General features: G+C 40.0%; 3 protein-coding genes, 1 long non-coding RNA gene and 1 other non-coding gene across 14 annotated transcripts; 2 read left to right on the forward strand and 3 right to left on the reverse strand.

Annotated features, from left to right (window-relative positions):
- Positions 1-13,406: 13,406 nt before the first annotated feature.
- LOC111074726 (voltage-dependent calcium channel type D subunit alpha-1) lies at positions 13,407-40,239 on the reverse strand. 10 transcript variants are annotated; one of them, XM_022367637.2, is made up of 34 exons: positions 37,726-37,844; positions 36,290-36,716; positions 35,003-35,774; positions 32,280-33,610; positions 31,967-32,183; positions 31,672-31,777; positions 31,238-31,377; positions 30,930-31,036; positions 30,257-30,409; positions 29,632-29,813; positions 29,049-29,568; positions 28,762-28,987; positions 28,484-28,694; positions 28,198-28,407; positions 28,013-28,131; positions 27,888-27,946; positions 26,802-26,919; positions 26,222-26,351; positions 25,877-26,043; positions 25,698-25,785; positions 24,974-25,081; positions 22,625-22,732; positions 21,614-21,666; positions 21,404-21,550; positions 20,858-21,329; positions 20,707-20,790; positions 20,577-20,639; positions 20,333-20,521; positions 20,017-20,265; positions 19,302-19,961; positions 18,781-19,226; positions 18,245-18,285; positions 14,752-14,882; positions 13,407-14,692 (listed from the first exon to the last, which is right to left on the reverse strand). In XM_022367637.2, exons 2-34 carry the CDS (start codon positions 36,297-36,299, stop codon positions 14,189-14,191), a joined length of 8,121 nt encoding a protein of 2,706 aa, XP_022223329.2. In that variant the 5' UTR covers positions 36,300-36,716; positions 37,726-37,844; the 3' UTR covers positions 13,407-14,188. The 10 variants fall into 10 exon arrangements, 8 of the variants coding, with proteins under 8 accessions (XP_022223329.2, XP_022223327.2, XP_022223322.2 ...); XM_022367635.2 differs by lacking the exons at positions 24,974-25,081; positions 26,802-26,919 and adding an exon at positions 27,490-27,601 and having other exon boundaries at positions 37,726-37,845; XM_022367630.2 differs by lacking the exons at positions 22,625-22,732; positions 26,802-26,919 and adding an exon at positions 27,490-27,616 and having other exon boundaries at positions 37,730-37,844.
- A 4,388-nt stretch (positions 40,240-44,627) lies between these two features.
- LOC111074739 lies at positions 44,628-45,947 on the reverse strand. Its single transcript, XR_002607850.2, has 3 exons — positions 45,864-45,947; positions 45,337-45,810; positions 44,628-45,235 (listed from the first exon to the last, which is right to left on the reverse strand). It is a non-coding gene; the product is annotated as an uncharacterized LOC111074739 (long non-coding RNA).
- Positions 45,948-51,766: 5,819 nt separating this feature from the next.
- On the forward strand, positions 51,767-51,839 carry Trnar-ccu. The gene has a single exon. It is a non-coding gene; the product is annotated as a tRNA-Arg (tRNA).
- Positions 51,840-64,493: 12,654 nt separating this feature from the next.
- LOC111074741 lies at positions 64,494-67,014 on the forward strand. The gene is made up of 3 exons (XM_041595302.1): positions 64,494-64,545; positions 66,417-66,532; positions 66,604-67,014. Exons 1-3 carry the CDS (start codon positions 64,494-64,496, stop codon positions 66,880-66,882), a joined length of 447 nt encoding a protein of 148 aa, XP_041451236.1. The 3' UTR covers positions 66,883-67,014.
- A 559-nt stretch (positions 67,015-67,573) lies between these two features.
- LOC111074738 (protein CDV3 homolog) lies at positions 67,574-68,470 on the reverse strand. Its single transcript, XM_022367654.2, has one exon. It carries the CDS (start codon positions 68,352-68,354, stop codon positions 67,650-67,652), a length of 705 nt encoding a protein of 234 aa, XP_022223346.2. The 5' UTR covers positions 68,355-68,470; the 3' UTR covers positions 67,574-67,649.
- Positions 68,471-72,089: the final 3,619 nt, after the last annotated feature.

Consider the following 72,089-nt stretch of genomic DNA (forward strand, 5'->3'; position numbering starts at 1 on the left):
GGGGGAGCGAGCTGCAATGCTAACCATGATGATGACGATGGCAACCGAATTCCGGCCACGAAGTGACAAACGCATTGAGCAAATACATTTTGTTGGCCAACAAAAATGCACAGAACCGAATCACGGGAAACTCGTGGGCGACCTCTCTCTCTCTCTATCGTAGACTCCGTCTCTCGGGCATGCGCCTTATTATTTTCCTCGAAAGTAGAACGGATAAAGAGAAAACCTGCAGTTCACCATTGAAAATCAACAAGTGGTTGCCGGCTTCTGAGGAAAATCTCATATTCCTTGGGGTATCGGTTGTGCTGTGGTGTGTTTTTTGTGAACTGCTTGCCAACGTTGGAGGGGAAAGTTATGGTTCTGTGGGATGTTAAGGAAACTGCTTTACCACCATGGAGGGGAAATTTATAGTAATTTGTTGTGTTAAATAAACTGCTTTTTAGAAGCTGCTCACAGTAGCTACTCACATTTCCCCTCCAGACGAATCGGTTGGTGAGGAGTAAGGAAAGCAGTTAATATTTCTTACACGAAAATGTGGCCTCTATAGTAATATGCGTTTGTTTTTTCAGACCTTCTAGTAATCAGAGTTGGATAAATACAATCTAAAGTTCCAGACATGTTTCTCTGCCTCCATTACGTTTGACATTTAGTTTCAGTAGTTGAAACTGTAGCATATAGAAGTATTCACTTGGCCGTTTCTTATGGATATGAACTTACATATATAGGACATGCATTTTCTTATGTTGCTGGATTTGAAAGTTTTATTTTTTAAGGAAGAACATACATACATAAATAAAAAAATATCCAAATAAATGATTTGTGCTTCTGTCATCTTCTTGAGACATTCGAATATTTTTCTGTCTCCTCCAAATTCACGCCACAAATCCAGAAACAATTCAAGCGAGTGGCACGTGACAAAGACCCGAACCTGCCGTCAGTCACGTGAAATGGGGCACCAGAGCTAGGAAGCCCTTCTGCGACCTGTCACGCAGGCAGGAGTCAAAGCTGCTGCGTGCGGAACTTTTGCGAAATGCTGCCGCAAATAATTGCATAAGATGAGCAGAAAGAGCGGAAAAAGGGAGAACTTGTTGCATGCTTCAAGGCGCTTGTGGCCTTATGATTGCGTGCTAAGTAGGAGTGTGGCTGCAATCGAGTGGACTAAAGTGGGTGGGGGGAGTTTAAAAGGATTGCGAATATAAAGTGGAATAAAACTGATGACGAATTCAAAAGAGAATCGTTTCGGAAAGAAATATAATTAATATATTTTATGCAAAAATATATATTTCGAAACACATTTATAGGATAAAAATATCCTATTCCATATAGTGGAGCAGTTGTTAGTTGTTAGTCGCATTTGGTTAGATTAGATAAATGTTGCTAGACCTCACAAATTCATTCACACAAGCGGCGCAGAAATCTGCCGCATCGGCTCTGACTTGTCACCCAATCAATTATGTTTGAATTTTATTTCCTACCCACAAATCTGCTATGGCGCCTCTTTTTCTTGCACCAGCTACCGATACGAACAAAATGAATACGCATATTTAATTCAATTAAATATGTACCCTTTTCTCCTTATTAAATAATAAAAAAACCATTTCGGTTTCGAATTTCAGCCGGAATACCTATCCCCAATAGCCGACGGAACCAAAAATGTGAACAGGGACAGCAAACATATTGTACGCGTGTGTGGTAGACATCTAAGCTTACATGTAATGCCAACAGAAGCCAAAAGAGAGAGAGAGAGAGAAGAGCCATATGTAAATGTACATATTTATTGCGACAACAATTTCTAAGCTAATTTAGCACGGCTGCCCCAGAGTTTCACTCTTCCTGCAATACAGAAATGCAAAACAGAAGGAAAACAAAACCGAAACTGGAAGCAAACCAAGCCAAACGGAAACAATGCGTTGCTCCGGAACTTTTGTCATCCCATAGATTTCCATAGATATTGTAGCTTGAGCATAAATGTACAAACATGTAACTAGGTAACCAAGCCTGTCCAAAATCTGACCAAATACGAAGAGTTAACCTATGGCAACTAATTAGGCAACATTTGATTGACACATGATCGTCCGTTTGTGCTGTGTGACGGTTCTGTTGTCTGCCTGCAAATAAAGTTCGGAGAAATGAAGCCTCTTCTTCGATTTTGCGTTGAGTAAATATTCATGCCGAGCTCCTGAGCTAATTGCCGAAAACGTTTTGCCTAAACATTCCCAAAAGTGTCTATCCATTGCTTCACTGAGTAAATATTTATAAATAATTAGGAGAAGACGCAGACAAAGAGGGGATTGTGCAGAGGTGGGTTCTAACTTAACTAATTTTATAATTAAAATCGCATTACACACACCGGATACCAGACCCGGGCAGGGCACAATGTTCATATTCAGTATTCACAGAGAATGGACCATTGTTGGTTTACTTACATTTGCTGCAAAAACATTTCGTTGTAATCCCATTGAGGTTGCCAATCTTCAACCGCACGCTCTCCCCATCTCTCCAGCTCTCTCTATCTCATTTTACATGTGCATCTCTCTCACCCTCTATCTACCCATCTCTTTCTCTCCGTGTATGTGTTAATGAACAAATTTCTGCAATTTTGTAATGCGAAAAGGTGCACAAACTTTATTTAGATTTATTACGGCTGTGTGTGTGTGTACTTGAGTTGTACATATATGTATGTGTATGTAATCATACACGTATGCGTTTGTTTGTGAATATTTCAAAAATTTTAATTAGATATGGGTGTTCTTGTGTGGCGCCCCTGAAAATGCAGTTCTTCTATCCAGTTGATGGTCAACTGAAAAATTAAACAACTTTATTTACAGATGGCATGTTTTTCTATGGTTTAAATTAAACGAATGGCATCATACATAGGTGTTATTAGGTTAATGATACACAAAAGCTGGAAGGATTACTTGAGCAGAGTAAATAGTTGACGAATTTTTCTTTGATACTTTTGGGTTATATTTTTGAGTAGGAACCAAACTCGGCCAACATTTCCTTGGTATCTAGAATCGAAATAATTTTAAACCGGAGCTCTCCTTGTTATTCCTGACTTAAGCCCTTCCTGCCATCTCAAGACTGTTCCTAAATTCCATCAGAATGCAACAGAACTTTGTAAGGACGAACAATGTGAAATTTGAATGGTCTTTGCCAACTCTGAGATTCATTGTGCCAAAAGGATGCTTCCCACACTAATTCAGCATTTGATACGCCAGAGTGTGTCAATTAGAGGACCAGACATTTGCATTAAGTGCTCCTGGCAACGTGTAGCGGGTGTGCAGGAAATGCAGGCGGGAGGCAGGGCAGGGCCAGTCCATGCAGGAAGAGGATGAACTTTGAACCCGAATTTTATGATATGTGAGACCTCAACTTGCGAGTAAAACAGTCGTGAGTGCATCCTAAGTGCCAAGACTTCTACTTACTCCAGCATCTGTCAGAGCAGGAAGCACTTAATAAATTCTAAACAATTGTTTGTGTCTTATGCGAACAAAAGGCAGCCATCATCCTCATCCTGATCATTGTCTCGGAGCCCCCAAGCCCAGAGCGAGGGGGAGATAGGGCCGGTTGGGTCGATGGACTACGTGACAGGGTACGAGTACTGCACATCATCTGAAACTGTACATCATAATTATCTAAATGCAGGCGGTGGCCGAAAACACTCTTGGTTTAGCGTGTGAAAATCGAATTTCGACCACATACGAAATTACAAACCAAAGAGCGGAAGACCAGACATACAAAATATGAAGTCTGGTGTTCTGGCCCGGTGTTCGAGTCTGATGATGCAGGGACACGGACACCGAGATGAACCTGAACCGAACTAAACCAACCAAGCCAAACCGAACGGAATGGAACGGAACGGGACAGTGACATGTTTGTAATTAGCACTTCGGCCACGGGATGGCAATGGACTGGACTGGACTGGACCTCTGGGCAATGGCTATTCGGTTGGTCTGGCAGGTCCTGCTTCTGCATGCCCGAAAATGGCGAGAGGGAAAAGTTTGACAGGATTGATGCAAGTGCGTGGCAAAAATCAACACGCAAATTAGTTTATAATTTTGCGCACATTCCGTCAGAAGCCAGAAAATTACGTTTGACCAAATGGAAGTCGCCAAAATGTAAATTACAGGCGCGACTCATGTTTCGTTCAATGGAAAGAGCAATGTGAGATAGCCACGAACCACTCCCTGTTCGGCGACCATTGGAGGCTGATTCTGATTGATTTGCCAGTAATTAAAGGGAAAAGGGAGCTGGCGAAACTGGAACTTGTTGATGGAAGCTCTTCAATCGATGGAACAACTGATTTAGAAAGAGTGGATGTTCGTTTTGACTTATTATAAATTATAAATACATATTTTACATACTACATACTCCTTCACGTTACTCATTTCATTTCCTTGGACGTTTTTCTTTCCATCACCGTTTTGCCCCAGTGAAATGTTGCTTTAACCTCGTTAATCCTATACGCAAAGAAACGACATCACTTGGTTATCAAAAATTCAGCTTGGGAAAAAATGTAATTTGTCTTTACCTTTGATTTTTCGTGAAGCAAGCTTTGAAACAAATTTAAGTTGGCTCCAAAGACATTTTTTTTCTTATCTTTCGAGTCAACTCACGTGCCAGGGCAAGCAATGGGAGAGAAGACAGAAAACGCGTTGGGAAAATTGTAAAATAAATTTGTTTTAATGCAGTCAACAAGTGAATTTTTCTGCAAGCGGAAATGAGCCGAGCCATGGCCCAAGGGGAGGGTTAGAGAGACGGACGAAAGCGTGGATTAATGTAATGCAATGCAAATGCAATTCAATTGAATCAAACTGTAAATGCATTAAATCTATTAGAGGCATTCCATCAACTGTCGGCGGCTCTAACTTGATTATCTCCATTTTATGTGTAAGAAATCAAGTTTCTCCAAGGCTAGGAAGTTTACTTATCAGCCGAAGAACTCAATCAGCAGAAGGAGCGGGTAGGAGTCTAAGTAGGGCTGGTCTGGCCTCTTACAGGGCGTTAATATGACAATTCAAAGAGAGCAAAAAGATGGTGGCCTGACACGCTTTTTAAGTGCATTCAATTCTTTTCGTTGTCGTTCAGACTTGTGGGTACCTGGTACTCGTACGGGTTCAGGTGTCTATTGTAAAAGTATAAAGATAGCTTACTGTATGATTACATATCTATCCATGTCATCTGTCTATTGATGAATGCAGGAAATTGAAATGAATTTCTGTAGTGAAGCCTGAACAGACCGAGAGATGTTTATTTTTGCTTCTGGAAGTACATACACCCACTGGTATAAATATTTATAATAATCTATTAGTTTATATCCTTTAATTGCTTTACTCAACCACAGCTCTAGCATGTTGTGTTACTTATTTATTTGCAGTTGCACCCACTGTCAACTTACAACTTAACATCATTATTTTTCATTTCGGATGGGTACGTAGATGAATGTTATGTGGACTTTCTGCGTTTGAGTTTCAGCTTGACTTGAGTTGGACTTTGCCTCTGGTGTTGGCTGACTGCCTGACCGGCCCCTGGACATGCTCTGTTTTGGCCTGGCCCAGATGGAGCCAGAGCCTGTCAGTTGGCGGCCTGTAAAGTCGGATTTGTGTTGCTCTTGGCTGGCTCTTGCACTGTGCCCTCTTTCCGCTGGCCTCTGGGCCCTGACGATGCAGTCAGATTGCTCGGCACGGTGGCGGCAACAGCTTACATTATATATTTGGTTGTATTTTTCAGTTGTTTTCACTCTGATGGGAGGCTGGTGGGAGATCGGACACAGAATGAAGATAGATAAAGTATTTAGAGGAGTGTCTTCCTAGCGCTCTTCTGGTGCTATTCTGAACTATTGATTTTTGCTAAAGATTCAAATCTGTTTTTGGTCAACAGTCGGAAGGGCTTCTCAGGTGGTAGAAGAACGAGAGAAAAACATGCAAGAATATATTTATCATCATCTCAGCCATTTATCGACTCGTTACTTCTCAATCAACTATAAATCAAACACATTCCCATTCGCTTACACAATTTCCATTTGCTTCATTTACCGATACATCCCAGTTCCAGACACTCCCACGGGGATTTTCACATGGTTAAGTTGAACCTCGGCTACCAAAGACGGCAATGATTAGCAGTTGAAATCTTGTGCAATGCCGGATTGCCCGAGAGTCCTTGGGTAGGTCCCAGTCTGCCGCCTCGTCCTCCTCCCGGCAAAGCGAAATCGGTTAATATTGACACATACCCCAACCGTATACAAATGAGCAAGTGAGGGAACTCGAGCTGGGCCTGGCCATAGGGAAAATTGCTTGTGTGAATCTGTTTTGGGGCTCGCCTTCGATTAGGTATTCAATGTGGCCGGATATCTCTAACCAGGCAAGGCAATTACAATTGGTCACGTGCTCACTTTTCGGTGTTCGGGGACTAGAGATTGAAGCGTGATTCCTGGATTTGCTGCAATTTAAAACACTTCCCTATGTCTAATTAACTTAGAGCTGCCACTAAACTATATAATCTTCAATGTTATGAAGGTTACACGTTGAATGCTTTGATTTAATTAACTAGTTAAATGGTTGATTGTACTTGAAAAATACTTCAGACTGTTTCGTTCCACTAAAAGAAGACAAACCTCATTAAAAACAAACCCTTCTGAATGTCTAAGGTGCGTGGTCCTTTCGATACTAATTTTCTACTCTCTGCAAATATATGTATATGTAATAAGAAATTTTCTGTTTTACTATTCACGTCTTTTTTTACATATTTCTTGAGCGGTAAAATTATTTTCAGGTTTAATCGTTGGCCCGTCACGTTGCCATCTCTAGTTTCGGGGCATTCAATAAGGGAGTTGTTAACGCAAAAATTTTGGTCAACATGTTTCCCCAATGGAAATAGGCAGATGGTCTGGCGGAGAGAAGGAGTGGGATGAATACGTAGGGGATCACATTTAATAAAGGACCCCCCTAAAACCAGCTTAAGCGCCTCTTGTGGAGTCTCCTGGGCGGTTTGCCACCCGTCGCTGCGTTGTGAGAGCGAGTGGAAATGCTTTTTTTTCGTGGCACATTCTGATGAGGCAGCGCAAGCTTCACTCCTTTGTTCTGGGCGTACTTGGCGTATTTTCGTTTTTTTCTTTTGGTTTTTTCGTTTTTTGTTGTTGTCAGACAGGATATTACACCTCGGATTTTGTCGCTGTCTTTCACTTTCGCCCGCTGTGACATATTTCTATGGCCATACTCGTACTCCTCCTTTGGCCCGCTGAGGGAGAATTTTCAGGCAACCAGACACATTTCTCTGGCGTGTTCGCATCCGTCGCTGGTCTTTTTCCAGATTTTTTTTTTCTGTTTAATCTTATAAACAATGTCAGCGTGTGCTCTTGTCTCAGATTGTTGCATATATCAGCCGACAGTCCTTGAGCGCTTTATTGTTTTAATATGTTAAATCGTAAGTTGGTTTAAATTTATATTCTTTAATATGTGCCACTTACGGAAAACGTAAATACGGAATGGTGAATGTTTTTCACGTACAACATTATCATTTTAGCAAGAGCGCTGCTCTATTTTGTATAATTATAACGTACCATGGATTTACCAAGGCACACATATACTATAATGTAGAATGTATTACAAAATTAGATTTGGGAGGTCCACACGGGCCGAGTAGACCATCAAAGTGAGTTTGTCAAGCGATATTAAACGATGCATTTTTCATAAATTTGTTGGGCAGGTCCTTTGTAAGGGAAATCTTTTTGTCGTTAAAAGAATAAAAAGAAAACCTCATCAAAATTCATTGCCTACTTAAAATTTAGTTATCCAAGCAGTAAAAAATGTTGCTGTACATTAAAGAAAAAGTAAAAATATGGGTAAAGATTATTTTAACAGTATTTATGTGGAACGTTGCGTAGTACGGAGTTTTGAAAACTACACACAAATTTTATACGCTCATCTCTACAGCAAATATAATTAATTAAGAATCGCATAGAAGTGTGACTATCTTCTGGCTTACAAGTTTATTTATTGCCTTTAAAGGCCTCTAGTTTTAAAAAATAATACTTAAAGGATTTCCCACACATGTTCCCTTAACATTTGTAGCTGTAATAATACTCTTATACTCTAGTAAACAATATTCATTGTGACTTTCTTCTAGCACAAAACTGTTCCTAATTGACAGTCTTTTATCGGCAAAAAACTAATTTCCATACATTTATCAACAGTTTTCCATGGCCCTTTGGCGAACGTAATTTATATTTATGTGCGACTGCTACCGTTTGTGTTCGCGTTGTGCTCTGCTTTTTTTTTTGAACATCCGGCGGGTAAATAGGTACGAGTATTTGCCCCCCCCCCCAGTACCAAATTAGCCCGTTTTCTAATGAAACAAAATACAGATACGAGTTTAGCCTTATAAGAGAGAGCGTCGGGTCTGTCTGTACTGATAAAAGCACAAAAGATAATGCCGGCGGCAGTTGTGCGAACTCCTCCTACTTTTGTTTATTCCCCACATATCCCCCACATAACTCAGCTCGGTTGATTTTGAAGCACAATTTTCTTGTTTGTGGTTTTTTTCCGTGTTCGGCGTGGGGTCTGTTCCCGCTTTGTTTGTACTTATGCTCTACGTGCGGTTAATCGCAAATGAGCAACGTTATTCCTCGTACACATAATGAGCCCAATTAGGCTTGCGGCAAAAACTAAATGCCGTGTGCAGCTTGTGTAATGGGCCGTCTAACTATGCGTAGTACTCCTTCCCCGGTTCGGGCCCGGCCCAGGCCCAGGCCCAGAGCACAATTACGAGTATGTTAACGGCTTTACATCTCGTCCGATTACCCAAGCTCACCAGAGGAAGAACAGCCCCAACTTAAAGTTCCTCAATCAGCGCACTCAGTCTCCCCGTCTGTCTGTATTTTTGTCTGTTTGTCAGTCAGCCATTTGATGATGCGATGATGCTGATTTTGATGCTGATGCCGGGTTGCAGACTTGCTGGCGTCCAACTGCAAACTACTTTATGAACTGGCGCTGCAGTTGTTGCCCGACGCCATTTTATTGCTTCATTTTGATTGGAACTTTGGACTGCCGAATGCCATTCGAATGGGCCAAGTTGGTGGCAACTCTTTCGGTTTATGGTTGGTCTTGGCCCGAACTTTTTTACAGTTCTATTTATTATGTTACTAACTTTAGATATGGCTACGATATTGAATGACAACCCAATTGAGGTAATTATGCTGGAATTTTTTTAAGCATTTTTTTTATGGAGAATTCATCGAAATTTGCATTCGTTGTGGGCTTTTATTTTTTAGCGACTAGAAGAAAGTATTTTATAAACTTTAATTTATGCCTACAGTGCGAAGCAAAAGTGAGTACATACTCATATCCTCTGACTTTCGTCGCACATAACAGCTAAACGAATAAAGCAAACAAACCAATATATTAATCATTTTGTTCTAAACAAATAGGCAATGATAGCAAAAACAAATGAGAAGCTTTTAAAGAGCTAAAAATAAAACACCAAAACAACTCGCATGACTCACTTTTGAACTTTTCGTCAATTGCACTTATCTTTGCTTTCTCAAGCTTCTTATCAACAAGAAACATAGAGGTTTAACGCTAAATTTCTTCTTCTTGTGTTGTTGCTATACTTACATATAATTAAGACGTGTTTCTTACAAATCGAAGCAGAATCATTGGATTTATTATGTGGTGCCTATCTTGTGCCTGAAAATGAGAAAAACCATAGCTAGAAATTGGAAAAGATAGTGTCTGTTCGACACGTACTATTGTTGAAAAGCTTGGCATTAGTCAATCGGTGGTGAAAGATGCAAAATTAGGTCCCCAAAGAGCAAGTCTAAGGTTACACTAGGACCATTAACAGACTCAGACGCATGACTTATGATGTCGAAAATTAGGAAAAGTAAATTTCTAACACCAACCGATGCTTTTTTTCGCTTGACATCATCCGTTTTTTTTGTAGAGGGTCAACGTGCCACAATTTAAAGTATCCCCACCCATTATATTTTCAGCGCCATGTTTCATGGTTTGCTTGACATGATCTCTTTGAAGCATTTTTCTGGACCTACGCCAACAATACTGCTTCCCACAGGATTGAAAATAGTTAAATGATGAGTCTCATCAGACCAGAAGACACGTTTCCAATTATCCGTGGTTCAATTTGTATGCTCCCTTACAAATTTTAACATTGTTTAAACATTTTTTTCCGACAACGAAGGTTTACTTTAAAATTTAATTTGCCAAACGTTCTGATACTTTTTATCGTATCTTTTGATCAATTTTAAACCGATCCTGGGGCGAGTTTTTATAACACCACGCTTTTCTTACCCCTTTACCAAGGGTAGTAGCACAAAATATTAATTTATTCTTAAATTAAAAAATTTTGTTATTTGTTTAAAGAAAACAAATTAGCTTATTGGGAAAAGTTTAGCTTTGGTTGTAAAAAGTTCTTTTCCTATTTTAATTTGATTTTTTCTTCCGCTGGGAATATTGTTGTTGTTTCAAACATGTGATACTAAAAATCATTTTTGTTAAGTATATGACAATGACAACGTTTTAAAATGATTTAGCAACAACAAGAAATTAAAATTAGACGAATATGAATAACGAATAACATTTGTCAAAACCACCCTACAAAAATGATCAAAAATTCGTATTTTTTATCTTTGATCTCAAGTCTGCACCTCTAAACGTGTTCCTATCGGGCTAAAACTTTTTATTTTATTGTTTCATAGCAAAAGGAGCATTTTAAGACCCTAAGACCTTTGAAATTCAGAATTTTCGAAAATAAATTTCGAAATTTCGAAATATCTATGGTAAGCCATTCTTAAAATTTTCTGGCTAATGAGACCAGATATAAAAATGTATAAACAGTAAAAAATATGAAAGAAAAGAGAGTGTTCAGCCAAGGACAATATAACTATTAAATTGCCTTTGGTTCAGCCCATTCAGAAATAAATTCAAGCTGAAATGTGTACCTTTTAGCAGCTTCTTAAGCCATTAAGAAATGTTTAGATATTCATACAACTTTTTGACATTTACCGAGCTTCTCATCTGTTGAAGGCTCAAGTCAAGATGAAATCCGTTTAAAGTCCTCTCTAAACCCCAACATTCCCCCACTTACTTGGTCAAACATACCCACAAAGACATACACCACATAGTGCGATCCCAGTGACAATGCATTTGTTGAATATTTGCACGAAAATCGCCTGAGAGCATGTGAAATATTTATGGACGAGCATTGTAGATGTCATGATGATTAGTTGCATATTCTCTTAACCCACCAATGCAAGCGCCGCGTCGTCCGGCTCCCTGTCGATGGTGGTGCGCGGGTGCTGGAGCTTGTGCCACTGTGGCTATGGGGCTGATTTGGACCAAGCAAATATTTAATTTAAGAACATTTTCTTGCGTTATCCTCGACCATGGGACGTGGGCCAGGATGTGGCGTGTCCTGTCCGGTCCTGTCCTGTCTTTGAAATCTCAGTAGTATTCCCACTACTTTCTCGCTCTCTCTCTCGCTCTGTCTCATTCTTCTTTCAGTGCTCTACTTTTCTCCTGTTTTTCCTTCGACTGCAACTCCAGAAGCGTACGCAGAGCTGAGGCTCAGTCATACTCGTATTAGCCCCAGTCAAACAATGGCATTGGCAAACCGAAGAGCAGCACCAAATTGCAACGTGCAGAGCCCAGCAGAGTGTAAGGAAAAGAAGAGCCCAGAAGGGGGTGGAGGAGGGGAAACAGAGAAGGTGGGGGAGGAGGACGATCTGGAAGCGGTGGGGAAAGTGTTGTTAAGAAAATGCACCAGACAGAAAATCGATGGAAAAATGCTAGCTACTTGCTGCTGCTGTTGCTGTGTGTTTTTATTTTGTTTATTTTTCCGCTGCTCGCCTTTCTCTGTGGCTGTGGGGGCGGCACTCTAAATCCTTTGTGTGGCAGATTAACACGTATACCCCCGCTAGACTATAGGAAAAAAAAAATAAGGAAAAATCAGAAGGTCACATAGAAGTTTAATATCGTCGTGTATAGAGACTTAAATTGGGCATCCACCATAAATATAGCATAAATAAAACACATACATATACGTACATACATTGTACATTAAAGTCAGTAATTCAACAAAGAGTAACCAATTCCTCCGCGCTCCATTTCCGTGTCGAATTGATTAAAAAACTATGGCGAAATCAATTTGCACGTTTTTAATTAAACTTGTGTTCTGGACTCCCCTTCTGTCACGTGCATATCTTTCTGAACTGGCTATAGATTGCTCTATGGTCATTGATCCAAGCTCCACCTTTATTTATGCAATACAGAACTCAGGTAAAATGCGATAAGTTGCAGCGAAAACCAACAATGTGAACAAAAACACATATTCAAAAAAAGCTGGAGACGTTTTAAGTGTAAAAGTGAATTCGAATAAATACTGAAAGAAATATTTAATGATGCCAAATGTTTGTATGAATTAGTTAACCCTTGACTTGCTGAGCCACATAAACTTCATGATTCCTATTAGATCCACTGAACCGTTTAGGACCTTATCCTCGGAATATAATTTCCTCTACCACACCAATTCCCTTCCTGTTCTTAAATAGCTAACCTACTCTGTTGAGTTCTAATTTTCCCTTATCCTAAAATACTACCGGTCTCACGTCGCGGCCCCCCGCCCGCCCCGCGTTGCAGGACTGATACGGTGCGCATCCGCCCGGCGCCCCCCCCCCCCCCGCTATATATACGTATCAAATATCAATCAAGTATTACTGGATACTGTACAAGTTGTGGATAGAACCAATATTCTCGGGGCTTGGCAGCTCGGGGTTTTGAAAATTCGTATTTAAATTAAAAATGCGTCAATGAAAATGAAATTCTCAGTCTTCGGATGGGTGAAAATTCTAAGAGACGTATCACTGTATATATCGCTTTTACAGAGCTGTAAATACAAATACCGATAAATCGGTATTCCGATGCATTCCCAAGGAATGAAAGGATAAATTGTAATGTCGTAATGTCTGTGGAATCAATGCCAATAAATCAATTTTTAATAATAAGCTCGTAGTAACACCTTGGTAGGAATCTGGCATGCATGGGTATCATCGGAATCAGTATACTGCAGTGGCTGGAACTATTCAGCATCGAGGATTGTTACACCAGCTAAGGCCGCATATCAAGCCAGAGCAAGCCGTCGAAAAGTTGATGAATACAGACTCTACTTTTGAAGTTCGTGCAAATCTATTGCAAAAGACAGAGGAATTATTTCAATATATTCCAATTTTAACTCATTAAGGGAATCTTGTGAGCATTACCCAAGTAAAATATATAATTTATACCCTCTACATACATACATGTGTGCCCATGAAAGTCGGTATCATAAATTTGCTCAAATTAGTTTTGCTTTTATTTATAAAATTCAATCATAACAATTTAAATTCACTTTGCTTTTGTTTTTGGGGATTTTGGTTTTTAATTTCAGCCATTTGAAAATTTGCTATTAAATTAATAAATCTCATAAATGTCTGTTAAATATGGTAAACAATTCCATTTCGTATTCCTCCTTTTGTTAATATTATAATTTACGCAATTATTAAATACTTAGAAAATAAAATGCGTCTAAATCGAAATACATACACCGTCGTTCAGAGTACTCGGATAAGGACAATGTTCACGTATTGAACATACATATGTATATCATTATATAGATGTTTCCATTATTGGTGATTATATTAACTAATCAATTAGATTGTTTATTTGTTTCCCCATTTGGGTTTTTAATTTTTCGCTAATTACAAGTTAGACATTATCAGTTTGTGGGTTTCCTTTTTTTGGGGTTTTTGTTTTGGTTATGTTTTTTAAAAAATATACATATTTTTACCATACACATTTCATGCTTTCCGTTTAGCCTGTTTTTGGTTTCATTTCAGGACGAGAAGCCCACGATATACATACATGTACATACATATGTATGCATGTACTTTATTAAAAGGCAAAAACAATGCTATCATGTACAATTATAGTTGGTTTTGTTGCTTTATACAAGTTTTACAAATCGGTTTGTGTGGCTGCTTTCTCATTTGAGAGCAATTCCTTTGAACAGTTCCCGAATCTATGACTAAAATGTTTTTTCTTGCTAAAAATTATACATACAAAATTATATATTCCATTTCACAAATCTAAAATTCCATGAAGAAGACATTTTTTATGTTTAGGCTACAATGTTTATGCTATGAGGAAAAGTTCTGATTCCCTGGACCACGTTGTGGCGATTTCTGCTGCTGCTGGTTGGCTGCTGACATGTTCGTTTGGCTATTTGTAGTTAAATTATTTGGGTTTTGGCCAAGCTGCGGCTTGCTGTTATTATTCGTGGTCGTTATCGTGGCAACACGTCTCAGGCGATTGTCTGGTATCGGTGGTGACTGTAAAGTGCCCGAATATTGCTGATGCTGGGGCGAGAGGGAGGACGGTCCACTGCCACTGCCACCAAAGGCATTGCGTATGCTGCTGCTTCCACCAACTCCACCAACACCGGCAGCCCCACTTGCCGAGCCACCGAAGATGCTTCCAGTGCTGCTGCCAATCAGACTCAATGAATGCTCGTTGGAGAGTATCTGATGAGCGGCCAGATTCATTTCCTCCGGCGTCATGTCCAGAGCCTCCCGCATCTCGCGAGCAGCCGTGCCAACAAATTCGGAATCACAATATTTCCCCAGTCCCTCAGCGGCGAGTACCTGTGGCGAGTAGCGATCGTATTATCTCAAGTACATTTCGAAAATTCCCCTGTACTTACCCCTCCAATCAATGACTCGGCCAGGCCGTTCATTTCAGATGAAGTTGGTAAACGACGCTGATCGTAGGGACTAGCTGGGGTCGATTGGATCATGCGTTCGTGGCCAGGAATAGCACCATTGGGTGCGTAGACTAAATGAGCACACAACAAGAAAAGTAAGGAGAGAATAAGTAAAAGTTTCGTTCGGAAAATGGTCGATTTTTTGGGATATACGATTATGGTTACGATTATTTATATTTTTACATAGCTTGATGATCCGTACTACTTCTGGTTAGGGATTCTAAGCATTAAACTCTGTGTGCTAACTATTCTTAATATATCTTACCTTCATATTCTTTCTTTCTACAAAATATATATCTACAAATGCCTGCTAAAAAAAAACTACCTATTCTAAATCTATAAAACCAACTACCAAACTTCATTTGAAGTTCCTATCCCTCTTTTTCGTTGAGCAAAATAATCTATCATTTTTTTTTTAAATTAGCTGCATTATTCAAGTGATTTGAGAATGTTTAAAAAATCTACTGTCTATTTTTCAAAGTAAAGCTTATGGGGAACCTTAATTATACATTCAGGCATTCTTTTCCTTAGATGTATCAAGCTCTTGATCTTTCTTTGTATCTACATATTTGCAGATTTTAGCATTATAGTTCTTTACTTGATCATTATGTATTCTAATACTATACAGTCGGACCCTGGGAATCTTAATTTGAAATATTCTGCAGCATGATCATCAAGCTTATACAAATCGAGTTGCTTATGATCTATTTACATAAAACTACATTTAATGGTTGGTTAGGCAGCATTCTATAATACAAACATGTGCACGATATCCATAAATCGTCATTCCTTTTTAATAAGCACTGTAACTATGTTAACTCGTATAAGCACAATATGGTACAAAACAAAAGTTAATTCAACTGAAGCAAGCAACAATCGCTATATATGTATGTACAAGCATAGCGCAATACACTTCAGATACAATATAACTAAGGCAATGTGTTCTATGAACAAGGAGGCAAGCGACGCATCTAAGCATATTTTGTGTGTGAATGTTTTGGTTTCGATGTATGAGTGTTCAGAGTGTTTGTATGCACTGGGATCAGTATCGATTGGGGCCTCCAAAATGAAGTCTAATCCCACACAAAACAATAAAAAAACAATGCGACGACAAGACAACATTGAAGGACAATAGTAAACTTTGGAAGAGAATTGCTCACAGATATTGGCATGTCAAGCAAATATAGGTTGATATATTTTACGTTTAAAAAAAATAATGAGACAACGTTCAGATCTTGGCACGGGAATAACGATCTATGCAGTATTCGGTTGGGTTAGTATTGGGTAGGTATTGTGGCTCATATGGCCGCAAGGCACACACAACAAACAGACACTTTCGATATGGTATATGATAAGGGCTAGATCGGGCCATGGCCAAGGCTTTTGAGTAGATGGGAACAACAACAACACGGCTTTGTTATATATATAAATATATTTATATATATAGAATATATAGACATCGATATCGGGCTGTGGTTTTTATGGTTTTTAATTACGTTCATTGTTGCTGTTGTTGCGTGCTAAACGATTGTTGCAGTTGTTAACGTTGTTTCTGGTTGTTGTTGTTGTAGGTTGGTTGTTGTTCTGGTTGTAGGTGTTACGAGTATGTCATTAATCCACTCAGTTATCAGTTATCAGGGAACTCTCAATTCGATCACACAAAATAACATATTCTTTGCCGATTTGGGAATGCGTCGTTACTATTTTTCTCATTTAAAACTTAACCAAAATAGTATAACAAAAATAAATTCTTAAGAACGATTCCCATGGGATTATTTGGGGTTGGGTTGGGAAACCATTTGTGTTTTATCTGTTTTGCTTCGAACTCTTCGGACACTCTTCCAGCAAGTATATCGCAGTGTTCGAAGCTCAGCACTCGGTGGTCTTTAAACTCGAATCACTTATGCTATAATAAAGATTTGTATAAGAAAGAGTTATACAAAAACGAATTACTTCAACAAACAGAATTAACTGAATTGATAATGATGATTTTTTTTTACATTTTTTTTTGTTTTTTTTGCTTTTGCCATCATTTTGAGCAGGGTGATGGGTTTTGATGAGTTAATTTGTTAATAAATGTCACTGATTTTCTCAATCATTTTCGTTAGTTTGTAATCAACAAAAGGAGCCACATACGCTTCGGTAAAATGTGTTAAATTATTAAGAAGGATTACATTTTAGTACTGAAAAGTTTTGGGGCGTTTGAAATCCGGGGTTTTTAAATTTTGTACGTTTAAATTTTCTATTAATGCAATTAGAGTACGTTTTTTTAAAATTCAGCTACTTATTGTTTCTCAAAATTTAAATTAAAAATACAAAAATATATACATATATATAAATAAATAGCTTCAGAGTATTTTCCCAAAAAAAATCCAGGAAAAAAAATGTTTTGATATTAAAATTTAAAGCAATTCAGTAAAAGAGTTTCCCGTGGTTGTTTCGGTTTGAGGGGGTTGCAGCCTCACTCTCTCCTAACCATCGCAGGAGATACTGATTTAGAAAATTCGAAAAACCTTTGACCATATTTTTGGTATTTTTACCTGTTTGTGAGCCTGAAATTGAGACCAATTCCCGCGTATAGTACATGGAAATGTGTTAGAATGTTGTCTTGTGTATTTCACTGGATTTAAACTATGTTTTTGTCCCAATTTATAATATAAACGGCAGCGAAAGCGTTTCTACTTTGTATCAGTAAGAGTAAGCTGCACCCTAATTTGTGTAACTAGACTACAACTTTGAACTACGATCATTAACTTGTATATATGTATGTATATAGATATGTTATACACAATGGCGCGTCTGCATACTAATCTATTCGTGTGTACTACAAGTGTTATTACGAGAGGTATCTCGATAGATTTGAATGCATTATTTTTGTTTGCGATGAACAAACAGCCAAGAAAATAGAACGATCACAATGAAAACGAAACAGTTTCCTTGCAGTCTTATCCAGTAAGCTTATGATGTTGCATTTGATTGATATTATTTGTAACATTTTGCATGCCGCAGGCAGTAACAAATCTTAGAACTCGGTGGGCAAGAGACTGTACATAATTTAATTTGCAATGTGTTTTAATGGAATGCAGCTGCTACGAAATTGGCTGTAAACAAATTAAATTATGAATTACAAAATAATTAGAAAGGATTTCAAACAAATTTTTGTTTCTCTTTGACTGTTTGGGTCGAATTTGTAGGGGGGAATAAAAAACAAAGAAAATAATTTTGTAGGAATTAATATCAGAACTGTGTCCAATGAATAGGGTAAGAAGGGAAGGGAAACGAAACAAGGTAAAAGAACAAAACAAATTAAACAAAGTTGGTTAATAAATTGTTGTGCAATTGAATTGTTGCTTTGTAGATGCTGCTGTGGATCTTTGTTATGTTTTTGTTTGGTTTAATTTTATTATTGCAATTTGCAGCATTTTAGGCTTACCATTGTTATATGGATGCAATAAAATACCACGATTGCGGTTGCTGAAATTAATGTTCGGGGATTGAGTAAAAATTTGGTTTATGTTCTTTTTTTTTCTCAATGAATGCAGTTTGTTTTTTGTTTTTTCCTTCTATGGTTCTTTAAATCCGCTAGTTTATATGTAAGAATATGGATTTATCGGTACGCATACGGTATGTTGTGATTGCAGCTAGGTGTGCTAAGTCAACTAAGTTTAAACTCTTTTGTTTTGTTGGGGCCAAGTAGTTAGACTCGGCTTGGCTCCTTTTGTCCATTACAAACTTTAAGGCACTCTTCACACGAGGTGACAAATCAAAATGCCACAAATGAAAATACATATGTAAGTTCGGTAAACGAAATATGGATCAACCCACTAAACAGCAAGCCATAGCAACAAGAAGTATCGAATGGAGCTTCGTGTGTGTACGGGTACTTCGGCTAAGTGAAAACCAAAAGAGCAAACTCCAACATTGGCCTAAAGAACGCGCCGCCTCGATCGGCGCACCCCACATACTTACTCATAAGAAATCGCATTCGCATCGGGTGGCAGGGTGCCGGCCACTGTGGCCGCTCCCATGCCTCCAACTCCAGCTCCAGCCCCGTTCTTGGCCAGGGGTCGCATTGAGATGCTCTCGCCGAAGGTGCGCAGCTCTCCCCCACTGCTCGCGCCGTGCAGCTCGTCCTGGAGCTTACCGGCGGCCGCCATGCGGGCCTGCATGATGTTCCGTGTGATGTGGTTGACCCCATCGGCCACGCTCCGGTTCAGGCTGTCGTACAGATAGTCCCCACTGGCGGGATCGGAGCCCAGCACCAAGGTGCTGCCGCCCACTCCTACGGCCGCCGAAGCGGAGCCGCCGATCGTCAGGGCTCCATTGCTCTGGCTGGCCTTGGCACTGCGCCGGAAGGTTCCATTGCCGTGACGGCGAATGGAGGACCACACGCTGCCGAAGAGCGTGTGTTGGCGCTGCAAAAAAGAACATCGAACTCGGTTAAATCTGCTCTAAGGAGTGGCAGTTGAGCTTAACAGATAGTGACTTACGCGGTGCATGGGCTCAGGCTCTTCAGCCAGCTCATCCAGGTTGCCGGAGATGGCACGCTTGAGGGCAGGCGACACCTCGTGTAGGGTGCGCAGACCAGCCTGCAGAGTGACCGTATTGCTGTCGGGATGGCCCTCCTTGCCCTCCTGCTCCTTGCGCTTCTTGAAACGCCGGAAGTAGTCCTGTATCAGATACGTGGCATAGAACTTGCCCACCGTCACCTCATCGTCATTGCCCGGCGGGGGAACGACCTGATCCAGCAGCTTTGGATTGGTCCGCTTCCAGATCTGTTTGATGGTGGCCCGCAGCTCCGAATTACAGTCGTCAATATTGCCCTCAGTCTTGATGCTCAACGAGGTGCGAACGACCGCGAAGAGGGTGGCGTTGAAGAGAACTGTGCCGTCCGAGTTGAGGGGCATGTTCATGGACACCAGACGCTTGCAGGCCATGCGGTGTGGACAGAGCTTACCGAAGCCCAGCGGTGGGGATATCTTTCGCAGCAATGTGACAACGTCAAGATGCTTGATCCGACCCTTGGCATCCGGATCGTATTCGCTCCACAGGCGAATAAACTCGTCCAAGTGATGGGGGCCCAGAATGGACCAGTCTCGTGTGAGATAATCAAAGTTATCCATAATGACGGCCACGAACAGATTGATGATCTACAAACCAAAGCAATCAGTCTGTTATATCTGTGGAAATACTCAATCGTCTTACCAAGAATGAGCAGAGTACGTAGAAGGATATAAAGTAGGGATAGGCTATGGATGAGCCGCATTGCTCTCCCGGTGTATCCGAGTTCATGTCACACTTGACGTCCGGCTGCGCCGAACAGGACATCATGATATCCTGCCAGGCCTCGCCAGTAGCCGAACGGAACAGCACGAGCACAGCCTGTTGGAACGTCTGGAAGTTGTTGTTGTGCGAAATGGAATTCCCACCATCCAAAGCAATTTTGCCAAAGACCTGAAACAAACAAACGCATTAGAAAGGTGACAGAGAGAGAGAGATAGATTTTAAAGGAGAGCCTCACCTGCATTCCCACAACCGCATAGATAAAGAAGAGCAGTACAATGAGTAGGGCCACGTAGGGCAGCGCCTGAAATGATTTAATGAAGGTCCAAAGCAACGTTCGAATACCTTCGCCCTTGCTGAGAAGCTTAACCAGACGCATCACTCGAAACAGGCGGAAGAAGTTGATGGAAATCAAATTGGAACCCGCCTGAAATAATTATTCATTCAAAGATCTTAACTACATTGGCGTACAAGCAACTTACCGCCTTAGCCTTGGACTTACAGCCCTCGACAATATCACAAGCCGCTTGAGAAGTGTCTTTGCTCTGTCAACAAGTATCAATATAAGTTATCAAGTTCATTCCCAAGATATTATTTGGCGATTATACGAACCTTGATTTCGGAGTAAACGATATCGATGAAACTGCCCAGAACGATAATGAAATCAAACACGTTCCACGCATCTCCGAAGTAATTCTACAAACACACAGCGCAGAAACTTAGTTTTCGATTTCAAAATATTTACTTGTTATTCTCATCCTACCTTAAATCGAAAAGCGGCCAATTTGAAGACGAATTCCAGGGCAAACACTGCCGTAAAGATCATGTTTAAGGCGTCTAAGAGCTCCGTATACCACAGAGGCTGATTGTAGAATTTCATGGCCAGTGTGACTGTATTTATCATGATCAGTATGAATATGGTGTACTCAAACGACGAAGATGTCACGAACCACCAAACCTTGTACTGAATCCCGTGCTTGGGTATATAGCGACGCACGGGCTTCGCCTTCAAAGCGAATTCTATACAATTACGCTGGTTCTTATCCAGATCACAGTTCTTATATTCCTGTTCACCCTCATTTTGGAAGGTGACAATAACGAAACCGACGAATATGTTCACCATAAAGAAGGCAATTATGATTATATAGATTATATAGTAGGCAGCTACAATGGGACGGAAATTGCGTATTGGACCGCCGTCTTCCTGGTTCGAATCAATCGAGATATACAGTAGGCTGAAATGTTAAGAGAGAAGATGGAAGATGGTTACTAACTAATCCAGTTGTTAGTTTGAGCTATCCAAACGCACCCTGGCCAACCCTCGAATGTAGACACTGTGAAGAGAGTCAGCATTCCCTTGGCCACATCGTCGAAGTGAAATCGATTGTTGGTCCATTCACGTTCCTTGAGACGCGGCTTGTGGACATCCCCATCGTCATAGACCAGATACGTGCCACTGAAAGGAGCTCATATTGTGTTAATCTGATCTGATACTGATGGAAGGCCCTGTAATACTTACAAGCACTCCTCTTGCGTCATTTTGGAGCCATCAGAACATTTGAAAAACTTTCCCTAAATTCGTGTTAAATGGGGAAGTACAAATGGGTTTTGGGGGAGGCAGGGGAAGAGTTTATAGAAATATTAATAATGGAATATGGCATAGGTTTGATAATATCTGAAGGTGAAGTAAGTCCAACTTGAAGTAATCTTCGGTTGAGCTTACTTTCCCAGAGGAGACGAACATTACAACTGCTTTACGGTAGGGACTATCGACTAAAGCCTAATTCGAATATATTATGCAGCAATGTACGATAGACTATCTAGCTATCTATATACGATCATATATCAATGTATGTATGTATATACATATACGAGGTGTTTCATATGCAAACAAATTTACATACACTGACCAAAATGATGGGGCGGACGACAACAGTATTAGTTTCGTGGACGCACAATATTTACAGACAGGACATCAAACAAAATGTTACTGGGTTGGAACTAGGGTTAAGTACACGGGATTATTTAAAGAAGTACTATATTACATTGGGGTTAGCAGGGAGATAGCTAACGTAACTTTTGCGCTGGGGTTAGTTTCGATAAGCAAGAACGGAGAGCTGGTCTTGGTAAAGTTGTAGCGTTTCTTTGGTTTACCAAAAATGTTGCAAAGCGAACGAGTAGGAAGTATTTTCTGTTAAGCTGAGAAGAGGGCTTAGATAATTGCCGTTGGCTTTGTCATACGAAAAGGTTTGATGTCTTGCAAATTACGAGCCATTTGCTGTGATGTAACTTTGCCTTCTGTGTGAACATTGAGAATATTTACCTTTCAATCGAACTACCCAGTAAGCCCTAAACACAAATATCAAGATGGAAGAGTAAGTACGACAAAATTCAAAGCACACATTGATTAAGCAGCAGTTCTGGTAATTTATTTATAGCTTTCCCTTTTCAAAAATAGAAGCGCACACTTAAAGCCGACTCTAGATACCCTCCACCACTGACTTTTCACATATAATTCAAAAGAAATTACCTTAAAGAGTTGTACTCCAATAACCGCAAACATGAATTGCAACAAATATGTAACCAACATAATATTACCAATGGTTTTGATTGCGACTACCACGCACTTGACCACATACTGCAGAAGAAGTATCGTTTCGTATTTTTGTTTTGGTTTTTTCAGTGTAGGCCAAATGTTTGGAGGTTTATGTGGGGGAATTTTCGAAAGGCGGTGTATATATTTATATTATTTTTCAATTCAATTTCGCGTGTGGAAGGAGAGCATCGATAATGGGATTATTTTGTTTGTGTGTATTTGGTGGCCACATTTTGTTTTAGGGGAATCAAATGGTTTTGCATTATGTCGGTAATAAACAATGACATTTTTTCATTGGTTGGCAAAATTCAATTTAAATCAACCGAAGCACGTTCGAAAAGAGGAAAAAAGAAGAAAAATATGTATGAAATATTAAGGAATCAATTTGCGATGGTTGGTTTGGTTGGCTATAAAATCATTTGTTTTGATCGATTGTACAGTTAATAATATAGACAGAAAGTGACAAGAAAAAAATTATAAAAATAATAAGAATATGAGAATGTGTGTCCAAACGACATCTTTTATTTTATATGTGAACAAAAAAATGAAAATAAGCAGAAATAAAAATAAAAATGTGTTAGTATCAATGGCTGGGGAATCCTTAATGAATCCTTAATAAAACAAAATATGGAATCTATTTAGAAACGGCTACGAGTCCCGTTGAATCGATTTAGTTTTAGATAATGATGTAACGAACGATGGTACTACTTCCTGATATGTATTTTCCAATTGGAGTTGACTAGAGGCACAAATACACCTTACTGTGCTGAAACAGATAGTGGATCGGTTCACATCACGATTCCCGACTTTTATGGGACATACAGATACTGTGGATTCATTCAGGTATTCCAATTACGAAGTTGGAGAGGCTGGTTACTAATGATGGTCCGCCACTTGGCGGACAGTTAATGGAATCTGTACACCTGGGAACTGTTTGGTTGGCCTTGATGCTAGGGTGCAAGGTTGGTTTGCTGCTTTGATGCTGGACAAAAATCCCAAAGTAGACAAGGTGCGCTTTTGCGTGTGATTTTGAAAGATGTTGCGTGGGTGTGATTGTGCGTATGATCTTTATCGACATATATATAGGTGTAAATACTAGTTACTTTGTTGGATTTAGACGTATACAAACGCGGAAAATGGGTGTGGAATATATATTAATATTACAAATAGAGAAGATATATGTATGTGTACTGGTTTTGTCATTCGTGTGAGTTGTGTTAGGATCGGTGTGTTGGCTTACACTCCCTCTTAAGTGCCTTGATAATGTGAAACTCAGGTAAATTTAATCCCTCAAATAAATTTAAATTTCATTGTTCTATACAATACAGTAGCACTATAATTTCCCTCATTGGCTTTAACATTTGTTGATAAGGTTCTCGCTTCCTTTGTGGTCTAGTCAGTTAAGCTGACTTAAGCTGGATACTCTCTTCGGGGATTATGCGGCGCATTAATAAGCAATACTAGGCAGAATATATTTGTAGTATTTACATTCACTTCATCAATCATATTTTTCTTTGTAATTATATTAGCTATTAGTAATAACGAAATTTCTATACAAAAATTAGGCAACGATCTTTGCAAACCAAACAAATAATTTAAAAAATTAAAAATATTTTAAACAGAAATTAGTTAATGCAAACTCAAGGGGATAACTATTTTTGAACAACATATTTATGTATATATTTATTTGTTAGGATATTTCTTGGGAGGTTGCATGAATGTGCACTCACAAAATGAGTGAATAATCGAAATTTATACAAGTTTTGTTCTTAAACATATCGACTAGCTAAGCCTATTCACAAGTTATGTGAGAATATTATTTCGAAATTGTGTATCGTCTAACTAAAATATCTTATAGGTTAGTCCCTAGATTTGCTTAAATTCCTTGAAGGCTTTGAAGGTAGGATCGCATGCATCGACATCAATCGCAGATTTATACAATGATTTTCTTAGAATATAGCTTGGAGTTCGTAGATCCTAACCAGCTTGTATTTAACACCCTTGAAGAAATTCGATGTTCTTTATAAATAAAAAATTCAGAGGAAGAAAAGGAACAGAAGCCTTCCATTTTTCAGCACCCTTGAAACTGTGAGCACATGACTTACAGTCATACAGTCATATACAGTTATGTTATGCTTAATCAATACTCTCGAGGATAGCTACAAGGGTATTAACAGCTTCGGCATGCCGCAGCTTGTTCCTACTGGGCTCCTAATCCTTAGACTAATGGAAAACTAAAAAAAATGCAGAAAAAACTAAGTCGAACTTAAAACCAAATCATACCTTAAACAACTGGACTCCTATCACGGCAAACATGAATTGCAGTAGGCATGTGACGAGCACAATATTTCCGATAGTCTTAACAGCGACTATGACACACTGAACAACATGCTGTATGTGATACGACGATATATATTGTTGTATTATTAATTTATTGAATGTATTACAATATGTATACTAATAGTGGGTAGGGTTTTATTCATTTTGATTTTCTTCTGCGCGCACAGTTTGAATCGGGTTTTAGTATCAACAGTTATACATAGTTTAAACTATGCCCAAGCCACGCCCATACATTTCTATTCCACGCCCATTTTCGTTAGGGGTTAAGAGCAATTCTAAAAGTCAAAACAATAATTGTCCGCAGTGTATAATTCAATAACAAGAACCTTCAGCTTGCGATTTCTTATTAATTTTATTTCGGTGCACCCTACACCCAGCATTTCAAGGTTTTTCGGTTGGTTATGCTTCGCATAATCTAGAGTTGATTGTGGACCGCTACCCCATTTTTGTGGGGCTATTTTATTTTACCAAAATTTGTAAAAGCTGCTTACTTGTTACAAAATTAAAAATGTATTTGTTGTGGGGTGGTTTTGTATAACGAAAAATCAAAATAATATTACATGAACTAAAACAAAAAAAGTAGAACAAGTTTTAATTGAAGCATTTAATCGTGTTTGGGAGAAAGTAAGAGGAGGTATGTGTAGGAGGAAGTTGAATGGGGTCTTACCTTGAGACCTTTGGCACGATTAATGGCTCTGAGTGGCCTTAGAACACGGAGCACACGGAGAATTTTCACGACTGAGATCGCATTCGAACTGCAGTTGAAATCGATGTTATAATTTATGTTCCAGAAGTAAAATTATATCACAACTACTGGGTGAGAGTAGTGTTTCGATTATTGTTTACCTGGACACTAGGGATATCAATGAGACACAGACCACAAGTAAATCTAAAAGATTAAATGCGGATCTGCAAAAGGCTCCGTCGTGTAATACGAAGCCGTATGAAATCAATTTCAGAATCAGTTCTATTGTGAAAACTGCCGTGAAAAAATAATCAAATTTATTGAGTACCTGCAAAAACAAACGAACGGTGAAGGACATCGAATGAAAAGTGTTGCTAATAAATAATATACGAGTACGCGCAGAACAGTAACGCTCTCAACTCTAATTAAGCCTCAATCATAACTTACAGTTACATATATTTGATCACTTGGAGTTGCTTTAATTGGTCGGTACGGGAGCTACTTACTTTATTCAGATCGTCGTTCGCCCTGAGTGGGTTCTCTGCTGCCAACATGGCTGAGGAAAACATAATGCAACATAGGATAATGTTGCCGAAATTGCCGTGGTTACAGAGCCAATGGCAGAAGACACGAAATCTGTGTGGGAACAATTAGAGAGAAGTTATTAACGGCTTCAACACGAATGTGTACGATACAAATCAACAGAAACAAATAATATAACAAATCAAAACATACGAGTCGATTACAAGACATGCAATTAGAGATCTCTAAAGACAAGTTAGAAAACAAAATTATAATGGAAAGAGGCGACAAATCTATTCAAAATTCAACTACAAAAAGTACATTACTAAAAACAAATACATCTAGGCACCAGTTTACGTACAACATATTTTGCTCGAATACTTGGGACAATACACAAAACGAGGTTAAGCAAAAGGAGAAAGAACTACACAGTTATATATAACTCAAGGACAGTTACACACACACAAAACACACAAATGGCACACGCACAGACACAAAAAACTATATCATCATTCGTGGGAGTTCTGTTGGTTGTCGTGGAAATTAAAACTAAAACATAAAAACCTGTTCGTTTGTGAGAAAAGAAAGAATGATGTGCCCGGCGGTATGGGTAGGATTTTCGTGGCCGTATTAACCTCAGACATACGACGTGGGCGTGCTGTAATCATGCCTTCTTCATCCACTATATATTCAATTACAATTTTATCATATATTATGTATACATATATATGTATGCCAATTTGGAAAAAAATAATAAACACATTTATGAGAATTTGGCAAGAGATCGGAAATAATTCTTACGCTTTTAAATTTAAAAAATTACGCTACAAATATCTTACACTTAAGCTAGAGGTCTTTTAAAAATATAGCATATACGAGTACTTTTGGAGTAACACTTGTGTGCTTAAAAAGTATAGTTTAAAAAAAAGTATGTATTATTATATTCGTCTTACATTTAAAATGCAACAAAAAAACACAATTTTCAATTGAAGAAAGGGAACAAATTCCAGTTAAGTGTGAAATACTCATTAACTGATAAGTTATATAAATTATTTACAGCCTCAAAATGCTTAACAGTTCGATGGGAGTTTTGTAAATTAATTTTCTGTCACATGCAAACAACGAACTGCTGAACCAGAGTGCAAAACAATGTCAAATATTAAGGAAAAGTTCTTAAAATTCAATCACAAGACAAATGAACCAAATCAAAGAGTGTGTGTGGCTGTTGACTGTCAATCAGTGATTGATTTACCTGTTTGTGTGGCTGAAAATGAAAAATGCACTACCGCGCGGCATGGGCTTTTTAGTCTTCTTCATGCTGACTTCGGATAAACGTCGGGGTCGTGCAGTGACATGTGCTGATTCTTCGGAATGGGAGTCTTTCGATTAATAATTGAGTGTGTGAAGGTGTTTGTTGTTGTTGTGTTTTTTTTTTTTTTTTCAGTGTAGTGGTTTCCAACAAAATGGCGGCAGAAGATGAGAGGCGTCGGCAGCAAAAGTTTTAAGGAATATTTGTGGTTCGGTTTCTTGTTAGTTTTCAGTAAATTTCTAGGCATAAGCTTACAGTACTTAGAGCTAAGTTGAGACCATAAAGTAATCTTAGTCTAGTCTTAGTTGAAAACGGAAATGAATCAACAGTAGGGAACATACCTTCTTCCTCTTCCTCGCACATTTCACGCACTTCATCATCTGAGAGTGTTTCGTTATCCCTGGAATACAAAGAAATGTCTCCATCAATTTGATCTGATCTTGGGCTTTTCCTTTTCTACTCGTACATTTTATCTTCATCCATTTCGTTGGGCTCCATATCTATATCAATGCTTAGATGCTCATCATCCTCTCCATCAATGGTCGGAGTGGGACTGTGGGATTTCTTCAGAGCTGGATCTTCGTGCTGGCGGAAACGAACTCAGATTTAAGTACCACCAAGTCAGAACTATAACTTGCATTGGATACATACAGGCTCCTCCTCTTTTTCCACCTCGGACAACGAGTCGGCATCGGCCAAATTATCCACAGCAATGGCCAAGAACACGTTGAGCAATATATAATTGCCGCATATGAACAAGATGATGAAGTAGACGCAGGCCAAGGCACCATAGGAGGATACACCGCCATAGGCATTAATGCCCACATACATCACGGCATTCCAATCCTCACCAGTCATGATCTGAAGGGATGTTTGCGTAAATACGAGGGACTGCTCTATCAATAAACTTCGCTTTAGGGCTAGGGTTGAGTCTTACCTGAAAGACTGTGAGCAGACTCTGCCAAAAGCAGTCGAAGTTCATTCGGTACTTTTCCTCTTTGCCATTAAAATTAAATTTACCGCCAAAAACTTGCATGCCAAGCAATGCAAATATCACAATAAACAGGAAGAGCAGTAACAACAGCGAAGCAATTGATTGTATCGAGTTCAATAGGGAAGCAACGAGATTTGATAGAGACCGCCAGTATCTGGAGGGAAAAATCAAAGGTTGTAGTGCAAATGTACATAAATATACCGAGAGTCGCATCTACTCACTTGGTTACTTTGAAGACACGCAGCAGACGGACACAACGCAGCACGGAGACACCCAAAGGGGGCATAACTCCCGTGTATGTGAGCAGAGTCTCCGAAATGCTGCCAATCACGACAAAGCAGTCGAAGCGATTGAACAGCGAAACGAAGTAGCCCTGAAAGCCCAGACTGTACATTTTCAATAGCATTTCGCAGGTGAAGAGGCCGATGAAGACAACGTTTGTGTATTCTGAAAGGAATCGGAGTTCAGTGCTGAAACTGTACGCGTATAGTGAAGATGTTAAGCTCACCTTGAAAGTTGTCCAGCCAATCCATTTGCTGGTAATGCTCCGTGGCCAAGACGCCTGTGTTGAGGAACACCAGGACAATGATCAGCCAATAGAAGGCTTGAGATTTGACGGCCTTGCGACAGGCCCGCCGCATTCGTCTGTTCACCCGGTCGAAGTCCTTCTTCATTTTGCGCCATCGGGACTCAGTCATCTGGACTTCGGGCATCTCCTCTCCCAGATTCTCAGTGGAATCCATTTCATTCGCCTGCTTCACCTTGCCATCTTGTATAAGGCCGCCCACAGCATCCGGCTCGATATCCTCGGCCTGGGTGATCCAGTCGAGATAGCCACGAAGATCCTCCTCGATCTGCTGCTTCTCGCGTAGCTTTTGAAAGTCACCGCGGTTCTTGGCCTTGTTACGTTCCTTGGAGAACTCACCGGACAACACACCAAGAATCAGGTTCATCACAAAGAACGCACCCAGAATGACCATCGAAATGAAGTACATCCACTGCCAGTCGCTGCCCATGGCGTCTTGGATCTATGAAATAAGTTACCCATAACATACATAGTGGACAGATAAAGCTAAGCTTGATGCACTTACGCTGTAGAGAACATCAGTCCAACCCTCGAGGGTGACGCACTGGAACACTGTCAACATGGCCAGTCCAAAGTTGTCAAAATTGGTAATGCCTTGGTTTGGCCCATCCCAGCCACCGTAGCACTTCATGCCCTCCGGGCACGTATAGCCCACGCCACAGGCCCGGACTTCTTCCTCGTATTCACCTAGATTCCGGTTTGGTTTTGGTTTTATGCATTAGTGATTGAATGGAGTGAAATGGGGTGAGATAATGTCATTGAGGGTCTCTGAAGTGCCATTGGGTTTTCTTGTGGTGTGTCTGTGGCGGAATATGCCGCATCTTTGGCATACTTATATTTGTCCGAACATTTAAAAACTTCAATAGCTCTATTAGCTGGAAGATAAGTCAGGAACAGGGGACTGACTGGAGTGATCTTAAGGTTCATCTCTGACTTCTGAGTTTATTGTATGTAGGTAGTTGTAATTGTGGAATGTCCGCCCTGAAATTCCGCTGAAGACTAATCTTCCAGTAATGGCGCTTTTGGACTTTGATTTTGTAATGCGACATATCTGGTAGCATTCAAGACAATTGAATGATATTCGTACAACGTATGAATATCGTACGATGCAATGACTCGATTCCTCTTACCTGTGATCTCATCGCGACACGCCTTGTGCAATTTACCGGAGAACAACTCGAGGCCAATGATCGCGTAGATTATTATTACGAATATGACCAGGAGTGCAATGTGAAACAGGGGCACCATGGCCTTTAAAATTGAATTTAGCACAACCTGTAGACCTGTAGAATAGCGTTATGAATAGCCAATATTCGGTTTGATTGCTCCTTAGTCTGATTAGTGGCTTGGAAACGCGGCACAGAGATTGGAATTTCGAATAGCAAATTTCTAGCGCAAGAAGATAATGGTACGTTGGTAATTAAAAATTATACTAATTGAAACTAGTTCATTGACTTGACAAAGAGATCAATTTCCTCCTGAAAGAATGCTGACTTACTCACAAAAATTCTTCTTCACAAGGAAACAGCTCCATGTTTGTGAGCGTTGTAATTATCGTAATAATTGAAACTGATATTTGTGAACTACACAATCACGGAATTATGGATAATATAATATTACGTTAATAATGTGTGTAAAGTATATTTTTTATTTTTCTTTCCCTAATCTTCTTCAATATTTTTCTTCAGTGCCGCATTTTAACTACGAGTCGATCCGCAGTTTCTCGCAAAGCGATTCTATTAAGCCGGTGAATTTTAGATTTTAATTTGAGATATAATTTTCGCGGGTGCATTCAGCTCTTACTTGGTACACCCGATACGAGTCGCAACGGACGCAGCACACGAAAGGCACGCAACGCCTTCACATCGAAAGCATCCTTCATCAAATGGGAGAGTGCCGTGCTTATCGCTCTGTAAAAATGTGTGGCATACAAAGTTCATACGTGTCTCAGTTTTGGATTTACTTTTGTGGGTTTGATTTCGATTATTGTTTTCTCTGATTGGCTCAATTTCGATTAAATTGGATATAAGGTAACATAGAAAATGGTTAAAACGAGGCCAGAGAGGGCCTAGGCGCTCTGCGCTTTCAACTGGAATATTTTGTATGCTTACCCTATAACTACAATTGTAAAATCTAATAAATTCCATCCATTTCTTAGATATGCACCATTATGTAACATAAAACCGTATGCTATAATTTTCATAACACATTCCGCTGTGAATATAACTAGGAATATATATTCAACTTTTTCCTGTTATTGTGTTTGTTTTTGTTGGTTTTTGTGGGTTTTGTGGTTTTGTTTGGTATGTACGGATGGGGAATTCGTTTGGAGTTTGGAGTTGGTTTTCGGGGAATCGGGTTTTCGTATTGTTGATTTGATGGATTGTTCAGTTCATTGCATATGTGATTTGGATGCATGAGGTGGATATAAAAGATACATGAAAGAAATGCATACAGATTAAAATTCCGTAATATAATATATAATATATACATACATATATATATATTATTTCTGCCATTGGAATCAGCCAATGGAACTACTCACCAAGGTTTGATTCGTCACATTCGAATCGCTGCCCGGATAAGGCGTGTAAACGGCCAAGGCAACACAGTTGGCAAAAATTGTTAACAAAATAAGGAACTCAAATGGTCTAGCGAGGTGAATGAGTTAAGGAAAATCAGCCAGGGAATATCTGTTGCTTGCGATTACGAGGCAGTTCTAAGCAATATTTGTATATCGAAAATACTATCAGATCTAAATATATTATTGAACGTGCTCGTGTGCTGAATTCAAAAGGGAATATACTGAAAAGCGGGATATTCCGTTACAAAAAGGATACTTCCACTCTACAATGCGTATGCACATGGCTCGCAGTGGATTCTTCAGGCTGAGGCAGAAGAGCGCTCGCTGCGGCCGATCTGGCTGCGGCTTGCCGCGACGCTGTGGCCTCTTCTGGCCGGCAGCGGCATTAGCTTTTTGGCCCCCAGCGCCGCTGGGTCCGATTGTTGTGCCGTTCATGGTTTCCGGAATGTTTGCAATGCCCATGGCATCAATGCCTGCCGGAATGAAGGTTCGGTTCATGAATAGTTCGGACAAAGGATGCCACGGGTATTAGCAGCTCATGGCAGACTGTTAGTTGGGCAGAGACTCACCCATGATGGTGTTGCCGCCTCCGAGATCCGTTTCGCCGCCATCGTACCGCGCCGAGTGGGAGGCATCGCCACCGCCGGCGGCTCCGCCATTGCCGTTCGGCGTGAAGCCGCCACCGGAAGCGCCACGCTCAAAGTCCATGATATTGAAGAATTTGCCGGCACCGCCTCCGAAATTGTCAATCAGCTCCGCTGAGCTGGAATAGAATGGGGAGAAGGCCTGGGTGTCGTCCTCCTCCTCCTCGTAGTACTCGTCGACGTCGTCGTCGGCGTCACCTTCAACGTCGCCGTCCTGCTCCCCGTCGTCCTCGTCCTCGTCGTCGTCGTCGCTATGAGCCAGTCGCTCCTGCTCATCAATATCAATGGTTGTGCCCTCTGGCTCGTCTTCGTTCTCCTCCTCGTCGTCGTAGAACGGCCCTTCTTCAGCGTCGTCGTCCTCTTCGGTGATCCTACATGTCCTCCTTATGGAGGGCCGGTTGCGCGTGTTTTTCCTTACAACCACATCGGCATTGTCATCCACATCGCCGACATCTTCGAGTGAATCATTATTGCCACTGGCCCGTACGATCCGCACACCATCATCCGCATCCTGGCGACGCTCACTAAAGCTCTCACAGTCGGTGTTCCCTCCGGCTCCGCCCAAGGACTGATCCTGGTCCTCCTTGGCTGCGGCAACCGCCGCGACAATCGCCGCTGTCCGTAGGGTCTGCGAGCTGAGATCCGGATTGTTGGGATCGTCCTCGTCGTCGTCGTCCTGGCAGTCGTCCTCGCCAATGAAGCTGCTAACGTCCCCGACCCCGAAGCCGTGCAACGTGCTGTTATCCCCGGTGATGTCGCAGTTGCAGCTATTGCTGCTGCTGCTGTCCCCTCCAACGGCGCTGTAGCTGCTGTCCTCGTCCCGGCCACCGCTGCTAAAGCTGCTGTTGGTGCTGCCCGCACTTGTCACACTGTTCTGCGGCTGTTGCTGCCACGCAGATGCCGAGGCGGCCGCCGATTGAGCTGCCGCAACAAGAGCCTCCTCTGGCGTCAGCCGCTGACTGCTTCCTCCTGGGGCACTGGTGGCTCCTCCAGCCCCTGCACAGGATGCACAACTCGACTTCCGTCGCTTGCTGCCGTTCGCCGAGGCACTGCCCCCCTGATTTGGTCCCGATGCGCCGGATGCCTCCCCGTTCCCGTTGCCGTTTTTGTGGCGACGCTGCTTAAAGTCGAGCTTGTAGGTGCTGTTGTTGACTATTTGGCTGGTGACTGTGCTGAGCGCGAGTTCGGTGTTGCTTGGTCTCTTATTGGTGCTGCTCGGCTGGCTGGAGTCGTCAGGGACCTCAAGCGGACTGCAACTGTGGGCAGGAAGTAAAATATTAGAGATTGTCAAGGAAAAAACCCTTTTCATACACATTTGGATGCACTTGCCATTAACTACTTAACTCTAAAGCAAGGAAAATTATCTCGTCTTGGACCACACCAACTAATCTGTTTCATCACAACGCAGCAGATTCACCCCTAACCATTGGAAAAGCTTGCGTTGTGTCTAGACGAGCTCCCCGGTACACTGTACGCACAGAAGTTTAATTTTATTGCACAATGAAGGGAACAAAGGCAAAAAGTATAAATTTCAAGGAATCATAAAATATTAAAAAGGAATATCCAAATCTGATAGCCGTTAATTAATAATGAGTCATATAAAAAGGGTTTCGACTGAAAACAAGCAAGAGAGAATGCATGTAGGGTTAATACTATACAAGCGATTGCAATTCAAGTTTGTCGTATTAGCCGATACTCTCACAGGGATGGGGGAAATTCAAAACAATTTCTTTACCTTTTTCAATTGTTTTAAAGAAGAAGTCGATGTTATTTCGTTACATACATTTAAGTTTATTAGTTTCGCGGTATAATGGCCGGCAATGATCGAGAATTGCAAGCTAGAGAGAGTAAACGAAGGAAGCGATAAAAGGTCGGGCTGCTGCTGAGCCGAGTACGGCTCTCTGTCTCTTTCTCTTTTAAACCCACACGCTCAGCGCGCGCCCTCATTATCTCACTCACTTTTGATCCTCTCTGAGCGAGTCGTCCTCCCTCACTAACACGAGTACAGCAATCGGATAGGCAAATGAATACACCAACGGTAAATCAAGCAAGGAGGCCGGCAACAAAGGATAACACACTGAGAACAACCTCATAGTGAATTCTTAGTCAGCAGAGAGACCAAAATACACTGACCATAATATTAATCACTACTCTCACTATGTACTAAAAGGGTCTCTTAGTGTTTTCAACACTTACAATATTTTCCCGACTTTAACCTTTTTTAAAAAAATAATAACAATACATTAAAGATAGGACCAAAAAATATGCGTATCAGACATAATAAATAGGTACCAAAAAATCAAAACAAATCATGAAAAAAAAAATAAATTGAAAATTCACCTTTCGTAAATTTGAACTTTTTAATACAAAATATTGGGATAACCCGAAGAAAACACCTTTAATTAGTCATGCGAATACATTCCCAAATCAAAAGGCCATCAACGGACACACTTAAGAGAACACTCCATAATGAAGCATAGGATATACGACAGCGATGTACAACACAGAGTTACGATAGCTATACGATAGTTGGGGGTCTGGATCTAACTTACTATGCCCTGGGGCGCCTAGTTGGTTCCAAATATTCAAACTCTGGCATTGCATTGTAAATGAATTTCTTTTCGTGCTCCCGCTGGAGCTGCAAATACCTTTGTTGCAGGACCGAAGGGGTGCCTGCTCCCGATGGCGACGTTCCAGTTGGAGAAGCTCCCGCAGATGTTGTCTTGATGGGCACAGGCAGCGTTATCGTCGGCGAGCGATGCTGATGATGATGCTCGGGCTTCACAATAACCACTTCCAAATCACTTTTCGCCGCGGCCGACTTGCGATTATATTTCCGACTGCCTCGCGTCGGTGTCTCGGCCTTCAGATATCGCCTGGAGGTGGCCGGAGATGTAGGTGACGGCTTCCTCTCAATAACCAAGGTGTTATCATCGTAGGCTATGCAGTTGACTAGCTCTCCGCCACCCATCACGTTTGTAGCCGGTGCCGTTGCCGTTGCCGTCGCCGTCGACGATGTGGCCTCATCTCGTTGGTCATAAAGCTTCGACTCCTTTTGTCTCTGGAACTGCAACTGTCGTCGCCGTTGGGAGGATGATGCAGTCGTACTTGGGGCTCCGGCTCCTCCACTTCTCGAGCTTATGGTGGACTCGATTGTTGTCGCAGGCTGTTGGTTCTTGGTTGGGCATGATTCATCGATGACGACAACACTGATTGCTTTCGTATCTTTGCTTGCTTCCCTACACTTATCCTTAGATTTATCCCTATCCTTATCGTTATCGTTATTGTATTTATGATTTAGCTTATTATTCGAACTTGAACTATCCAAGGCATCGTATTTGTTAATTGGTTGCTGTTGCTGTTGCTGTTGAGGCTGCTGTTGCTGTTGCTGTGTCAGTGAGGCATGCTCCTTATGATCTCCTTTTGGTTTCCATTAAAGTCAGATAAAGTGTAAATAGGAGAGTTTGTTAGTAATGCAATGCTGTTTATACTTTATGTGTCATATTGTTTTTATTTTAATTTGTGGCTTGGTGTTAAAGATGACTGGGATGTTATGAAAATCGATTGAATTGGATTGGATTAAAATAAAGTATACATGAAAATGATTCTATATTAAATAAGGGTGTGCCTGAATTTGTTTAAAATAAAAGTCCATGAAGTTCAGAGCTCCAACCAAATGAAAATTATACAAAGCATAGTTAGCATGTAAGGTAAAAGGTATAATCTTTACAATTCATTACACATTTTCTATGACAATGTCGCTTATCAGTAGTTTCGTTTTTTCTTGAATTAACATAAAATAATTGGATAATAACATCAATCGATCAACAAAATATTTCCCTCACTTAAGCGCATGATGAATGATGATTGCAATCAACGAAAATGGATGTTATTAATGGGCAGTGTTCGTGTTCGTGTTCGTGTTCGCCCAGTACCTGTATTCATATTTGAAGTTTCCTTCAGGCGCTCAATATGGATTTGTCTTTCATTCAAAATGCACTTCGAAGAACTATTGTGGTCTAGAAACGTGTTAGCCAAGTGCCAGAATGCGGTCAGCAAGAGAGCCACATCGAGGGCATCAACAGGTGGGTTTGGTCTCACACACAAATACAAACACGCACTAATAGACAGCTAAGCACTCTCTCACACTTTTAGAGTCTTTCACACACATTTACACTGGGGAAAGCTTTTAATATTGTTCAGCAAAAGAAAATGTTTTGCCATTCAATTGTAGAAATTTGACGGCGGTGCTTGAATTAATTTGTTTAAGATTTATTGGTTAATGTTTTTGGACGAGTTTAAAGCGACGGTTTGTAAAATTTGGCATTCATGAAAGTCTCCGGTTGAGGGTTGGTTGTAGATCTATAGAAGGTGGTTTTTATTATTGGAGAATTATTAGGCCTCTAATAGGTTTCGTTGCAGCGGTTGCTTTTAGCACATTTCATTGGATTTCGTTTAATTCCAGTTGAGTAAGCAGACAACGAACTTCCATTAGTGTTGATAACTTATCATTCATTGGGGCTTCGCTCTATATATAAACCCTTGACACACATACCCAGGGAGCGTGTTTGGGTGAGTACATCCCTCTGTGTGTGTTTTTTTTTTGTGTGCGTGGAGGAGCAGGGGAAGGCACCAAAACAAAAACCCACGCAATGTTTACATTTTCGCTTCGAGTCTTTGTGGCATGCAACTGTCAGATGGGCAATCATCTCTCAGAGAATGCGAGAACGGGAGCCACTCGTCGCTGCTCTCTATTAAGCTCTCTCGCCGTGCAGGAAAGCTCAATGGCCTTTCTGTGCAGCAAACAAAATAAAAGTTTCACCAAAGTGTCACAAAAGCATTTAAATATATATTTTTTTTTCCTGAGTGGGGCACTGGGGAATGCGACTACGCACTCGTCACTGATTAATGTGGGTAAGTGTAACACATCAGATAGTTGAAAGATGGCTAGAAGTCTGGTTCTGGGATAGGTTTCGACTATGAGAAAACGCCTTCCAGGGGAATGAGGTCAAGAGCGCGCGTTTGGCACTAAAACTAATTTGCTCATTAGCTTTTGATGGCCCGCCTGGGAAATTCTTTAAGCATACTTTTGTGCGTCGCCTCTTTGTTGGCTACTCTAAAAATTACTCTGGCTTATTTGAAGCAGTATAGGGGGCCAGGAGGGCCATAAGCTGACCGATTGACCTACCCAGGCATATGTAATAGCCCACACACACACTTGGCACACGCAAAGATATGGACACCAGACAACACACATGAGGAAAATTCACACATGTGTGAAAACTTTTAAAGACGCACTGCGAAGAAAAGGGAAAGCATTTTTTCACATGCTTCAGGTGCTTCCATATCACTGCTTCACTTTGCAATTTACCCACAATTATCACTGGACACAACACATTCCGTTTTGTGGTATAAATTGGTAATATTTTCCCTTATTTTCTGTATTGTATTTTATTATTTTTCTCACACGCGACCAACAGCAACGTGAACGAGTTTAAGGAATCAGCCACAAAAGCACACTGTGCAGGAATAGTTAGCTTTTCGCAGAGGCAACCAGGAATGTGTTGACATTTGGCAAAGCTTTCAAGAAAAGCTTACGTTCCAGGTTTTGGTGGCTTATCGATTGATTAGGGGTCGTTGAAGGTTGTGAAATCGGATAGGGTGTAGCTATGGATGAATATATTCTAATGGAATCCATATTCAGTTTAAGTCTTGGCTTTCCGTATAGGCCGGAACAAGTTTACAAAAAAAGTAAAAGTAAAAGTAGGTAATTAAGTCAAAATCAAACTGTCTTCACCTGAACCACATTTTACTGTATAGCAAAATGCTTAGTCAGTGATTATGTTTTTTTTTAATATCTCATATGGTTCCTCTACAGATAGGTATAATAGGTAAATATAATGAACACAGTTTCATACCATTTATAACCACATACTGTTCCCAGAAATGGTTCGCAATAAACTAAACTGAAATAGGGATAACCCAAATTCATGCTTAGCCAAAGAAAATTTGTTTACCCAACGAAATCGGAATTAAAATTATTTTCGTATAATGATAAACATGAGCGAGCATTCATGTTTTACTTATTTGTATTTTGGAGGCTTCTCTGTTGGCTCTCAGCGTTAGTCCCTATAGATATATAAATCAGAAATGGCTGAATCGATCGGAGAGAATTATTGGGTTGAGTGTCTTCATCCCGCTTGCACTCGCATTTGTTGTCAGACAGCTGATTTTGTCGAGCGCATGCCCACACGTAGATTTTGACAGCTGAAGAGAGATCGGGAGAGACTGGCACTGACACTGACATAGAGAGAGAGGGAGCCGGTCAGGAGAGAATGCTGAAATTAGTTCTGTCGTTTTTATGGGCATTTTCTCCCGCCGTTCGCCGTATTCCCTCTGGGCAAATTCACTTGAGGAGCAGCGGCCTGAGTCATCGCGAAATATTTTCTGACGCTTGGCCATATATGTAGTATCAGCATTTATAATATAAATTCAATTCTTTTCGCCCCTGGGTGTGTTCCTCGATGAGGTATGTATACAATTCGACTAATGACATATATCCGGCTGAAAATTGCCCGCTGATTTGTTGGTATTTTCCAACATCTTTTGGAAATAAATGTTCACAAATTGTCATGTCATTTGGTAAACTTTCAGGAAGCTAATTTTTAAAGAAAAATTTCCAGAGATATATTTCCTTGAGAGCATTTGTTTCTGATTGATTGTATGTTTCTTTTTCTATCTTTATGGATGATACCCATGATATTTGATTACCGGTCTTATGATTTGTTTATTTCCACTGAGTTGCTTTGAGTATAAGAAAATATTTGATTGCGATTTTGTGCATGTGCTGTATTGGACTGTGAACACTGGGAATCCATCATATGGTTCTGGAATTCCTCTACGTTGCCAAAATTAAACGATTTTTTACTTTCAGCTGAATACAATTTCGGATAAAATACAAGTGGATTTGTTGGGAAGAAACAACTGGACTTTCAGTTCCGTTCAGAATTTTAAGAAGAATTGGAATAAATTTGAATGATCCACGAGCTAGAGGAAAGACAAAAGTTCGAAGAGCCAAATAAAATCATTATAAAAAAAATAACTACAGATACCGACTGGCCATTAATCAATCCTAATATTTAGATGCAACAACATTTTATTATAAACATATAACAGCCGACGAAAAGTGGCTTTTACAAGAACAGTCCTCAGTAGAAGTAAAATCTGCTTCTATTGTGTCCAATGCTCTTTGGCTGAAAAATGTGTGTGGCTAAATATTATGAAAAACAACAGAAAAGCGTCAGAGGGAAAAAAACTGCTGCCGAAGTGGAAAGTGGACTGAGGGGCAAATTTATTGTAGGATCGGTGTTCGGAGTCGGTTCGTCGGTCATTTTCGTTGGGCCAGAAGATGTTTTCGGCGCCTAAATATAGAACAAGCACACGTAGTTGGATCTGTCGATGCGGCAGTGTTGTTATTGCGCTTGTTGTTCTCATTGTAGCCCCCAATTCGAAAAGCAGCAGCAACAAAAACGATCAGCAGACAATGAAATTAAATTTAGCCTAATTGTATTGCTTTTTATCTGAATAAGAATTGGTTTAATGTGCACACACCGAAATATGCACCGCCAGAGTTTGATCAGCATGGAACACTTAAAATTCCAATTATAAGCGAACAAAAAAAAAAAGGTCACTACTTTCTTATATAGCATCTGCCCGATCAAGTAAATGGCGGGGCAGCTTGTTCAAAATTGCACTTACACGCTGATCCCTCTGTGTCTCCTTCGCGTGGCAACAATACAAAAAAACACGCCACGATGTTCATGTGGCGGGGCGGTCGTGCGTACCAAAATCCGAGCCAAAAGGCACAGGCAGCATACGTGGCGTTGATATTTTTAAACTTTTTGGGAAATATCTTCTCTTTTGCTCAATATATATTCCTCTTTTTGCTTTGGATGTTGTATATTTTCCATTGACTTGGCCATTTAACGAATGAATGGTTACAGCTTTTATGGCACTCTTCAATAATGAATTATTCTCTGAATTTATTTTACACACAGATTTTTGTACATATTTTTATATATAGCTGCTTAAGTATGCCAGCTCACTGTATAATATAGATTCATCACACATAATTATATATATATTTTCAATATATTATTGTATTCGAACTCTTTCGCACTTGTATTCCTAGAGGAACTTCTTTTCACTTAAAACTGTATTTCTCAAGGAAAAATTACTGAAAATCTGGGGTATATGCGATAGCACGGAAAACTCAATTTCCTTCACCCGTACAGAAAAATATTTTCTGTGTGTAGCTTAAAAATAAATCAGAACACACACGAGCGCGTAGCACGGTGGTTGGCAGAACTCTGATGCGCGGAGCCAAACCGAACCAAATCACGCCAACGATCAGCCGAGAACTGTCAGATTGGTGAGATCGGTCGTGCTGCCTGCCCCCATCCCATGGCTGTTGGTGTACTCTGCGATGCGGTATTTTATTTGGTTCGTTGATTTCGCTGGTATTATTTAGGATATTATTATGTTATATGTAGTCGAATTTAATGCAAGGAGAGAGTGTTTTTGTAGGGGGTTTCGCACTGGTTTAATACAATGCTTTAAGAGTGTTGAGGATTATTAAATATGTTTTAAATATTACTCAAGTTCGATTAAATATTCTGATGTACATTTTGTGCACATACATACATGTACATGGTTTTTGTAAGACTGTTTTCAAATAAACAACGAAAAAGGCTTCGAGCTATGTGAAGCATAAATTTAGTTATGCGAATAAGATCATAGTCGTCGAACAGTCGAACAGTTTATTCCCAATCCAAAACGCATACACAAAAGCTCAAAAGCTTTGTTGGCTGCAGTTTAGTTGGGTTAACAGTCGAAGCGAAGCTCTTTTTAATTGTAACAAAAGCTGATTTTAGCATAATGTTAACATAAATGTGTGAGGGGGGAGCAATTGGTACGCTATGGCTAAAAGCGTTTGCGAAGCTACATAATTTAATGATCAGTGCGAATCCAGAATTCTTTAAAATGATTGTCTATCCATAAAAAATATTTGTAATTGCCTCAGTTTTCCGCTTCGAAGGCCACTCAATGCCTGTGGGTAGCTCCCCTCAGTAACAGGTAAGTGAAACAAAACTTTTATAATTACCAACTAAAGCAAAAACAGTGCTACAAAATCTAAGCTGCAGCAAACAGACCCCATGCTGTACGATACGTACAATTCAAACAATATTTATATATGTGATTATGTCGGCTGGAGCACCGGTGGCGGAGTCAGGGCAGTGGCAAGACCAACTTTTGTTTGTGTGTTCGTTTGGAACACGTAGCATATTTACAGGAGTTGAACTTGTAAGCAAAACTGCGCCAACAGGAAAAGGAAAATCTGCACAGATTGTCCTTCTGTAGCGGGGATGTATGGGATGGGGACCAACATTCCTCTTCCCAACTGCCTGCTTATACATATATTGCATAAGCTTATGCATATAATTATGATTTTTTTAATGATATTACCGGGGGGATACCAGCAATACGAGTACTCGTAACAAGAGGTGAGCAGAGTGATGCTCTCTCAACATATAGATGTGAGGTGGAATTATTTAAACGTAAATTGATAGCGCTGATTAGAGTGAATTAGACACAGAGTGTAAACTTATTCAGATCCTTCGAGTTCCTTTCCAAGTGCTAGCCTTAAACTTGAACAGAAGACAAATCCAATATTGCTTCCATTTTAAATAATGTTCACGTTACCAATTCGCTAGCAAATTCGAAATCACCTTTTTATCATCTGCTAAATAAAAATTGTTAAATTTTGGTTGTGGATGTTGTTTCTGAGTATTCCTTTGCATTGAGCACGCGTACTTTTATTCGTGTGCTGCTCATCGGTTCAACGTTGCGTATGCACGATATTAACTTGTCGGCTAATTAAAAGTTTTTGCTGCCTGCTATCAGGGTTTTCTTTTGCCAGCGAGAACATGCTCAAAAATCGCTTGCTGGTTTTTGTGGGACCAACATCTACCACACATTTGCACACTCTTCTGCAATTGCCAACCTAATTGCATTAAAATAACTGACTGACTGACTGGGAGGGTCGCAGAGTCCTGGCGGACTTCATTATAAGTTGCCGTCTGTGGCAGCCGAGACCCACCCAAGCAGGCAAACGGGGCGGGGCAACTATATTTCCTATCTCTCGCTGCAGGACGGGGAAGCAACAAAATGTTAAACTTGATAATTTTCTGGACATTTTAACTGTAAAGTGACATTTCATACTTTTGCGACCTTTCTGTTGGGGGTCCTTTCTGCGGGGAGACGGGGGACTAGTAGACATAAACGTTACTGCAGCAAGGACGCCACTCGCCAGTCACAGGACTCTCGATAAAGTTGCGCAAAATGCAAATCTCAAAGGAAATTAATTTGTGTTGCAATGTGAAAATTGTGCTGAAAATGAGATTTTCGCTGTGTTTCCTTCACTTTTATGTGAAATTTTAAGAGCGTGAAGCGAGAATGAGAGTGCTCCGGGATATGAGAGGAAAAGCCGACAAAAAATCAATGCTTTAAAAATATAGTAGTAGCATGAAAATAATATTTATACGCATTGAATACGAGCAAAGGATCATCAATTTAATCAAAAGTTTATTCCAAAATCATCTTCACATAGCCTTTCATAGCATTCGATTTGTATGATCACAAATAGTCACATCCCTATTACAATCTTTTCTTCTTTGTCTTTAAGTTCTCCTCTATTTTAATCATTGAGCGGCCGTCATATTTTTTCATTTGCCCACAACTGCTTTTCAATTTCTTTTAATGCCGCAATCGAGTTTTTCCTTTTTTTTTTACTCCCTCAGCGCTTTTCATATTTACACTTGGAATATTTGCGCTCATGTCCTTTAATATTGCTTTTATGGGAACAGAGAGCGAAGAAAAAAACGAGTGCTGGCGACGGAGGGAATTAAGGGAAATACAAATACGAAAAGGACAACCAGTCCACAACTTAAGCCGCAGAATTTGTTTTCATTCGAAAGCGAGAAATGAGAAAAGGGAAATTTGTAGAAAGAAAAACGCGACGCTAGCGGTATTACCAGAGAGCCAGACACAGCCATTGGCAGCCAGACATGGAAGTAGCCCTTAACTCTTTATCGTTGTTTTTGTATTTCTCTCATGGCTAGACGCATTTCGGATTACATTCTACCATCCTGGGTACACTCACTTCCCCCACTATCGAATTAAATAGTGAGACACCGCACGTTTGTATTCTACGTTTCCGATTCTCTAATATTAACAACATCCTGAGCTATTTTTTGTATGAAAAATCCTTATTCTCACCAAAAATTAAGCTTCAGGGTTTATCTATATAAAGATCAATTTTATGATACTCAATTCTCAATTCTAAGTATGGGCATGTTGGAATTTAACATAAGAATGAATTCATTTCGCTTATGTTTTTGATACGAGAAGAAGTTACTAGAGACTCTTTTGGCGCCCAGCAGTCTAAATTCGAGATACCCGACTCTCCATCTCCTACTTTTCACACACGATAAATCATAAGTATATTTTCAGCTTCCCCATCTCATGTAGCCCAAGTTTCTCCTCTATCGAGCACGACGCTCATTGCTTAATTAAGCGACATCATGCAGAGCACATACTCGTACATAAGTATACAAGCCCCCCATTCTCCACATATGGCCTACGCCTACCCACAGAGTGTTTCTTGTCTTGGCAATTATTAGCTTGGCTATAACAAAGGTTTTATTTCATTGCCAAGGAAGGGCTTGGAGCGTGAAAGAAACCAAAGAACAAAATAGCTCGTTCCCAGGCCCTGGCCTGCCGATGAGGCGTGGGATATTTTTGTCGTACACTTCTCAGAGTCTGCATAAATCAGCATAAGTTTATTTGCGTGAGTTATACAATTTTTGGAATTTGGTTGAAAAATCTTCACACAGTATTTCTCGCAAGTTAATTTGGCAGTCCTAAATGTTCCGGCTAGGGATTTTAAGCAGGTTTCTTAACATTAAATTAATATCGATTTTAACGATTTTATATTTAAAGTAATTTAACTTTATATTGACAAGAGTAAATGCGTACAAGCCAGAATAAGCGATGATAGTTCTTAGTTTCTTAGTTCATTTATTGGTGATATTTCTATTCTTTCTTTTTGGATTTGACAAGAAATTTATGAGTGAATTAATTTATTAAATTTGTGAATATAAATTAATTGTGTTTCACATAATTATTTACATTTCACAGTCACCAGTGCAATTTAATTTTACCCCATTTCATTATGAACTATTTTCATATATTCTCTAACCACTCAGAGCCATGAATTGGGAATAGTCATTAAAAGTCACAAATAAACATTCAGTGTCACAATTCACTAAATTCAGTCACTAGAATTTGTTCCAGCAAATCATTTATAGCAGTCATACTCTTTCGCCTGCATTGTTTCTGTCATAATCAACTTTTCCAACCAGCCGCTTCACATTCCGCTCGGTCACTTTAAGCCCAAGTTGGAGCAGCATTCATGTGGGCAGCAGCTCGCTCCCGTGCCTATTCCAGGCCATTATCTACTCGTACTCCTCTCTCCGCTCCGACTTGCACTTTTTTCAGCTGCATGCGTCACAGCTGCCTCTGCTTCTTGCGTCTTCTGTCTCTCCATTTGGGGCTGCTTCCTTTGGCAGAAGCGTTCCCCTTGGACTTTTATTGACACTGATAAGTGTGCCCAGAGCACGGCAAAAAGGTAAGCAAAGCTGGCAATTTAAATTGAAATTGTTTGCCGCAGCGCAACAGCAGGCAGTAAAAACGGAAAACGACAAAACGGAAACTACAAAAAGTAAAGCAGAGCAGAGCCGAGGCAAAGCAAACGAAAAAACCTGGATGGGAAAAAATTAAGTGAGACAAAGTGTTTTGTGACAATGCGGAGTAGCTGCAGAAGCGGGCGAGTAGGGGCCGGGCCGGAAAAATGCAGACCGACCTGAGATTCGTTTGCTGCAGCTGGTGATCTGGTCGAGTGCGTGTTAATTCCATTTGGGCAGCATTTTTATTGACTAACCACACAGACACTCGTATTGGCCACGTCCCGACTTCATTCCGCATTGGGGACTTGGCAGGCAGAGGCGGGAGTAGGACTTGGATATTGTGTGTCTTGATTGTTTTGTTTAACATGCATAAGAGACAGAGCCGGAGATGGGCTTGAATCTTCATTGAGTTCGCTTATCTGCATCTCAAACCAACTACTGCAATCCTGGCTAGGAGCTAAAAAAAAAAGCTCTGCTTGCCCCAAATATGTGTGTCTGTACGATGCCCATCCTCATCCTCTCTCAGTGTCTTCTCACTCAGTCTACTCTTTTCTATTTGGGGGATTTTTTTAAATTTGAAATTCTTATTACAGCCACTCTGCTGGTGAGCATCCGGGAATATTTTTCGAGCTTCTCACACTTTTGAATAACTAAAATGCAGTGAACAACAAATCGTTATTATTTTTACTCATTTTATACCCACTTTTTATTCATTGTTCTCCATAAGTTAGTTATTTCCGAAAAATAATTTATTTTATCTCTTTGCCCAGATGTGTCAGTGTGTGTGTTGCTTATTATTATAAGATTCCTTTGATTTTCTGTTATTATTATTAGTAAAGTAAAAAACTTTATATATACTTTCTTACTTTATTATTTTTCCTCAAGGAACCAAACCCACTTTTTCTGATAGGTGTTTGATGAGATGGTAAAGTTCTTTACAAGCAAATGTAAGGTACTTAAGCTATGCGAAGAAGAAAAGAAGCGCTACCTCTAAAAAAACATAAGGCATTTTTAAGGAAATTTTAAGACCCCAAATCTATTAAAACAAGTCGTTTTCAGTCCTTGAGGAAAACAAGGTTCGATTTTGTCGAGCAGTGTAATTTCTTTTTCCCTCTAAAAATATTTAATGAATTAATTTTAAAGTGCAACACACTCCAGACCGCTACTTCTCACATTGGCGATAATTAAAAAACAATTTCAATGAAATTGAAATTGAAATTCAATGCTTTCAGATAAATTTGTTCCGTCAACGTTTCCAATTGAACTCTTTTGCTAGCCCTATTCGAGTATATCACCTGGAGGGCTGCACAAACTTTGCCAATAAATACACGCATCTCTGCACTCATCCAGCACTTGAACGAGTAGCCTCCCTTCCCGCGATACCTTTCTTGGCAAACAAAAGTTCGAAGCACAAAATAATATCGTACACAACGCATATTTTTCGGTCCTTCCTCAACTTCTTTGCACGGTGAGTGGTGCAAAGGAGTCTAAGCAGGGGATGCAGAAGCTGAAAAGAAAATGGCGCCCAGAAAGCGGAAGTGCACATTAGTTGTATGCAAAAAGTTTTCTGTAAAGGGAAGCAGAACTTATGTACACACAGCAGCAGCTCCAGCAGGACAAAGAACAGCCAAAGAGTAGCAGCACCCCGCAAATAGAAATTTGTGGATGGTTCGCCCTGTCAGCTGAGCGGAAAACTCTCTGCCCAACTAAGGAACAGCCAAACTGAGAAGGTGCGAAGAATTTTCAGCACACCTGTGCAAAAAATGCTTTCAAAAACTTCTATATTTTCCCTTATATAAATATTTCTGAATTTTTCCTATTTTTTTTTTCAAATAATTTTGGACATTGAAAGTTGTTCCTGTTGTTGGAAAAAGCGGTGGCGTTGCATTTCAATTTTCGTACGTTTTTTTTTATTTAATTTTCTGGCTGCTAAGCAAAGTTTAAAATATGCATGTCAAATTATTTGAATATTGCAGCCCAGTCACGATTTTTAAGTAGACCATCAGCCAGGGTAGTCAGGAGCAGTAGAGCAGCGGAAACAGCAGCAGCAACAGCAGCATCTAAAATGCAGTCAGCCTGCCTGTCTGGGAATGTTGCCCCACTGGCTTGTCTGTCCAAAGAATTGCAACAGATTTATTATTTACATGGCAGTGGGGGCAGAGAGCTTATGGGCGGCGGGTGTGGCACAGAACCTTGGATGCTACATTTGGCGGCAGGCACAATTCGATAGTTCTCGTTCTATATATACTCATACTCATGCAATATTCTGTATTGTGAGTGAAGGCAATTCGCTTTGGAAGTTGAACCTGCAGCTATTCCTGCAGTTATTGGCCATGAGTCGATTCAAAATCAAAATCATTGTTTCATATTTCATGAACTTTTATAGTTTTCTCTATTGAAGCGATTACATAGAAGAACGTAAGATGGTATGTAGGGTTTATGATCATTATCTGATGGAGTTTTATGACTTTCATTTTAGATACAAAAAGTTTACAGTCTTTTGAATAATGTTTTATTCAATTCAGTTGTATCGTTGATTTCAAATCAAGTGAAAGAACGAACCTGTTCCATAAAAATCTGAGTTTCAATTATGTTAATCGATTCCATTGGGTGTCAAATTATTAGCGAATTCGATTAAACTGCACTTTCACAATATATTTTGATGAATTTTTCAACCAAAATTTGCCCATGAAATACTTTTAATAAAATCCAAATATAAATCTTATAGAGTTTCTCAAGAAGCTTATAGCAGTTTATAAACTTTTCATCCGTTCCTAGCAAATTTGCGAAATTTAATTAATTTGAAGCTTTAAATTATAAATTTCAACATCATCGGCTTCGTATCGTACATTCCTTCAGACAAGTTTATTGTCGTCGCCATCATTGCCATTCAGGACCATGCCACGCCCACGCAACAGTTGGTGCTGACATTGCAGGACAACATTTTGGAAGAAAATCAAATGGAATTTATGGTCTCGGCATCGCTTAACAGTGGAGTCGAGTAAAGGCTGGAAAAAGACCGCTAGCCTGCCATCTACTGTGGAAACCTATAAATTGTGTCGGACTGTAAGAAAAGGGCGAAAATGTCTGTCATTAAATTAACGCTAATTTGTTTAGTGGCCTCTGGGGAGACATTCACTGAAGAAGGCCGAAAGCAGAGTAAAGTGTCCACTGAAGTCTATCGGTGGCGTATACTTAATTTTCCATTCCTCTGTGATTTATGCACTACGTATACTTTCTTTCTCTGTCTGTGTCTCTGGTTGCTTCAATTGAAATTTAATATGACCGTATGAATCAGTTAAATGTATTGTAATTGCCAATCGATGCACTCAGAGTCCAACGTACAAAAGCATTCATCCAAAATGTATTATGCAATGCGCATTGTTACCTCAGGAAGCAATAATTACGACTGGCATGTAATCTAATATCCGTCTGTGAGGATACTGAACTGAATTTTGAGGTGGGTAATCGGTCGGGGAGTATTGGGACGACTGGCATAATAGTGGGCGGTCGCACCTAATGTGTATAACATCAATTGTCATTGTTAAAGTGCTAATGAATTTTTGGCATGCAAATCTCTCATGTAATGTGTGCAATTATAAGTCCCCGTTTCCATCACCATCATCCCTTCTACCAGAGTGTCAAGAATGCGGCATGCTGGCCATCGTTTTTGGGGCTTATGCTCAGGTTACTCACCATAGAATTTGTTTGCTTGAGTTTTAGAATATAAGGCACTGTTTTTTATCATGAAGAAAGGTTTGTTGCAGGCACAAAATTCGATGCCATCGATGTGATGCGCCAGTGGGGTGTCAAACGAGTTTTATGTACTTAAATACAGAACGTCACAACACAAAATGATGAAATCGTTACTCAGAAAACATGCGGTACTATAACATACATAGTTATTACCCACGGAAAATGTCAATATGGGATGCTCTGTAAGCCATTAATATAAGCCAACGCAATATATGTATGTACAGATATATTTTATGAGCTGTCTTGCTTAACCGCAAAGTACTTGTAAATACTGCCGTTCTCTTTGCAATACTCTTCCAATTTTATTGTTATTTAATGCCCAGCAAAATAAAAAGTGCCATTATTTTATTTTACACTGCGGCCGCGAGCCGCCTACACGGCGTCTACGATTATGTGTGTGTGTGGATCGGCTAAAGCCTTGTTGGTTCTATATGGGATTGCAATTTATGCTGCGCACAAAACAATTTTCCAACGCCTCAGATACCCTAGCAGCAACAGGGAAAACAGTGCGGCCCACTGCTTCCGAAAAAGACAGTGAATGAAAATTTATGTTGGATGCGTGACCGTAAATGCTGTGTGCGTGATAAATCAATTTTCATCGCACACACAGGCATACCATTTTGTAATTGTGTGCAATTTGCGGAGGGCTGGCGAATGGAAGAGCTCGACTGAGAGAGCCTGCAGCAAAATGTACATACAATTTTAAGTATTTATGCAGCCGAGAGGAGAGGGTTTTGCAGTTAGGCCCCTCGCCCATATCGGCCATACGAATCGGAACGGAACGGAACTATTTGCCAGATTTCGGTATTGTAATGCATTCAATTGACAATTGGCTTGCGAGATTGATATCTCTCACCCCTTGCAGCACACCGAACACACCCGAACAATGACTGTAAATGTCTGATTATTTTGTGATTTATGCATTGCAATTTGAACCCTCACCCAGATTTCAGTGCAAACGAGCATGGCCAATGCCGATTTCCACTCAGGTTAATTTCAATTAAAAGTCGCATTTGGGTTTTAATTAACACAGTACAAGTACCTATGTACATACACATGTACATATGTATGTATACGATAGACGATATATGTATGAAGTCGGGCACGCATAACGACTCAATCAGAGCTCATTTGTCGACAGAGTGTTTGAGAACTGATTTAATAAAAATGCTTGATGCTACATGTAATTCTTACCTCTTACTTGTTGTTGTTGAGCCTGTGGAACATTCAACATTCATTTCCGTCGCGCTTTCTTTTCATTTAAATATTCCGTTGCGCATTTGCGCGTTTATATATCTTAATATATCTTTCACAATTTGTAACATATTCTGCTATTCCGAGCGTTTCTTTTTTTTTTTTTTGATTAAATCATTGCATGGATGATTAGGGTTTGATCGCAGCTATGTTGCCGCATTGATCAGATACTGGTGGTTGAGTCGTATGTGAAGGACATACTCTCGAATATTGATTTCTTTCCGTGTATCGACAAGTGTCTCTAACACTTTTTGTTGAGGTTATGTACTCTCGATGAACACACTTTTCTTTTATGATTTTGCGCAGCTTTTTCCAACAATACAGTACCAATAATTGGATTTATGCTTTGTTGTCCTTTGTTTTTAATTTTATATTTTATCGCGAAAGCGAATATGGTTGCCGCATGACTATAAGTCTGCAATGACTGGATAAGTTCAATTGAGTTTTTTTTGTTTGTTTGATACTTTTACGTCGACAGACGGACACGAAGTGGAGCGTGCTTCTCGTTTTCTTCTTGTTTGTGTGATCACAATAATCGATAGCATTCAGCATCAAAATATTGGTTAAACAATATTCATTTTATAAAGTAAAATATCGATTCAGAGATCCAATTTAAAGCCTAGTACCACTAACTACATACATATATGAACTCTGACGATAAAGTGGTTTTGTTGAGGCCGGCATACATATATTGTGCGCAAAACCAAATAGAGAGATGCAAATTCCTTCCTCTTTTTTGCAACAATATGTGCCACTAACATCGTCAGAGATAATGTTTTCCCCTTTTTAATTTTATTTGATCTTTCACAATTGGCACTGTTTGCAAAAGACAGCTGATTCATCAACCCTCTTTTAGTTATGTTCCACACCCTCACGGAATAACCAGAAAATTCCTGGCAGGAATTTTCCGCGGCGCTGGATACAGGCCTTTATATATATTCTGTACGTTTAAAAGAGTTTACAAGCTTTTAGCATTAATCACGTTATCTTTTTGTATTCCACAACGAATCAAGTAAATATTCTTCTATACTGCACTCTAGGGTATTGCTAACCTTTTCCTTCAAATTTACCATGAAAGCTTTCACCACTAGAACTGAGAGTACAATTGGTTGCTACTACAATTTACTACATTCCACTTGTAAACGCTAGAAGAACACTAAGTTTTTGTAGTTTATTTGTTTCCAGCACATAAATGATTAATCTCACGACTCTCTGGGGACCTCTACCACGAGAACTTTGAAGCGACTCCACCTGCCCTCATCAACTAAAGCACAAGGAGAATAAAATAAGTATTATGTCGAGAAGAAAGACAATAGCTGGCATATCGATTATCGATATCGATATTGATACGCACTAAACCGCGAAGAAAAATAAATAAACCAACTTTATCGTTTGTGCCTTTGCTCAACTTAAACATGTCCACCGCTTGAGGATCCTCGCTAGTGCCACGGGCGGGGGACACTCCTCCGGCTGAAGAACGGCTTGTGTTTAGAACGATCGTTCTAAGTGGTTCCTGCTTATATATTCATATATAGTGCAAAGAAAAACAGGATGTATGTAAAGGTTATATAGGCCCTTTTTTAACTTTTAGAACAAGCCCCAGTGGCCTAATGGAGAAGGCGCCGGCCTCCTAAGCCGGAGATTGTGGGTTCAAGTCCCATCTGGGGCTATTGTTTTTTTTTCTGTTCACGAATATAGTTTTTAGGATGATAGGGATACGATCTGGACGGAATTGCCATATCATTTGAATAGAATCCAACTACGGATTGACAGGCATTCTTTTTTTTTCGATTCAGTTGTTATTGCTGCTGATCATTATTTTTTGATTATATTATATTATTTTTCGAGGAAAATTAGAGCTAAACACAACTCAAAGAGCTAAACATGCAAAGATAGCTAAGAAATATTACTAATTACGGGAAAGGTATGTTAGTATTAAAGGAAGGAAGAAGAGGAAGGGAATTAGTAGTGGATATATGGATATATGGATATATGGTAGAGGGAATTGAAGTCCGAGCATGAGACCCTAAATTGTTCGTGCAAGGAATTATTTGATCTACAAAGCGGAACGAATAAAGGAATAAAGTTTCTAGTAGATCTAACAGGAATCGTAAAGTTTATGCGTCTCAACAATTCAGGGCTATCTACGTCACCCTTGATCAGGTTGTGCATAAAAATCACCCCAAGCATTTTTCTACGTCTAATTAAGGTTGGAGTTTTTCTGTTTTTCTGGACTGATGCTATACGGTCCTGGTGTACTTTGTACTGGGGGCAACATACACAAGAGCCGAACTCTAAAATCGGACGAACAAGCGAGATATAGAGAGGTTCGTTATATAGGGGTCGTCAAATTCCTTTGACCACCTCTTTATAAACCCAAGCACGCCCATGGCCTTATTTACTATGGTAGAAATGTGTTCAGAAAACTTTAACTTGAGGTCTAGTTTAACACCAAGATCATCAACCAAGGAATTCTCTCAAGAGAACCACCGCAGAGGCTATAAGGAGCATTTAGGTGTAACATATTTGAAAGTTATTGAGATCGGATTGCAAGCGAGACCGAAATGAATTGTCCTAATACTGGTCAAGTACATTGTAAAAAATGTTTGTGCCTTTCATAACGTCAGTGCACAAGTACAGAGGGGAATAATCAAAATCCTTAATGAGGTTATTAAGCTTCGTAAACTCGGCTTTACGAAAGCAGCCGACACGTTCAGATAGCCTACCCGTTCGATCCAATACAGTAGGCCCAATATCGATCCACACTTCGAATGTAGGATGGTACGTAACGTAACGTAACGTAATGCAACGTAATGTCGGATCCGAGACAAAGCACAGATCACAGACTTTTTAATTTATATGGAGACATTTCTTTAATCCATCCAACGAGAATATTATTGGTATTATTAATTGAACAATCCTAGCTAATTAATTAAATAATTGCCATCCACTCCCTGCCCACGCTCTTATATTTATGATGCCCCAGACGAACCTTTACAGCGCGCACACACACTGTACTGAACACAGATACACAAATGTGCTCACGTGTGACCTCAAACCCCATCAACTCCACCCCCATTTGCCACTCTTGACTTTTAATGCCCCTGCTATAAATGTCAAGTCCCGCGAGGGCGACACGCCCTCCCAGAAGGAAATGACAAAGACCGGAGGAAAAAACCACAGCAGCGCACAAAAGCGCCAAAAAGGAAGAATAAAACAAAAATAAAAGATGGAACAACAACGGAACAAGAAAACAGAAGGCTAGATTCGAAAACCGAAGAGCAAATACTCCATAAGATCGAATACCTTCCCATAGAAGCTCTATGATAGTCATCAGAGCTATGATATATGCAGTGATCTAATGCCTGTTACTTTCGACAGTAGCTGGGCAAGTTGCTGTGAGGCATAGCTTTTGGTGCATATCGAGAATGTGTATACTACTCGTAATTGGGGTCGGAGATGTTTTATTCCCTAATTCATAGTACCCTCAGCAAGAGTATAAAACAACAACAACAAAGTGACATGCTCACACGTGCATATGTATATGTGTGCATACACCAAAGGCAGACACAAACAACCAAACAACATTAAGAAATTTGTAGGAAGCGAATGCGTTTTATTTAATTTTTATTGCCGTCGACGATGCTCTGGGCCAATTTGTGAGTGTGTCGGAGAGTGTACGAGTGAGTAATAAAGCATTTAAGAATTATGAGGCAGAAGGCAGTCGGGCAACAAGCTGGGAAACAATTAGCCGGCGACCCACGAAAGTGTGCTACAAATAAGAAAGAAGTTGTGATTAATGGACATACCGAAGAAGAAGTACTCTACTTTGTTCCCTCCGCCATCTATAATACAGATAAAGGGGAATTCACAGCAACTACAGTGACAATGGGATTAAATCTGATTTGCCTTTATCTCTTGCATCAATTATGCAGAAGATAGTAGCCGATATTAAGCTATATTATATTAATAATATTAAATATAGTTGTCTTAAAGTCATATCATATTCCACCCTCTGCAAAAACTTTCACAGCTCCACCATTCCAAATCTAAAAATCCCATATATTCCGCTTGCCCCTCCTCGAAGGGTATGTGATTATGGGTGGGCAATTTGCTGTCATATTTTTGTGCAAACCGAGTGAAAGAAATTGAGATGGTCGACGTGATGCCATTAAAGTCGTACAATCGTGACCGGGCACACCCTACAGGAAAGCATTTCGCCGGCTATGATTAATGCTCTAATGAGGCACACAAACATCAACACAACATTGGAGGGCAGTACACTGTAGTGTAAAGCAACACCAGAGCGAGAACGAATGTGAGTGTGAGAGAGGGAGGGAAGGGGCCGAAAGTTGTTTCGACAACGACAAGTAAACCGCACAGGATGCAGATGCAGGAAAAGTTTTGCATTGCACAAGACCAACAACGTCGATTCCAGAATCAGGAACAGCAACAACAAGTGACCAACACTCATGTGCTTGGGGAACCACCCATCTCCCCATCCTGCTCGTTGGACAGTGTGACCGTTGCAGAGTTCCAAATTAAAGGCCAAAACTTTGCCCTGTCCTTCGGTCACATCAGTATCAGCTCGTCCGTGAGTTATGCAAGTGACGTTTTTCGACCCGCAACAGCAGCAGTGCATCCACGGGACACTGCAGTGCACTGGTGGGCGGGTCCTCGTCCTCTCCACACAGCCTTTCTGTTTCGGCCATTCGCTTCGTTTGTCTCTGTTTGCCTATAATTAAGCCTAATGTGCGCTACGTCGACATTTTAAGCATCTTTTCGTAGCCCTGCTGCTTGTTGCTTGCCGGCCACGTCCGTTGTTGTTGCGGCTAGTTTTTGGCTTGTAATTGGCAGCGGGCTGTGGGGGAATGTGCCATCCACCATCTCTGTCGGCGGTTTGGAGGGTGGTTGGTTGCCCTCAAACAATTATTGCCGCAAAGCTAAAACCGTTTGTTGGAGCAACATTAAATTTGTGCTGCAGTAATTCGCTGCGAGAAGTAATAGGTAAAATTTTTGTTAATCATTGATATACTTATTTTGTTTGATAAATTCTACGCAGTAATATGCAAAACATAATAAGAAAATAAGCAGAGTAAATAAGCATTTGGCAGTGTCCATCTCTCCTGTCTGTATCTAGTCCATCAGAATTGGCAGAAAATGTATACCGCCAACTATTTTTATTCCTGGAAATAAACATATAAGTTGGAAGTTAATTCGAAATATTAATGCCCCAAATCAAATTCTTCAGGGTCTGAAATTTCGTTTTATTGAAGAAAACAATATTTGAGTCAACTAAGCAGTATGATCCTCGCTTTGTTATAATGCAACACCTGCGAGGCACCAAAGTCCCATGTAGGCCCTTAATTTTAAAAGAATTTTTCTAGCTTAAAATATTTTTTATTATATAAGTTATTATATTATAATTATTATAACTTAAGGCTTCACTCATTTGTACGTTAGAAATTTTAATTAAGAAAAGTCGAGGCTTAAAACAAACCTTAAAAATAGCTTTATTTCAACTGAAGCTTTAACAAATTTAATTTAGATATTAAATTTAAATTTTAAGGATTAAAGGATTAGGGATTCTCTACTTATATATATTTATAATTATATACATATACATATGTACATATGTATGTAGAGATATAATTATAGGTCAAGAAATGGCCAGAACTTAATTACTTTGTACATGTTTTTTAAATTAATTACTTTTGTGTTTTTCGATAAATAAGGACAGAGAAACGACGCTTTTTCCCGATTTTGTATCCTTTTCCTTTTGAAATTCCTGTCGCCCAACCCTTTGGCACCCCAAACTCAACCATTTATCGGGTGATATTTTCCTTGTATTTCCGTGCCACCCCGCGTATTCAATATTTACATTTCCACCCGAGCAACCCACTTGTCCCATAAATTGCTTATTGAAAAATGCCGCCAAACGTGACGCGCTGCGCATATTAAAAAACATTTATTTTCCGCAGCAAACGTTGAGCCTTGTCTGGCTCATAAAAATTAAATACCAGAGGAGCGAAAAAATATTGAAAAAATGTACATAAGGTTAGTCATAAACGGAAATCAAATGAAAAGGTCAGAACAGCACGAAACCCTCAATTTGCCAGTCGCTCGTTAAAATTCGAACACCGAACCGCCGATCTTTCCCGTCCTATTTTGCCTACTCCCTGCCGTTCCCTCTGACCCTTGTCTCGTAAGTGTTAATTTATTTGTCGGTTGATTACAACGCGCATCCGGCGGCCCGACGTCGTGTTGGCTGCAAAAACAAATTAATTTTTATGTCTCTGTGCGAGGGGCATAGCGGCACAAACACATTTTGAGTAATGCGACAGCCGACCCGAAGCCGGAAGTGTATTAATTTCCGACCAGAGACAGGAGCACCGGAAAAAGGAACGTCGGGTATCAAGGTGAAGGTTGATCTGTCGCCAAGAAGAGTTATTTTTGCTTTGAAAATGTGTAGACCATGTCTGCGTATAGTACTGTAGTGTAGTTTTAATTTATACTAAAGCTATCCAAAATGAAAAACAAAATTAATAATAAATTATTTATATTATTTCAAGCTTTAGTATGAACATAACTCACCATCAGAACTCAAATATTGTTCTCTAAGCCGGTGATTATTGTTCCAGTCTAGCCTGGCATGGTGTTAATTACGAGCTGTTTAGAATTTCTTGCACTCCTTTAGCTTTGGTGACATAGAAAATACTTCAGTGCCTGTGCCAGTGTTGACAGCAACTTAAAAATGATTAGAATTCTGTTCTTATCTATGCTTTCATTCCTAAAATACACTAGAGCTTTTTAATTGAATGCGGCTTGGCTCCACTTTCCATTTCCATTTGAAACAAGACCACATCAGTTTTCCATAATTTGTTGAAGCTTTAAATCCTTTCAGCTGACACAATGCCTGGTCAGACTAATGTCAAGACAAACAATGTCGAAAGCCAAAGTATTTATTCCCATTCTCTTTAGCCGCTTGGACAATTATCAGTTTCACATTTCATTGTCTAATCACGGCGGCCTTCTCGTATGACACCCAAAGCCCAAGAGTCCGAAAGGAAACGAACCGGCTAGAATAAACAGTCGGCGGCCTTGCGGCAAAAGTCGGTCAATTGTCAGTTGTCTGTGGGCATTGCCGTTGGTATGGGTCTTCATGGGTGCTGGGGCTGGAATCGGGGCGTGGACTGTTGGCTTTGGCCAAGGCAAATGCATTTTGCAATTAATGGCCATAATTAATTAGGTTTAAGCGAAACATTGCTCCAACATACTCGCAGATATTTACGATATATCTGAAAGCAGATACTACACTGTGGAAAAAACTCTCCTAAGGAAAAGATATTTTGAATAAATTTTAAAGGATTTTTTTGAATCTTCAAGAGCAGATCTAAAACGAATACTAATATGTTTTGTTCTTATTGTCTTGATATGTATATATTTAAGCATATATTTTACACCTTTTTGCAAGTAGAAGGAAGCTCTTTTATTGCAGTGCAGTTGTATATTTAACCTGATGTCGTGTTCTTATCGGCTTGCGTGTTGGGTAAGACGATTGAGGCTGAAATGTTGGCCAAAGAATGGCGAGACTCATCAATTGCAATGATATGGCCCTGTCCCAGGATATTGTAATTAATCCTTAAAGTTCTCGACTTGAGTTGAAATTCAATTAAGCTTTAATCAATGGCAGGGCAACAGCGATCCACGTACATATCCTGTTGCACCATCCCCATCTGCTTCGCCCGAACTCTGCTCCTCACTCACATCATAACGACAGCCACAAATAACCGCAGGATAACTTCATTTGCATGAGCCCTGGCGAGACCATGGATGGACTGGCCTGGGATGGGATGGTCTGGTCTGGTCAGATGATGCCCGGACAGACGAATGGGGGCGTGATCAAGTGGGGAGTTCAGACTTTTGTGCGTGGTCGAGGGAACGTAAAAATATGCAACTCTGAACATTTGGACGGCCGACATATAAAATATTATATATTTATACTCATGTGGCGATGCATCTGCGTATATATATTTTTATTATGTCTCTCCTCTTGTCTGTTTTTACATTAAAGAATTTTATTATTGTTGTAACTGCAGTATACCGACGACCGATGCTGCAGTTGCCCTTGTTCGCTGCTTGTAATACATGCATGCGAAAATTTCTTACATTAACAGATAGTTAAAAAAAAAATTGGATAAATATTCGACGCTTGCTTCCAATGGTAGCAGTGGAATACTCTTATAATATGTGAGAAAATGGTATTTAAATTTCTTGAATAATTTTTATTTGCAATTCTAGACAATTATGCGCACATTAAAATTACCATCTATTATTGAAACATTTTTATCAGGCTTCCACAATATTTTCAAGGCATTTTCATAGCTTCAGGAAATATATTTCACTATGTTCATTCGCTAACTCAAATCTAAGTTGCATATAAAGTACGAGTATCTACTGAAACTCAACCATTTTATCTTTGAAATTTGGAGTTGCTTTCCAAGTCCATCTCCCGTAACGTATGCCTCGTTTTCCGGAAAGTTACTTCATTTACGCGTTGTCATAGCAATGCAATAAAACGCTTGCCATATGAATAAATAAATACAAATTAAATTAACACTGTGAAGTTTCACAATAGCGAAAATGCATAATTGTCGTGAAATGTTGAATTAAAACGAGAACACGTCCAATGAATATACACGAATTGGGCAAGTTGAGCATTTCATTGAATTACTTTTGAGTCTGAGAGTCTCATAAATTAACCAGAAGTGTGCTCAAGACATTAGTAAATGGTCAGCAAATGGTTTCGAAAAAGCCTAAGGGCTCTAAGGGTCAAGTTGATTTGCATGGAAAAGTCATAAACTTTGACTAACTGCGACCAAAAAGGGTTAAAGGTTGGGGCCCAACCTCCACTAAGATGTCAAATAAAGAAGTCGTTTCTGACCTGGTCTTTGGAGGCACTATTTAAAGGCCATGCCTTGGGTTAAAGCTCATTTTACAACCGGGGAGGATACATCATTATTGACATTAACAACAAAAGGTACTTTATTGGCATCATCAGCAGCAGGCAACAGGAGATGATTGCAGATTGGTAGCCACGACTGCTGCATTTGGCAACTCTGTCATGTGCTCTCCATAGCGGCGACGTCCTTATCCCTGTCGTACCTTTCTATCCTGGCCAGAGCACGAGGCCCGACGACACTTTGGCCACCTGCACAAAGGGCTATCTCCTTTCCTGTTGATAGATTGCTGTGAACGTCTGTGGCTCCATGCAACATTACACTGATAATATTTGCCACGCCCTGCTCCTATGCCCGAGTTCCGGCCCAGCACGAAAATAGGGGTCTGAAAGTTTGTGCTTAAAGGTTGCGGTTGCTGGTTGGCCAGTGTGTCCTGCGGTGATTCGAGAGGATGACTTCAGGTTGATTAAGCTGCGAGAGGAAGCTGGCGAAATGCGATTCGAGGTTAAGTGGATGCCTGGCTGTTGTATACCTACTTCTTCCTGCAAATTGATGCGAATTGTTTGACTTTGGTGCGGCTATTGCATTAGAATGTCGTGGTTAGATTTGTGTCAGTTGGGTTAAAGTAAAATAAAGACAACGTTACTTAAGAAACGGGTTAAGAGTGGAAAGTTCAGTTGGTTTATCTGCAATTCGGTAATGACAGATAACGAAGTTAATTTACACGTTATATTAATACTGTCAAGGCAAGTTTCAGTACATATTTTTTTCGAATGGGATACGATGAGTATCCAGAGAGTTATTATTATTAGTATGAGAATTTAATACGCTTAGATAAGCCCAGATTAGATAAGTTATTGGTTTCGCTGTGCTGTACATACTTTGCGGAGTAAGTTTATTAAATCTTTATGTTTTGAATACTTGGGATCAGAATTATAGATTAGTCTTGACTATTTTACAATGAATATGTAAGGTAAGACCATGCATTTAAAATTTACCCCACCTACTCTGTGCCTTTATTTATTTTATTTATTTTTTTAAAGACCTTTCGGAAAACTACTTTTCGGACGGAATAAAAAAATTTGGAAGATCGCTAAAAATAATTGTACTTTCCTAAAAAGGTACATTGAATAAAATACAAAAAATAAAATTAATTAATTTTTTGGTTGGCCTTGGTCTTCCAGACCGACAATCTCATTTAATTTTTCTCATGCTGTATGCCTTTGGGTGATCGATTAGTTCCACCTAAATAGTCTTGTTCTGAGATGTAATATTAGCGTGTACCGTCGTTCTTATTGCGGCTTAACTGTCAGACAGAACGACAAAAAGAAACCATGGGCTCATGAAATTCGGATATACATAGGTAATTTTTATTTCATTACTCAGAATCTCTATATTTCACCTACACTTTTTTCCCCTATACACCTTAATTTGCCACAACTCCACGTAGTTACAGGCTTAAATATGTCTAAGTCCTAAATAACATTAATCAAATGTATAGAAAATACCCAAGCTTTACCGACCAAAAATACTCATACCAAAAATGCATTTTGTCACCCATTTTTTTTATATTGAAGTTGTTTTCTTGTATGACGAGGGCCCTTATCAAGGATGACTCGAAATGGACATCCTTTCCGCTAAGCCATCCATAAAAAGTGCTCAAACTTTTTGTGCGGCAGGCCTGTCCTTGACTATTAGTTATCCATGTTCAGTTTTTCAGGGCCTGTTCCTGTTGTGACTTGAGCCAATATTTTTTTAAATATTCCAGTGCTATTTTCCCCATTATTTACTGGTGGGCTGACTTTCACTTCGGCCCGTCTTTGTCTCGCTCCCCCCATTTCACTCCGTTCGTTCACTGCCCGGTGCGATAATCCAGACTTGTGCCATGTGAATAATGATGTTCCAGATGCTGAGGAAAAAGTCGCTTAACGTTTTTTCCTATCTTTCCCAGCAGCCATGGAACATTTTTTCACTGTCGGCGAATCCGAGAAGACCGCGTGCTGGTGACAGCTGAATAATAATAAGAATATTTTTTAATATTCACATATGAGTTTGCAGTGCTAAAGAAAGTGCAGAAATTTAATGTCAGTATTTAAAGCAATATTTAAAATAGATATTCTGGTCCGCAGCCAATCCATTTAGTAAATTGAATTTGCCACCCGAAAATATTTTCCAATTAAACTAAAATAAAACATTTCTCACTTAATTCATGCCAGTTTTTAATTGTTTGCATTCAAATTGTTATTCATAGAATGCTCCAACTGCAGCCATTTTAAACTAAAACCCCGCTCGAAAAACATGCATATCTACCTACAGGAAGAACAATGACGCAAACACATGTTGTGTAATTATAAGCAATCATTTTTGGGGGTTGCTGCGCCACCACCACCTGAAAGCCCTTTGCATGGAAAATGCAAATAAAATGTACACAATACATATAAATACATGCGTACATATACATATGTATATGAAATTAACAATTTTTGTGGGCCTGGAGGAAGAGGCGGACTACGAATTGTGTAATAAATGTTTTTCGCAGCAACGGAGACAGCGACAGAACAACAAACTTTAAACACAGGCCTGGCCATAATGGGCCACAGCCACTGAAAGCGACAGGCTGGCCTACAGAAAACGAGCAAAATATTAACGCCGCCAAACAGAAGAAGCTTTAAAACAGCGGGTAGACTATCTGATACCCAGGTGTCAGCCATTCAAATGATCTTATCGCTAAATATAACGATTTATGAAATTATAATTAAGAACTTCACGGAATTTCTTACGACGTTCAAGCGTTCATAATTAAGCGCAGTTGCTATATGTTCAATAATTAGATAATATTTGTATAAAGATATTTTGAATATGAATTAATTAAGCAATTTCAATACTTTCACTGAACTTGAGCATGCTTCTACATAGCACACGGTATTTCTCCTGTATGACCATTCTGTGCTGCAAAGAGACAAAACCGCAACAATTTACAATAATTTACATACAATTCACAAAAATAAAGCGGCAACAACCGACAGCCAACGAGCCATTCCCTGACAATTAACTCGAAAATGACCCGCTCTCTGTCTTTGACCGTTGAGAGGCCGCAATGCTTGCGGCAACAGCTTTTTTGAAAACGTTTTTTAAACTATATCTTAGCTTAAATCGTTAATAATACTCAATTAAAAGTTTTCTCCAGCTGCGGGCACGAAAATCATTTAATCAGAGCAATTAAAATTGTGCGCAAATTCTGCAAAACTAATTTAAAGCCAAAATGAACAAAAAAACTTGTGCATTCCGGCCAGGCTGGCCCTTTCAGCAGCATTTGCATTTATTTATGCAGCAACAACAGCAGCAAACAATCAGCTGACCAAACTCAAACTGGCTGGCCACACTCTAAAACAAACAAAACATGGGGAAAACATTTACATATGAACTTTCATTTGGCTTACAATTTTGTTGTCATTGTTCCTGTTGTTTTTACGGGCAGTACTCCTCATGAATAATATGTTTGCTTGTTGCAAGTTGGTTACATAGCCGAAAGATATGCATGGTATGTATCTATTAAGTGCATTAGAACTTCTGCTACCAGGACGATTGACACTGAGTGGAACTTTCACCGAATTGAGTATTTAAAACTTCTTAATTTACATTTCAAGAGACATTTCCAATAGAGCAATCACATCAATTGAATTAAATGACATCGGGTTTTACTCGAATTTTTTCCAAACAATAAATACTATTTAGAAGAAAAAGGCACATAGAAATAATCGTAAAATTGGCAAGATATAGAAAATAGTTCTTGCATTTAAACAGCTTAGGTTCTAGTAGTTTTTGGGGTTTAGCGCCGCAGTAATAATACTTTAGTCGCTGTAGCTACAATTCCTGAAAAACTCCGTCAAAACTAAATTTTAAGTTGTTAGTGAATTCCCTTGGAAGGGATTGGTCACATAATTAGTGTCTAACCCCGGCCCTCTTTTTCCTCTCCCTGCCTTGCAGGGCTCGCAGGATATTGCCTCTGGCATATGTTCGTCCTTGAGTTTGGTGTGTGTGCGCCAAGACAGCGTCCACTTAAGTATGCAACACAAAATTCTTGTACGCTGCATGCGTACCAAAAATACCGAAACCAAAGCCATCCTGTTTGTGTTTTTTTTGCTTCTGTTGGTGTTGGTAGTGCTGGTGTGTCTGCGTCTATTGTGCTATTTACTTAGCCAAAACGTGCGTAAAGTTTTAATTATAAACTTTTTCTTGCACTCTTTCAGTCAGTTTAGGGAGCAGGTCCACTCTGGGTTAAATGTCCCTCAACATTCATTTTACGGCACTTTAAAGGGGCAATTTATAAGATTTATGTGTAGGTGGAGACATCTGTTCTGGTGCCTCAAATTAAGATTAATTAATTATGTGATTTATGACCGGAGGAAAATGTTACGAATTTGTTTCTGACCCTCTGTGTATATTTCAGCAATTTAATGTCTTCAGCAAATTCAAACACTTGAATTCAATTTCGACATGCAGCTGGCCTTAAAAAAACCTCTTTGCATAATTGCAAACTATTGCCGTCCAAAGTGGAAAATCAATTTAATTTGCTGATGGGCAAAAAAGAAATAAATTCGAATTTTTATGTGTTTATGTATATATCGATGCAATGGTGCTTTGAAATCAGATCAAATACGGAATGCAAAGGGTCGTTGAATGGTTGGTTGTTGATAGAGGCGCTTGGGACATATTTGGGTGAATCAATTAAACGATATTGCATTTACTTCTTTATTCTATGAATGTTGTTTTGAAGCGATCTCCCTGCTCACAAGCGGTATTGTATAGGCATTAGGACTATAGACGGCTTTACTACAAAAATATATTAATTACTATATAATTTACTTTGGAGAAATTCCATTCTCGCTTTCCATCCATAATTAGTGTTATTGATTCCGTTATCCGTCATCCATTATTTGGCTCTTCTGCAGTTCCGTTTAATAGACCACTTGTTGACGAGCGCCAAAAACTCTTTTGTCCATCCAAAGAGTCGGATTGAGGCCCCAGAAAATATGAGGGAAAACTCTGTGCAACCGTAATCCTGCATTCCGCCTAAGAGCGGAACAATGCCCCCACGTGCACAATGCTCTTTTCTCCCGGGATTCGTTATTGGCAATAGACAAACTCCGTTTGAGCGGATAATTGCATGCAGCGCTTTATAAATCAACAAACGTCTTCACATGGCAGAGGTTTTTGTGCATTCGATTGGGGGCTGCCTGGCCTTGCTGCCTCGTTGGCTGGATGGTTGGTTGGCTGAGTGAATGACTGCCTGCCTGCCTGACTGAGGACTGAGTGACTTGTTGGGTTGTACATTTCAATAAAACATTCAATGCATAACTACAATGGGCATAAGTTATGCTTCGCCGGAGAGCCACAGAGAAAGCCAGAGAGAGAGTGAGTGATAGAGTTCACTTGACTCGCACTAATTCCTTCCCAACGATAATGATGTTGTTGTGGATGTGGATGTATGGACAACAACAGATAAGGATGCCATCGACTGACTGAATGTATGACTGAGTGGCTGGCTTTTGTCTGGCTGAAAGCACTGCTTCTATACCTTCCATACCATCATCTACTTTATCCCTGGATTATTACAGCAGTCAAGTGACGCCCGCCTATCCTTCTTAAGTTTAAATAAGGGTCTGCTATTTTAATGGAGTTCCGTTCAACTTTATATGCTTTCGTTTAAACAGAAATAAATAAATCAAAAATATAGCCAACAAAAAAGTTATCGCTAAACTTCCGCTGCACGGACGCTTGAAAAATGGCGGACATTGAACTTCTCAGCAGGCAGCCGAGGGCGTTACGAAAAATGTAAAATAAAAAGAACAGCCAAACGGAACTGAAAATAATCAACAAAAAGGCAACACCAACACGTAACATTAAACTTCACAGTCACAGCGTATTCGGGTCTGGTCTGACGTTTCTTTAAAGTCGCCCCAGAGTCCGCATCGAATGGGAACAGCCGCACGCCTGCAAGTATGCAATGCTGTAATACGAGAACAGCACGCGATGGGGCATTAGTAGGAGCTTGTGAGTTGATGGAACGGAGCGTAATCTACAACATACATACAGTATGGCTTATGGAGCAGGCAAGTCTTCTAAACCATGGAGCGAAACTTGGGGAGCGGAAGAGCTTAAGTTGAAGGAGCATTCCCATTGAAGGTATATGGTATATGAGATAATACAAAATACATACGGAAACTTTTAAACGATTAATTATGATTTATCAATGAGTATAATGTCCACGAACCACTCCCAGCTGCTCCTTTTCCTTCTATTCTATTCCACTCGTGGGCCATTCCGCCCTACGACAACGTGAGAATTGTTGAAGTAATCAACTCAATTAGCCGTCGCATAAGCATCAGCCCCGCACCGCACCGCACCACACCACACAGCCGCAAACAAACACAAAACTCAATTAGATGGCATAACTAAATAATCACAAACACATTTGAGCAAACAACAGCTAGCTCCTCAACGCCATTCCTAGGCGACCGCCGAACGTCGTGACGTTGCTGTGTAAGCGGGAAAATAAAAAGGAAATAAGTGGAAAACCGGGTCAACAACAAGAACAACATTAACATGAGCGCAACAATTTTGAAACAATGGCGACAACAACCAGAGCAACAAGGCATGCCTAGAAAATTGCTTGAAATGTGCGGAAGCCCGAGAAAGGCAGGGACTGCGGAGGCATTCCAGCATGTGACGCACGTGACAAAACTTGTCAAATGACTTTACTTCACTTTGACGGGGAGTCCCGGTCCTGGTCCAGAGTAAACACAGCCAGCGCTCAAGTGGAGGGCCGGCAGCGAGAAGATGGAATCCCGGCCAGGATGAAATATATGTTTGAGTGTACTCGTACTTCTCCCCCTTGAAATGCTTAAGAAAACTCTGTTCCTACCGAAACAATAAAAAAAGCGAGGGACGAAGCAAAGAATGAGTCGCGTACCATATCTCAGTTTTTTCCAACTTGTTGCGCCTCCAGCTAAATTATGACATTGGGGCGATGGAAGGAAAAACAAGAAGAGAAGCCCTCGGTGGCAGCAGCAAATATATTTTAAAAAGTGCAGTGAAGTGAAATTCTATTTGATTTTTAGATAGCCAAGAAAGTTTATTTTGGCTGAGTGTGGAGGAATTTTTGTAGAATTTTTTGTTTGAAATCCATACCAGGGATTAGTAATAATAACAGGAAATACTCGTTTCCAAAAGTTCCCCCAAGTAGGTAGGCCTTGACATTGCACTTGATTTCTCGAATGCTCTAGCCTGTGTGGGCTCCATAGATTTTCATTCTAGTCTGAGATCTCGAACGAAAAACACATTTTGGAAAAAAAATAAAAATTTTGTTTTTTTCAAATCCTACTTCCGTAAACAGGCGAACGTAAGTAATAATTTAAAATAAAAGTGAACAAAATTTAAATACGAAAAATAATTGAATTTTGGATATTGCAGAAAGAAAACCAAAGATGTGCAATCCTTGCTTCCGCTCAATGCCTGGCACTTGCTGTGGACCAACTGGTGGACTGGGACCCTGCCTCCTGTGCGGACCTTACAACGGCCAGTGGTTCAAGGCAATCAATCACTGCTGCGGCCCGTGTGGACCCTATGGCTGCTGTTCCTGCTATGGGCCCTATGGCGGACATTGTTAGCCTGCTTAGAAGGAAGGTAGGATCCAACACCGAAGACCAAAATCAATCGCGAGACCTTGGATCAGAAGAAACTGCATTCTAGAGGAACAAAATTCGAATATGCCCAAAATAATGGCTGTTCTCTGTCTAAAATCTTGGTTGGCCAATATCTCTTGATTACAATCCACAAAAACATAGACGAATGTTAATAAATTATTTGATGTAATTTTCCTCACACATTTGCTGAATATTCTTTTGTGGGACGTTGAGGGTTGCACATACCTGCAATTAGGAAGTGACACTTCCGATATTCAATTGTTTAAAATAAAATGACTGCTAAGCATAAAAGAATATGACTACTAGATAAATGGTAATAATAAAATCATTAAAAACATAATATTGGGAATACTATTTACATTTTAGTTACTTTTCAGTAATCCGAAAACTGAATCCGCTCTATTGTTTAATTCTCTCCCGAACCACTTTCACAAACAATCAGCAAAAAACCAGTAAATATTACAATCAAAATTGGCTTTACGATGGCTGCAGACCAGCGAGCTCAATTTTCAGGCCTGCTTTTGGGTAGGGTCTCGCTCACAGTCCACGGGGTGCATTTAAGGCTAAAGCCGATTTGATTGTAAATATTTGGCTCGTTTAGAGCTAATGACACATCGGGGACTACCAGCGAGTCATGTAATGCTAATGGGTCTATGGAGTGCCAATTTGTCTGCCAGAATAAAGAAGGAGAATATGGGGAGGGCTGCAGAGAGAGTTAGTCGGTCTTCTTATTGTTTTTTTTTTTTTTATTATGTAAGCGATTTTTGATCTCAAACTTAAATTCAAACAGAAGGAAAAGAGGCATCCCGGCTGTTACTTGGGGCGCTTGAATATCTTCGAGCCACTCAGTGATGGAAAGTACTCCAGACTGTTGAGATCGGGGGCTTGATTCTTGTCCGGAATTGGACACGGTCCCTTGCGCTGATGCGGCTGAGCCTTTCGTTTGTTAAAGTCGCCCTGGCTCTGGCGGAGAGCCGGAGGAATGTAGATTTGTTTCTTGGCCACTGTGTGATTCCCTTTCCCGTCTGAGTGTTCATTCTGTTTGGCCGACTCGCGGTTAGCCTGCTCCGACTTCTGCCAGGGACATGTTGTGGTTAGCGCGCTTTCATTCGATCCAACATCAATGCCATCGCCTCCAGTGTCTAGCTGTTCAGGCTCCGATTTCAGATCGCCAGCAGCGAATGGGGCAGTTGCAGTGGTGATAAGCGCCATCGGTAGGGCGCGTGGCACATTCGTAAATTTACGACGATTCTCCTCGGTGAAGTCAGACCATTCATCCTCTTCGCTGTGCGCCTCATCGGAGAAACGGATCCTGAATTTAAGCGGGGCTGTGGCTCCTACAGAAGCAGTTTCCAACTCCTCCGATTGGAAGGCATGCTCAAAGTTGGAGTTGGCCTCCGACGACAACTTCGTTGATTCTTCGAGCGTTTTGTACAGCTCCTCAGCAGCCAAATATTCGGAATTTTTTTTGGACTTTTTGCTATCCTTTTTGGAAAAGAAATCTTCAAGATTGGACATTTTATTGCATTTGTATGTATATTTTAGTTTCTGCCAGAAGCAACACTTTCGAATTGTTGTTCCTAATACTACAAATTTTAAGCGAAATTGCTAAGAAACACGTCTGAAATTGACTGGAAAACTATTGGTTAACAAAAGGCCTACTTGAAATTTTTTTATACTCGTACTCAAAAAGAGCTAAGGGGTATATTAGTGGGGGGCCAGAGAAGGAAACGTTTCCGACCCCATAAAGTATATATATTCTTGATCAGCATCAAATATCCATGTCTGTCTGTCGCCGATGACGCAAATTATAGAATCAATATATGGTATGGACATTAACCATATATAGAGATTCGCGCCCCACAAAAGACGAAAATCTGTGGCATGGTAGAGAATGACTATATCTACATGATTGGCTGGTTCAGATCGGATCATTATTATAGCCAGAATAAAGAAATTAATTTTCAGTTGCTTCCCCCACCTCCTCCAGCACTGCTGATGCTACTTATTCTCTTTCTCGCTCGCAAACACTCTGCCCTGTGCAATGCGCGACCTTTGCGGAGAAGATGAAGAAGATTGTGTATGTAGAATCTACATTTTAGATGTGGAATCGACATTGTAAATGTAGATACAAATTATGAGATGAAAATCCAATCTGAAAGTCATGAAGTGCGAGCGAAAGGTCTATATCCTGTCGTTTGTGCTTCTAATCTAGCCGATAGAATTGTACATTGAACATTTCTGGGATCGAAACAAAAAGACTAGATTTTAAAAATGTTCTTTCCAATTCCGCCAGTTCGCTAGAGAAATACAAAATATTTATATATTCTTTTTTTATGCCATACGAATAACCATCTTTGTTTTCGCTGGCGAAAGAGTTATTTAAGTACTAGGCTAAATACAGCCCTGAATGGCCCGATCCTAACAAAAAAGCACAAAGATATGGCATCAATTTCGCAATTTATGACCCACTTGGAAAGACCGGTGCAGCCATTTCGCAACAAAATGCAATTTAGTGATACCTTTCCAGGCTGTATTTTAATTAAAGAGGGAAACTTTTGTATAATATGTATAATAAGTAGGTCGGAATTGGGAATTGTGAAATTTACTTTGAAAATATTTATACATATTATAGTTTAAAGGATGTGGTTTCAGACGTGGTACATTGTGCTTATATTAGATCGTGTGAAAAGTTGTGTTGGTATCGATGATGTGTATCTGCTAGTGAGCAAATAAGTTGACAACAGCGAAGTCGACTTAGACCTGCCTGTCCGCATTTTTGTCCTTCTCTAGTATGCCAAACTTTGCTTGAAAGGGTAAGTGGAGCTTCGGTTTCCTAATCCATGGTTCTGGCCACGCGTAACCCCCTTGTACTCGAAAGCTGTAATAACATAATTTTTGTGTGTGAGCGTGCGGAGAGAGGAGGAGGAGGAGGAGGAGATATCCTCTCAGCTGACATATGCCACTAATTAGAATTATGTGCGCGTAATGCCCTGGCCACGCCTCTTCTGTGCAGTTGCTGCATTCGCCCACTTCCCTCCATGCGGCGACATTTGGAGTGGTGGAGCAAACCTTTTTATGCCACTGTGCCGCATATGTTCATTATGTTTGCCTGCCGACAAGTCCTCCACGAGTGCTCGACGTCTGCTTGAGTAATTACCAGGAACCACAGACCAGAAACAGAGCCAGAAGCGCATCGTGAATGCAATGGCAGAATGCAAGTGCAGGTTGTCCTTGTCGTCCTTGTCTGCCATCGTCACTACGGCAAAAGCTTTTTATGAAATGACGATGACATAAAACAAATGTGCTAGCCAAAAGAGACAGGGCCAGAGGAACGGACCGAGAGGGAACACCAACAACAAGATTTGTTCATGTCTCTACTTAAATTTATTATTTAATTAGTGGGACCATTTGGGTGTGTAGTTATCAAATTTGTGTGGAAATATAGGGGAAACCTAATAGAAGTTTCACAAGCCCAGAAAGAAAATTAATTATATTTTATAAATAATTATTCTGAGCCATGGACACAAGTAATATGAGTAATTATATTTATAAGTTTAGTTTACAACCTACAGAGGGGGAAGGAACTCGGACAGAAATTCACAAGCAGATATCATTGCGCTTCTTACCAAACCCGCTTCCAAACCCTTAGTCATATTTCACCACTGTTCCTTCTTGATGGATAAAAATGGTGCCTACCATCCCAACTTCACCTGAAGCCCAGGGTCAATATTTTTGTCTGTGCTTTACAAACATACACCAATTTCGCTTTGTGTGGAAAAAAGTACCTGTGATTGTCAGCTGGTAATTAATATTATTCAATTAACACCAGACGCCAATTAAAAGATGAAAGTGAAATGGAAAATTAAAATTTTGACGCCACCCGCAGGGAGTGAAAAATTAGACCCAGACCATAAGAATGTATCTGGTTTTTTAATCGAACCCCTCTCACTTAAAATTCCACGCCTCGAGGCCACAAATATCTGATTAGGAGAGCTCGAGCTTCAAAGGAAAATATTTGGAAATAAGTTTAAGCATGTACGAGTAAAATTTTTCATTGCACATGAGTCAGTGGCTGAAAAAAGGAGCAGTTGCCAAGTCTGCATAAAAAGTTCAGCGGAAAACTGTGAAAACTATCAGAGGAAAACCCCCAAACCGAAAGCATCACAAACACGCACACGGGGTGGAAAACAGGAGGCGGAAGAGAAACAGAAACACTGATGGAACAGAGGAAAATCATCCCCCACCGGAAGGGAGACTGCTAGAAATATTGGCGCCACATTGGCGGCCCGTCTGGCCGGAGAGTCGGCGACGTCTGCGGCTCATCTCAACGCTGCCTGCTCCAACTCCTGCTCCTGTTATTGCTATTGATTTTGTGAGAGTGTGTCTGGGGTGTGCGTACGAGTACGCATACGAATACAGGGAATCCTTCAAGGGGGACACATTCAACGTGATGCATAATTCGGGAACACCCTCGCGTAGTGCTGATGACATCATCATGACCATCAGCATCAGTATCATCCGCAGTGGTAAACAATTTTCAGTTTGGAACTTTCCCATGAAGTTTTATTTTTATTTTTCTGCTCAGCTCGGCTTACCCTCGCTGCCTTTCTCTCTTCTTCGATACTGTTTGCTTATATGAACATTATATTTTATGCTTATTGTGCGACTCGATTACTTTAAAGCTGTTTATCGCCCTCTGACGCAGTCCGTTGCAAATTTTACTCAGTCATTTTCCGTGCGGCCTGAGCCCGACAATTTGTATCGCACATACGTACATCCATTAAAGCAAAGTGTTACAACACATTTAAATTATATTGTAGACTATTCCGCGTCACGCACGTTTTACCGACTTTTACACATGCACGCGCTTTTCGCACTCCGCTCGATGCGGATCGCCTGCTCGTGTGGCATGGAAATTGTTTGTCGAATTATAGAATTTCTTTGGGTTAGTTATAGTTTTCAACACGTTTCCCGAAACGAGCGGAGAAGATATGCCAAATGGGATCTCAATGCATGAAATAGGAAATAGAGTCCTAACAATATGATACCACACCCAACATCTTTCTGCTAAGTGCCCTTTGAAAGTGTCTTTTGCTTAGGAGAGCATTTTGTTGAAGTACTTAATTTCTATAAGTTTCCCTTAGTGAATCTCTGAGACTCGGGGTCATTAGTGCACTTCACATTGGGAATCATTAGTTGGAGGCGCACAGTAAGAATAAAAAAACAATCTTTCATTCTCTTAATCTTCTG

Source organism: Drosophila obscura, unplaced genomic scaffold, assembly GCF_018151105.1.
Source record: "Drosophila obscura isolate BZ-5 IFL unplaced genomic scaffold, ASM1815110v1 contig_46, whole genome shotgun sequence".
In the NCBI taxonomy this organism is placed as follows: domain Eukaryota; kingdom Metazoa; phylum Arthropoda; class Insecta; order Diptera; family Drosophilidae; genus Drosophila; species Drosophila obscura.

What these genes read in the sequence shown, in the direction of transcription:
- LOC111074741 (XM_041595302.1), top strand. Translation starts at nt 64,494, where the DNA reads ATGGGCATAAGTTATGCTTCGCCGGAGAGCCACAGAGAAAGCCAGAGA. An exon ending in CAGAGAAAGCCAGAGAGAGA is followed by an intron (nt 64,546 to 66,416) that starts GTGAGTGATAGA and finishes CGAATGCTCTAG; the next exon opens with CCTGTGTGGGCTCCATAGAT. An exon ending in ACTTCCGTAAACAGGCGAAC is followed by an intron (nt 66,533 to 66,603) that starts GTAAGTAATAAT and finishes TGGATATTGCAG; the next exon opens with AAAGAAAACCAAAGATGTGC.
- LOC111074738 (XM_022367654.2), bottom strand. Translation starts at nt 68,354, where the DNA reads ATGTCCAATCTTGAAGATTTCTTTTCCAAAAAGGATAGCAAAAAGTCC.
- LOC111074726 (XM_022367637.2), bottom strand. An exon ending in GGACTGATGTTCTCTACAGC is followed by an intron (nt 29,569 to 29,631) that starts GTAAGTGCATCA and finishes CTTATTTCATAG; the next exon opens with ATCCAAGACGCCATGGGCAG. An exon ending in GAAATGGATGAAGATAAAAT is followed by an intron (nt 27,947 to 28,012) that starts GTACGAGTAGAA and finishes TTTGTATTCCAG; the next exon opens with GGATAACGAAACACTCTCAG.